Source organism: Cenococcum geophilum, assembly GCF_001692895.1.
Source record: "Cenococcum geophilum 1.58 unplaced genomic scaffold K441scaffold_55, whole genome shotgun sequence".
NCBI lineage: Eukaryota > Fungi > Ascomycota > Dothideomycetes > Gloniales > Gloniaceae > Cenococcum > Cenococcum geophilum.
The window spans coordinates 619,334-685,602 of NW_027137613.1; the positions used below are offsets into that span (position 1 = coordinate 619,334).

Below are 66,269 nucleotides of genomic sequence, written 5' to 3' on the forward strand. Positions count from 1 at the left end.
GTATTTACTAGCTAGTTATTTAAAAGGTTATTATCTAGTTTTAGTAACAGTTGTCTAGTTCTAGTAATAATTGTTTAGCTTTAGGATAGTTATCTAGTTCTAGTAACAGTCCTCTATTAGCTACTATTTTAGTGCCTCCTAAGGTAGGGAGAATATAAAAAAGGGTTAAAATAAGGTGGCTATAAACGGGGTAACTTAGTAGAGGTATATATAGGCTATTAGGAATATAGCGGGGACCTAATAACATTATATATCGCGTGCACGCATATATAGAGTGGTGTTGTATTAGGGGGAAGGTATTATATTAAGGGAGAGGTATCGCATTTAGGGAGGTATTGTATTAAGGGTATTGCTTAAGGGATATATATAAAAGGTGTTGCTTTAGGGGGGTTAGGAAGGGTATTACTTATAGGGTATTCTGCTAGGAACCTAATAGAATAATTAAAAAATACTGGTTTCTTATTAAAACCCTAATATAACTACTTATAAGTCGTTATTCCGTATACTAGTATCCCTTAACCTTAAGGTAGATACTACTCTAAATAGTATTATAACTATGCTTTAGGTAGCATCTTATTAAATATTATTTTACTATAACCTTAGTAGTAGATATATAATAAGGCCTTATAGTAAATACTACGGCAAACTTATTAATAGGCTGAGTATATAGATAAACATAATAATAAGATTTAACTATAGAGTAAATGCCTAACGGTTAACTCTAATTATATTCTAAGATTTATTATAAAGAGAGAACTATTTAAGGTAGGGACTGTAATCCTTTAAATATATATTTTACTTCTTAAGAAATATACTAAGTCTGTTAGTACGTTAGTATACCCTATACTCCTACACTTCTACGCTTTTACGTTCTAAACTATAATCCTATAACCCGTTATATAACTTAGCTACCCCTTATTCTATAGTTTAACTAATTCTAGCGCCTCTTACGCTTTTATTACTAGTCTGTTTATATCCTCTTTAAGTAGTTATACTACTGCTAATATAAGGTCCGTAATAACTAATATATATTAAGCTGCCTAGAAAGGATTTATATATATATAGAACTATAGCGCTATGGCCTAGAGGCTATATACGTAGTATTATACTACGTATAATATAACGGATAAAATTAAAATTAAAAGAGTAGATACGTAATAGATTAACTTTAATTATATTCTAAGCTTTACTATAAAGAGAGAACTATCTAGGTAGGGACTGGTAGTCCTTAAATACACAACTATATGCCTAAGAAATCCCTTTATACGTAATATACATAATATGTATAACATTTCCTACATATTCTATATAATATATATAATCTAATCTAACCTTATTTAATCTTATTTAACCTCGCTTACTACTCGTTATATAGTTCTATTTATTTTATTATAGCCTATACTACGTTTTATAGCTTGTCTAGTTTATTAATAAGTATTATTTAAAATTACGTAAAACTATTACTATCTAGGTAGTAAGGATATCTCTATTAACTTCTATTAGAGTCCTAGTTGTTTAAAAATCTATAAGAATAAAACAGAAGATAAGCTAGCTATAAAAAACTAATTTAAAAGAAAAATAGAATCTTTTTATACATCTTTAGCCTATATAGAGTAAGTAGAAAGAGATAAGATACTAAAATAGAATAAATTTTTTAGCAATAGTATAAAAATAAAGGAAAATACTATATTAGGATCTATAAATAAAAATATTCCTTTTCTCTTAAAGCCCTTAAGGGTAGATATTCTAAAAGGCTATAATTGGCTTTTGTCTAACTAAAACTTAGAAAAGACTACTTTAAATTCTTCTCTAAAATAATAGGGAAAGGTTAAAAAAAGCAAATACTTTAAGGAATATAGTGCTATATACACCTCTGGGTATCTATTACTAGACTACAACCTATACAAAAGTGAGAGAAAAGAGATAAAGGCAGCGAAAGAAATAAGGATCTTATAAAGGAATGCCTGCAAGCTCTAGTAGATAAGGTGCACAAGGCGTTTGAGACCCACGAGGTTCTAAAAGACACTAGCAAGTATACCGCGTGGCAAATTGCGCCAATTTATCTAGGGCCTGGCAATTACTATCCTTTATTTAACAACAATGGTCATTGCCGGAAGGACATTGATAACCCGAGCCGATAGAACCTCAGATATTTCTCGCTAGCTAAACAACTTCACGGGAGCAAAAACCTCATGAATTTATAGATAAGAGAAGAGGACCATGAATAATGATAGGAAGCCTCAACGACGGGTGTTGGGGAAAAGGTTCGGAGAGAATATACGAAGCTTGCCATCTCGACTGCTGAGGGTTTATTTGCTCTAGCTTGGGTGAAATTTCTAAGTGGCAAGATTACTCCTTTTGGTCCTGTTCCCTGAAGCCCCAGCGTAGCCATATAGGCCTCATAGGCCCGCATAGTTGCCCATGGTCGTCATAGAATTATCGATTTTGGTTCCACCGTTCGTCTTATTCTAGAATATCCTCAATCTATGCCTGGATCCATCTGGAGACTCGGGAAAGCTCTAAATCCAGCCCAAAAAGGTAAAGGTTTTAGGCATAAATATGATCAATAGACGTTTAAGCCACCCAGGGCTCCAGAGCAGTTTTGGCACGGAGGCGTGGACATAGATCTGTTATAGCCAGTCGTTTTTACCCCGCAGTAAACCTAACAATATGTTATGGGCCTACACTTTAGTTTAGCATCACGGCCGTACGCACGTGAACGCACTTGAAGGCTTGACCTCCGTTTTGGCGTTCTGTGGGGGTGGTAGATTGGATCTATGGTGTGGGCCTAGATAACCTATAGGCTCTTCAGGGAACAGGGCCTCTATAACAATCACGAGCGAATCAACCCTCCTGACTGTTACTATGCATTCACGGAGCCTACGCCTCTGTAATGTCGACCTTGCGACTCCTTCTTTTGTCGACCTATTTGGATTGGCTTCAACCTATTCTTGCTTTTGCGACATCCCCCCAAGCTGCAATACATAGTCCTGCTATGACCAACAAAGAAATCGAGCTTAGCCATCCACATGCTTGTCCTTTACATCTCTTCAATAAAATGCGTTTACGTTCCATTCATCGCGTGGCTACTAGCCTATCTAATATTCTCCTCGTTTCTTAGTATTGCAGTTATCTCTAGACACCTCCGTGGCCTTATCTTAGGGGTTTCCACCATTGGGCCAAGCAAATTCCATCGCCACCTTAAGTTTGAGGCTGCAATTCAGACCACAGCACCAAGGTATTAATTGCGAGTTAGCGAAGCTACTTATATTGCGTCGATATAGGATTTAAAGATAGAATAGTAGCGGTCGGGGAGGGGGGGGAGTGTAGACTCTATTATGGTGGCGATAGTATTACTCTATACGACTATACAGGTATGCCAGCGGATTAATAATTTCCTTCCTTAGTGGTCTTCTCCACTTTTCTGGTGGCTCGGTTGTTTATATGCCTTAGCGCCTCCATCGTACAGTTTAGCTGATAATCGCATGTTCTGAAGCCGCGACAGCATCAACACACCATGAATAATTTCTTAAATTCATATCTCTTGTATCTATGGGAGGACCCAGGGCAACGGATATACCCGCGCTTTCTTAGTGTTGTTCCTGCAGCGCAAATGATATGCTCGTGCGTGGGGGCCCCACTACCATTAGTTGCAAAAGCAAGTAGAATGGCTGAGGATGCAACCGAAAATACGTAATGGCTTTATGGCGGCGCTGGACGGCACGGATACCAACGGCAAAAAGCATAGCCGTGCAAGACGTGACTTGGTCAGGGAGAGTATTAAACTTTTAAGACTTGGGTAAGAGTTAAGTGCAAGATGGTTTTCGTGAAGACGGCCTGATATATATGCCCGCGTGGTCACTTTTGTAGCCTGCAATTCGCTTCTCCCTGAGCAAGCCAAGGGTAGCAACACTCACCCGCTAGTGTAAAATAGGTAAAGGGCACTGCATTGCAGGTGACCTCTACAGGCACACCGGTAATATAAGCGTCAGTTTCAGAAGTTATTTAAGCTCTTTTTTAAAGCTTATAGAGTTCAATTTTAACATTAGATAAAAGTTTAAATATTATATTATATTATATATTTATATAAGGTAATATATTATTCCGGTTATATATATTATTCTATATAGCATATCTAGTAGGTATACTAAATACTCGCTTACCATTTTAAGTTTATTTAGTAGCCGAGTAGCATAAAGCTTATTATCTTATAAATTAAATTTTTTCTAATAATTAGTTATTATATTAGCTATAATTTATAAAATATATACAGTAAATATTTTAATATTTTATAACTTATTATAATATTAAAACTTTACTTATTATTTAAGTACATAAATATCTATTTAATAATATATTTAATATAAAAGGCCAGTCCGACTAGAACGTATAACTATATAATTAACGGTGTTATATATAAGTTATAGGTAAGTCAAAGGTAAGTTAAAGGTAGAATGAGCTTTACGTACTAAAGGATAAATTCTTTCTAACCTCTTCTATTTAGAGACTAATTGCTAGTTCTTCTCTAAAGGAGAACTATCTCCCTTTATAATCCTTCTAAGACGCTAGTAAAAAATTTCGCCCCTTATTTATCTAACTGTATCTTTTCTAGGATATTGGTGAGATATTAGTAAAACCTTTATCTATCTTATCTAATATATACCTTTTAAGAGAGCCCGTTACACTTAATAAATTTAATATATTAATTATATATATAAATTATATAGCTAGATTGCATAAAATATCTAATAGGGGTATAAAAGGCTTAATAGAATAGGATCTATTAATAGTTAGGTAACTAGAATTCCAAGCTAAAAACTAGAAGAAAGTTAAGGAAAGAACGCGTCTATATATATAGTGCTAAGCTCTTAGTCAAGCCCCTAACTAGGGTCTATAACAGTGCTGTAATAAAAAGGATATTAAGGATACGCCCCCTTCTAGCTCCTTAAGGACTAGATACTCCCGCCTAAACTTTAGTAATATAGAGGCGAATTACTAAACCCTTTTATTAATCTTTTAAAATACTTAGGAAATATAATATATGCAAAGATATATAGACTAGGCGAAGGCGGAATGCGTAAGACTAGCTTAAAGAAAATATTTAGGTTTTTCCCCTTACGGGCCTTTTCCTATATAGACCTAAAATAAAACTAAATCGGGCAATAAATAGAATTATTAATAATAAATAATATAGCTTTATTGTGAGGTAATAAGCTCTATACTGCTAAGCTACTAAACAAATCTATAAAAGGTAAGCGAGTGACTGGCAAGATGCTAGGCACGGCTGTGTAAAACAATATATATAAGCGAGGTAACTTCGTTACCTAACTTTTTTAATAATATTATTATTATTTTAATTTATTTATATTAAAAAGTGTCTTTTTAATTGTATTTTTTAAGGCAAAATGATAGTTTTAATATATAAATTATAGATAGTATAAAAAGTTATATTTTTAGTATTTTTTAGTGAGAAAAAGCGTGCACAACGTGTGTCCGTGCATGAGGTGGCCCGATATGCTTTCCGCTCGGGTATGCACGTGAGGCGGGAGGGAACTTTCGGGGCTGAAACGCCACTGTTTCAAGAGCAATGACTTTTGCTTAAACTCTCTACGTCGGCGCTATGCAAGAATTCTTGGCAAACCCTTCCAGAAGTTCTACGAAGAATTAGCGACGCTGAAGACCGACTTCAAGCATTTAGAGGGAAAGGGAAGAGGTTTTGGGCACACGATCTTTTAAATTCAAGTCTTAACAATCTTACGCTTCACACTAAGTAGAATCATATTAGCTTTGAAGACTTACATACGATTGTTATGGTTGAGTTGCCGTTTTTCCCATTTACCCATCTTTTATAGTCTTTGATACTGATTAAATCTTTAGCTTATTCTAGAAATCATAACTGAAAGTTGAATTAATTAGAAAAAGACAGCTAAACCAGCTACTTTATGCTTCGGGAAATTTTAAGATACTAAAATACTACATGAAATCAGACTGCAGACACAAATTGTGAAGTGGCGAAGCGTTAGCCTCGTGGTAACTATTATACCGACTGTACTGTAGCTGTCGCATTAGTTCTTGGTCAAATGACTAATGTTTGAAGCTCTAACTGATTAACCAAATACCTCGTGTATCCGACGAAGCTGACGACGACTTCTTCATGTATATATAGTCTCCTTTTCTTCATAGATTAATCTACACACGAGTCCTCATTTTCTGACCCGGTATGTCCGGTCGACAGTAGCACATCTTCGTACTCATGGCCCTCAATTCAGCGGACTAATATACATCCATATAGGCATTTCAAATTCCGGTAGGCTAATGGAATACTTCTATTATCCATCTATGATCTATTTGCAAATTTGCCCACCTTATTCCCACCCGGTATGTTGGTTGGCCATGTTAGTGCGCCGCTTACGCCGAAATTCTCCCCGCAACAGGTCCGCCGGAAATATAGGAACCTCTTCTAGGGTGGGCTAGCTGCCGGTATAGGTTTCTCAGCCATTGCACACAGACGGAAGATATGTCGCGGCTTGGCGCCGTGCTCCTCGTCAATATAATCAACAATAGCTGAGTCTTAGATATTAGTTAGCACATTAATCAGATAATGATATGAACGCAGTATGAATTTCTTACGTAAAGTGGATCGATTATCGAAGATGACAATCGTCTTTGGTTGCCATCTAACCCTAGCTTGGAAGTCGTGGCCCATGATGATATGCTGCAGTAAGAAATCGAGCAGGACTTTCGTCTCTGCTTCTTTCAGGCCCTGGATCTTCGTGGTGAATTCGCCATTGATAAACAGACATTTCTCGCCCGTTACTGGATGGACCCTAACGAGAGGATGCACCGTGTCTACGGGATCTTTGCGGACCAAGCCTCCAACTAGCCGAACGTGTGCAATCATCTTTGACGACGAATGTACAGCGCTAAGATTATCAAGAAATGACCTGAGGGTTGGCGAAAGACGTCTGTAATTACTTTAGCAAGATTTTTCGGATTCACACATTTTTCATTAGGCCATACTTGTACGCCGCATCGGTCGCTGCAAAAACTGTATCCCCACCAACTTCAGGGCCTTGAAGTAGGCCGAGCATAACATATCCAGGCGGCTGTATCTCGTAGCTAACATCCTGATGCCACAGGGTAGTTGTAGCCTTTTGCTCTAGGAACTTGGCTATTTCTTCTTTGTTGCCGTCACGATGGATGATATGGAACCCAGGGTGGCCTTTAACTGTGCCAGATACCGGTTGGTAGTTTGGTTTGCCAAAATAATTCATGAACTGCTGCTGTTGGCTCGGCCCAGCGTCAATCAGATCCTGATTTGGGAATGCTAAGACCTTACGCTCGGAAACCAGAAGTGCAAGCTCGTCCTTGGCCTCATTTGAGAGTGTTGAAAGCTGCACGCCTTCCACAATAGACCCTATTGAAGGTTGGATATGTGATACCTTGACCTGTGGTGTGAGCAATTTCGACTTGGACTTATCCTTCACACGCAACGCAGGATCATTAAATTCGAAAGGTTGAAGAGGGTCAAACCAAATCTTGTCCCAGGTCGGGAGATACTCAGGATAATGCGTGGTCTTATTCGCGTCCTCGGGCAACCTCACGTAGGGTAGGTTGATGTCGTAACTTATGGGCTTCTCCTCGAGAGCGAGTGTTGTAGTGGGTTTCTCCCCAACGGCGATTGTTGTAATAGGCTTCTCCACAAGGGTGATCGTGGTGGTTATTGTGGACATATTGAATCAACGATAATAGGCTTTGAGTTGAATTAAGAGCAGTGAGTGAAGTGCAGCGGTGGAATTACATGTACTGTCCAAGTACCTGCAGAAAATGGCTTCGGGTATTTTATAGGTGTTATCAAAAGAGACTAATACTTTATTTTTCTTCCAAGTGTCCCGATAAGATCTTGGTCCCTTTTTTGAGAGGTACACCCCACGACGGCATGACCTCACTTCGGTCCTGTGATCATACTAAGATTAAGGTGGAATGACCTCCTCGATATCGGACAAGATCTGTACTGCGTTGTTGGCGGCCCAGCCGAAAGAGCATATCCGATGATAGTTGCGGCTGATTATGTGGCTGACTACATGGAGGAAGAAGTTATACACTAGAAAATAGGCAACAATAGCTAGAATATAAAGGAAGGCAGTTCTGAGCATATTGTCTTACTCGGCTCGCTTGGTTTCCTTGGCAAATGTTTGTCAGCGATCCTTTTTGATGACGTTGATATCGTTGCACAGCATATTTAGGCCGACGACAGGTAAGAAGGCGGGGTGGGTTTTATTTGCGTGCGGTGGAAATCTTGTCTCCCCGGTACCAATGATTTCTGGTGTTGGGGAGGGATTATGCATTAGGGCCCGGTTATCGTCGCTGTCACCTGTCACGTTGATGCCCCCGTGCCAAGTTGTCAGAGTACCCACCTGCATAGTATTCCCAATCCGTTGCGTTTGTTCCTTCAATTCCTATAAAATAAAAAAATACGCCCGGCCTTCCCGCCACCCTCTAAGATTTCCACCTCTCATATTGGGTTCCGATTTGATCCACCATTCGAAATGGCATCCGCATCCTATGTTATTCTTATCATAGGTATCTCACCGGAGCGGCTGAGCTTATTCCCAAACTGACCGATCAGGTGCAAACCGTGGGATTGGATTCGAGCTTGCGAGCAGACTTCACCGCCAAGGTTACACGGTGTTCGGCACATATCGACCACAAACACGAGACGACCCTTCGGTGAGAGGTGTACGTATCCTTCTCTAGTTATCCGATACCCCCGCGGCTGAATGGAGGAGGAGCTTGATGCATTAACTATTCCCTAGCTTCTACGAAAGTGTATCAAGACGCTTGAGCTTGATTTCATAGACGAGGATTCCATTATAAAAGCGTCCCAAGAATTTGGTGATCAGCGACTCGATGTCCTAATCAACTGTGCTGGTAAATCTACAGAATATGGCCGGTTAATTGCGTGCTAAGTCCTTAATCAGGGGTATACCATCTATGGGACCACAAACCGTTCACCGAACAAACTGCTGAGGATCTCATACGGCACTTCAAAGTCAACGTTGTGGTAAGCTACGATCTCAGTAGTCCCGTTACCCCATTGATTCGTGGATATCGCCAACGCGCTACTCTCAAGGGCCCTTTTTTGACTGCAAAGCATTTCTTGCAGAATCTAATGCAGAGTAAACACGGGAGGATTATCAATGTGTCATCAGATTTTGCAAGTATAGCAGGTACTTCTGAGTCTACACCGTGGCAAAATTGGTGTGGAGTGCTTACAAATCATATCAGACAACACTGGCGGAAATGCCTGCTATAGGATTTCTAAGTGCGCCCTCAACCAACTAACAAGAACAATGGCAATTGATCTGGGAGATGTCGCCTCCAACGTACACACGCTTGCAGTTCATCCAGGATTCGTGGCGACCAAGATGACAGGATTTGAGGGAAAAGACGACATGGAAGAATGCATGAGCAACTTGGTGAGACTCGTTCAGAATTTTGCAAGTGACACACATGATACGCTTCCGAATGGCGGCTACGTGCGGTGGAATGGAGAAAGAATGGAATACTAGCTAGAAATCAACCACTACCTTATTTTCGCACTCGTCTGAGTCCATAATTTTCCCCTCGCCTAATGTGCCAGCCTCTGTATACACAATAATTTCCAAAAAACCTTTTACCGCACATGCAACCTTACTAAAAGGTGGAGCCGTACTTCAAAACTTACGTATACCTATCTTTCTATTAAAAATTATCATTTTCTAAACTCCAAAGACCTAATTCCACCTACTTAGCAAGCTAGAGGTAGATCTATTCTCTTTATTACCCCCTTTCTCTATAATATAATACCACAGGAAGGTATAAAGATATTACTATTTTAGGCAAATTACAGGTATAAGTCTAAAATATCGTTATTACTATAATAAGTAAAGAAAAGAAGTAGCACAGCTAAAGAAAGGATAAAGATATTAATAAATCTTTATATAGACCGTATTAAATTAGCAAAAATAGTATACAAAAGAATAAAAAAGTACTATAATATTAAGAGATCTAAGGGACTAGATCTAAAAGAGGGGGATAAAGTATAGCTACTATATAAAAAATTTAAGAGTTAATAACTAAGTAAGAAGTTAGACCACGTTAGACTAGGACTATTTAAAATTACAGCTAAGATTTTAGAAGTTATATATAAACTTAACTTACCAGTGAAAATAAAAATTTACCCTATATAGTATATTATAATACTAGAGCTAGTATATAGAGATATAGAGCTACTAGTTTACGAAGCAGATATATATAGAGGATAAAAAGAAGATAAATAGTAAATTTTAAGGATTATTAGTTATAAGAATATTAATAATAAAATATAGTATAAAGTAAAGTAGATAGGCTATAATAAGACTACTTAGAAACTATTATGGAATTTAAAAAACGCTATAGGAAAGGTATAGGAGTATTAGAAAAAAAAGGGTTAGGTAATATTAAAAAGAAGTTAAAAATAAAAAAATTAGTTAAAGGTAATAAACAAGCTAGATTATCTAGGGGATCTACTACTAGTATATAAGTTATTTCCGCCTCTTTTTAATTAGAATCCTTTTTAGCCTTCTTAGCCTTAAATTTAGCTAAACCTTATTTAGCAAGACGTAACTCCTTTAAGCGTACTTTCTTATAAACTTTTAAAAGATGGGCTAATTAAGTATAGGCATCTAGATAAGCCTTTAAAGCCTAAGATACTTTATTAAAGCGATATTAAACCTTAATAAAAGCCAGAGATAGTTTACTCTTTAGTTTTTTAGCCGCTTTTAATATATAAGACCCTATACTAAATTAGATAAGGTACTAGACGATTATAAAGAATTATAAGATATATATACTTAGCGTTAGAAACGGATTAAACGTTATAGGATAACTGCATATTCGCTCGCGTATATTCAGCATAGGAAGAAGATTAGCGACTAGATAGAGCCTTAATTATAATATATACTAACTTCTTCTCTATATAATAGGAATAGGATAGTATAACTTTACTAAGTAAAAGAATTACAGTTACTAGCTAATTATAATAATTAGATATAGAGGATTTAATAGAAGGTATTAGAAATAATAAAGGTTATTAAATTAAAAATGGGAATGCTATACCTTTAATAAACAACTTAGAGATAGGAGAAATCTTTAAGGACAAAGATAAAGAGGAGGGGGATAGTATTACAGACCTTATATTAGCAGTAGTAGCACTACTAAGAAGAGATATAAATAGGTTAGTTAAAATAGTATGGGAGGCGCTAGGACTAATTAAGCTATAGGATAAGGGGAAGCTAAATTACGTAGTTAGTTATATTACAAGTTTAGAATATAAAAATATAGAAATATAGAAACGTAATACACTAACGTACTAACGTACTTAGTATATTTCTTAGGCGTAGTATTATATATTTAAAGGACTTTAGTCTCTATTTAGATAGTTTTCTTCTTTATAGTAAATCTTAGAATATAATTAGAGTTAATCTATTAGGTAACCACTCCACCAGTTATATATATATTTATTAACTTAACCTATACCTATATACCTAGCCCATTAATAAGTCCACCGTAGTATTTCCTATAAGGCTTCGCTATAGTTAAGAGTTATATTTATATACTTAATCGCTTATATAGGGCTTATTAGAAGTCTAAAATAAACTAGCTTCTATAGTCGGATATTATTAAATTAGGAAATCTATTTAGCTTAAAGTCATGCTTAATAAAACATTCAGCTACTAATATTATATTAATTAAGTCTATAGGAATTATATATTGTATTTTTATAAAATAGTTAATAACTACTATAATATTTATAAACTTCTTACTATTAGGCAGGTTAACTATAAAGTTAATTAAGATATCTCGCCATCTCTGCATTGGAATTGGTAGTAGTTAAAGTACTCCTTACTTCTTTATATAAGAGGTCTTCCCACGAACGTATATTCTACATACTCGAATATATTTTTATATATAGTTGTATATTATAGGCCAGTAGTATACTTATTAAATAATCTTATAGGTCTTTATATGGCTAGGATGCCCTACTATAGGGAAGTTATATATAAATTTAAGTATCTTAAATTACAAGGGTTTAGAATTTGGGACTACTATTTTCTATTAATAGTATAACTAATTATTACGGATTTCGCATTTAGTGAGTGTAATATCCTTATATTGCCGTTTTCCTATTTAAATCGACTTTATTATATCTACTATTTAAAGGTCGTTTTTATATTTATGTTCTATTAGCTTATTAATTTCCAATTGTTTTTATTAAGCTCTACGTCTAGAAATATAGGGTGTGTATTTTTAAAGCGTTTAGGGGGTAGTAGAATTTATAATTAATTTATAATCTATTCGTCTAAGGCGTTTATAAGTAAGTTTTATTATTATTATATTAACGAGTTAGGCTTTTAATTAGGTTTGCTAGGTTAATATATAATCTTAATATTAAATTATAAAAGTTATTTGGCGTTACATTAATTGCTTTATAGTTATAAAGTACTATAGGTTTTTATAGTCCGTTAATACACGTATTAAAAATAACAACTCTTCCAGTTCTAGCCGCTATTATTTAAAGCATTTAATAATTATAAGTAGCTCCTTATTATATATTTTATAGTTTAATTTAGTAGGGACGGGTTTCTAGGAGAGAAAGGCTACTAGGCGTAGCTCGCCGTTCTCATTATATTGTAATAGCACTCCTCCTAATATATGGTCCGACGAGTTTGTTTTAACGATATATTTAAGGTTATAGTTAAAGTAGGTAAGAATTAAAATAGTTATAAAAGGATATTTTAGGTTATTAAAAGCTTATTTATATTTAGTAGACTACTTAAATTTTATATTCTTCCTTATTAAATTTACTAATAGCTAGATAATTTTTAAGAAGTAGTTAATAAATTAATAATAGAAATTTGCGAATTTTAGAAATCCTTAAACATTTTATACGCTACTAGGACTTTCTTAGTTTATAATTACAGCAACTTTCTTAAGATCTATTTTAATTCCGTTGCGGGATATAATTAAGCCTAAGTATATAACCTTAGACGCATAGAACTTGTATTTCTTAATGTTATATTATAAGCCTATATCTTATAGGCGTTTAAGGACTATTTAGATATATTTCTAATACTTTAAAAGCAAAGATAAGTAGATTAAAATATTATTAATATATGCAGTAATAAATATATTAAGAAATTTACGAAGCGTATTATTAATATATTACTAAAACGTACCTAGACCGTTTTTACACTAAATAGCATTACTAGGTATTTAAAGAGTCCCTATTATATGCAAAAAGCTATATATTTTCTATTTCCTTTATAGACGCGAATCTAATTAAAGGCGGCGACTATATTAAGCTTTATAAAATACTATACCTTTACTAGGTAGTTAAGCGTCTTTTAGAGTAGGGGAATTAGATATTAGTTTTAAATTATATTTATATTTAGGGCTTAATAATTAATATAGAATCTTAAGCCTCCTCCTAGCTATTTAATAAATAGTATAAGTAAGGTGAATGGAGATTAGCTAGGGCAAATAAATCCCTTTTTTAGATGTTTATTAAGGCATTATCGCATTATAAGCAGTTCTTCTTATAATATACTATATAGCGGACCGAACTTTAGTATTATACTAGGCTTAAGTTCTATCTTAAAATTATACTTATCTTAATGCGGAGGTAATTGGTCTATAAATCGTTTTTTAAACTTATTAATTAGATTATAACATTCTTTAGGTATAAGAGATTAAGGGTTAACATATTATTTTAGTTTTAGTGCCTTATTAATATCTTCTATTATTACGGTAAAGATTTTATAATCTTATCTTCTTGCTAATAAAATAAAAGGTGCAGCTCGTATTATATAAAATTTAAAAGGTTTTAGCGTAACATCTTTATATTCTTTACTACGCTTAGCAGTTATAGTCTTACACTATTATTTTAAGGTTCGTGGTAAGGGTAATTCGTATTATATTAAATTTAAATTTAAATAGTTATATGCATATTTATAGGGCAAGTAGTATTTTGGGTAATAACTTTAGTAGTAGGTCTTACGGAACTTTAGTATTTCTTTAACCCGGCTAATTAAAGGGTTATGTCGTTTTAGCTATTTATGTCTAAGTATTACCTTATAATAAAGTGCGTTAGTTTGCTATATATTAAGGGTTTGCCGTTAAAGCCTTGTAGGCCTTAGAGCTTATTAAGTTTCTTTAAATTTAGGCGTTAAGTTTTCACGTAGTTCGTATTAATAAAGCCTATACTAGTAGCTCCGCTATTTATTAGAATTTATACTTCCTTCTGTTTTCTTAGTATTTAAATTTTACTAAGTATATTAAGGGAATTATGTTATATATTAGCGTTAGAAAAGCCTAAGCACTTATACTCTTCTACTTCCTATCTTAAGGCGTGACTTAGCCCTAGGACGATTTATTTTCCAAGTTAATTAAAGGCGAGGTACTTTATAGCGACTAAGTATAATTTATAGAATGGGTATAGGTTAAGGAGTAAGTATAATTTAAAGACTAGGAGGAACTACGGCTGACTTTTTTTAAAAGGGTAAGTTTGATAGTTCCTTTAAATATATCTCTTTTTACTATATTTAAAGCATTCTCCATTTATGGCTTATATTCTTTATTTATTAGTTCTTAAGGGTATATAGGATTAAGTGGCGTTAAGGTCTATAGGGTTGTATATAGAGCTTTTAGGTTTTAGAGACGGATTATACCTTAGGGTATATACCGGTTTCGCGGAGTTTTAAATATAAGGTATAGTTAGCTTTAGAGAGTGGGTCTGTTTATTATATTAAAGGTACTTATTAGTTTGTTAATATATTATAGCAAATTTAGATGGATTCTTTAGTAGTTCCCTACTTACTAACTAAGCTCTAATCTTATCCAAAATAGCTTATTAAAGAGCAGTAGAAGTAATCTTTTTCTTACGCCCTATGCAGGGCTTATCCTTAAAATAGTTATTAAGGAGGACCTAATCTGCGCGCCAGCCATTCTCTACTACCCTTTTTAGTAGGTTACTAATATATATAGCGCTAATTCCGGTAACCTAAGTAATCGCTTTTAAAATAGTACCTAAAGCCCTTATTATTATAGCCTGCGCTTTAGTTATAAGGCCATTGTAAGGCATTTTAGGCTTAAAAAAGCGTAGAAGATATATAGAATATAAGGTGCGATAGAATAAGGCAAATTACATAAATATTAAACGTTAGAACACTACGATTTGGAAGCTATATAAATAATATATTAATGTTAAAAGCTTTAATTAAGTCAACTAAGCTAAATTTTATTGGGGTCTTGGCACCAAAACTACGCTTTTCCTAAAAAGGAAGGAGAAATCTCTTTTCGCTTAATCCTTTATAGTAACCTATTTGTACCTTACTAAAAGGTAATGCTATACTTCTAAACTTACGCATACCTATCTTACTATTTAAAAACTATTGTTTTTCCCACTTCTAAGACCTAATTCCGCCTACTTAGCAAGCTAAAAGTAGATTGATTCTCCTTATTACTCTTTTTTATTTTATAGTAAAAGCTTTAATAAAAGGAGTCCTAGCTTATAAGCGAGGCAGGGGTAGAAATACTAAAACTATAAAATATTGACTTTTTCTAGGTTTTTCTTTTAGAGAAAGTAAAAGCCTAATAAAATAGGGAGTATAGGTACTTTCTATATCTCCTTTAATTATATTTTCCTTAGTAAGGGGATTACCTTTAAGGCTTTTTTATAAGGGGACTTTGTAAATAGGGGGCTATAAGGACACGATTATAGAATAAAATAGATTAATAAGAGAGACAAATCCTTAAGGAGGTAAGGCCCCTAGGAATATAAAGACTATATACTATAGGTATATGCCTTTAATACGTAACCAGCGACTATCTAAGGGGCGTCTAGGGGTTGCCCTAAGAGCAACCTAAGGTATCCGCAATAATATCCCTTATATTACCCCCTCCTTCTTATAGTTAACCCCTAATCACTATTACTTTATAATAGAGGGAGATTATAAGGACTTGTCCTAAAAGGGGTTTAGAGAGATATTAGAAAGATATTAGTATGCTACTATATATTATCTATCTATCTAACCCCTACTTTAAACTTCTAAAAAACCTTAATAAAGAAAAAATATAACTAGAGAAAAGATGTAAGAATTGCTAGGAGACCTATTAGAAGTATATTAGAAGTATATTAGTAACTACCTAGGCTAATATAGGGATTTTTATATAATTCTACTTCTAAGCCTTTATGCTAGTTTATAATTAATTATAAGTATTATAGTCAATTTAGTATTCTAGTATAGTTCTATAGAACCTTTTAGTATCCCTTCGGCTGGTAATGTCCTATAAGAGTTAAACTATACGCAAATACTAGAATTAAAAATATGCGTATAGTTATAGAGCCTTAATCCCATTAACTCTATTAGCTAGCTCTTATTAATAACCATAGGACTAAATCTACCAGCTAAAGGGATAGGATTTAACGTATAAAGCCTTAGCTTGCCGTTATCTTTAACTATTAAGATATAGTCTATAATCCTTTCTTATAATCCTTTCCTTATAATCCCCTGCGTTACTAATATATTACTTTTATATTTGCCCTTAGGCTATTAAATATAGTTAAGGTATTAATTAGTTGGTTAAAAAGACTTATTTCTTAAGGTTTAGTATATATACTTTTTAATCTAGTAGTCCTGTACTATTTATTTGGCGTAGCTCTACTACCTAGCAAATAGGGATACTTTAGGATAGTAACTGTAGCTATTATATAACTGTTAAGAATGTCTATAACGTTAATCTTTAATACTATAGTATTATTTAGGTATAATTTAACCTATATATATCTTTAATTGACGCCTTAATTGCCTTCCCCTAGCTGCGTAATTAGTTTTTATAAAGAAGCAATAACGTATTTTATAGGTAAGCTAGTTAAACGAGTAAGCTAGCTTGTTAGCGACTCAGTTAATTAAGGCACAAGTACGGCAAGAGGGACGCGCAAACCTGTACAAATAGTAGTCTATAAACGAGGATCTAAAGCTATAGAGAGGAAAGGAGACAGAGGGCGGCGTTGCTTAACGTTATATACAAACCTCTAGTTACGTAACGGCAATAATCTAAAACTATCTATAATTGTTTACTAATATCTACTAATATCTATTAGCCACAATCTACTAGTTTCCACTAGCGCCGTAATATTACCCCCCCCCCCCCCCAAAAAAGCCTGCCCTTAGGCTTTATAGTTATCCGTATTATATCTATAAGGTATTCTTATCTTTATGCTTAATAGGCAGCTTATTATCTTTGCTATTTTAGCACTCTATTTACTTATTAAGGTACTTTAAGGGTCTAGGTTTATTGGGGTAACAGCTATAAAACTCCTAAAGCTTATAGGGACTATTTATAAAGTTTTATATAGGGTACTAAGTGGGGTTTAGGTTGTATCCTTTCTAACTAATATAATATTTTAACGTTCCCCTTATAAGCTTATAGGCCAGTATTTCTTTAATTTCCTATTTATTATCGCTATTAACTTAAATCGGTAGGGGAGGTTTATTCTTTTATCTAGGTAATAGGTTGTTTACGGCTTTCTATAGCTTATTTAAAGAGAAAATAGGGTAAACCTTAATTAAATTTAGGAGCTTTACTTTATATAAGTTACCTATCTTCTTAAGGACCTTATACGGTCCTGCTATCTAATAGTCTAGCTTATAGCTAGGTCGTTCCGTTTATTAGTTCTTTATTATAACCTAGACTATATCTTCTACGGTAAAGTTAGGCTCTTGCCTATACTTATTCGCTTACTATTATATTAATTTTAGGCCCTTTCTAGATTTATACGGGCTATTGTTTAGACTTCTTCTAAGCGCTTAGCGTACTGCTAGGCTTCTTTATAAGATGGTTTTTTATATACAGTCTAGGGTTCTTTTAGTTTTTTCTAGTTAAAGCTTATGTGGGGTAAGTAACCTATTTTTAGTTAAATAGGGGTAAATCTTATAGAGTTATAGAGTAGGGTTGCTTAGGCGTAGTTTATTAGGAGTAGTAGTTTAGCCTAGTTATCTCAGAAGTAGTTAATAAAGGGCCGAAGTCTCTAGTTTAAGTATTAATTTATAATCTCCGTCTAACTATTTATTTAGAGGTAGTATACTATAAAAAGCTTTAGCTTAATGCTTAAGATTTGGGTAAACTTATTCTAGAAAGCTAATATAAATTACGGCCTATAATTAGATATAATAGTATTTAGTAGTCTGTAAATTTAGTAGATATAGTAAATATACAGTTAAGCTACTTCTTTAGCATCAATATTCTTATAATAGGGGATTAAGAATAGGCGCTTACTAAAGCGGTTAACTAGAATTATAACTATATTGTATCTATTATGGTTTATAGGTAACTTATAAAAGTCTATAGAGATATACTACTAGGGGCGTTTTAGTATTAAGAGTGGTTTTAATAGTCCTAGGGTTTTATCTTATAAGATTATAGATCTATAGTAGCTGTTGGAGTTCCGTAAGTAATGGTTAATATTTATAACTATTCTAGGCTAGTAGTAGCGGTCGCTAATAATTCTATAGGTTTTATTTTTTTAGGGTAGGCCGTAGAGACCTAAGTATGTGCTTTGGTAATAAGCCGAGTCTATAAGTTCTATTTCTTTGCTACTATTAGCCGTTCCTAATACTTAAGTAATTTATTTTTAAGGGACCATAGGCTAGTAATATCCTTTATCTTTTTTATGGTACTTTTATAGAGAAGGGGCTGTACGGTTTATTTATAGTAGTTTATTAATAAAGTTAAGTCCTAAGGGGTTAATAGGACATATCTCGGCGCCTAAAAAGTCTATACTTAGTTCTGCCTATATTTAGGAGTTAAAATACTTTAGTTATAGTAGTATCTAGGTCTATAATAAGATCTTTATAGCTATCTGGTTATCTAGGTCCTATTTACACCTTATAAGAGTATTTGTATAGTTTATAGTACCTAGTCTATACGTAATTAGGAAGTTAAACTAAGATAGGATATCTGCCTAGCGTGCCTACCAAGCTATAAGGGCTTTTGTTATTATAAAATATTCTAGGGCCTTATAATCTAATACTACCTAGATAGGTTTAGGGGTCCCCTTTAGCTATATACGCCAGTACTAAAAGCTAGAGATAATAGCTAGCATTTCTTTATTATAAATATAGTAGTTTAGCTTAACGTCTACTATAGTCTTTAAATAGTATATAATAGGGTACTATTCTCCATTAGGTTGCTTCTGGGAATAAACGCTAGCTATTATACCATCTAAGGCATTAGTTTCTAGCATAGAGGGCCGTTTTAGGTTAAAGTGGATAAGTAGAGGAGCTAATACTAGCTGTTCTTTAAGCTTATTAAAGGCCTGCCTATATATAGCGTTAAAGTAGAAGGGCTAGTCTTTTCTAATAAGACGGTTAAGAGGCTAGGTAATCCTACTATAGTTCTTAATAAAGCGTTAGTAGAAGTTATAAAAACCTAGAAATAACTATACCCCCTTTACGGTCTATAGGGTATCTACTAGTTAATTACAGCCGTTTTCTTTAGGTTGGTCTTAATTTTATCCATACTAATAATAAACCTTAGGTACTTAGTACGCTTAATACTAAATTCTAACTTCTTAATATTAGCCTAAAGGCTAGCCTTGCGGAGCCGCTATAGGACCTTATAGACATACTCCTTATATTCTAGCTTGTTCTTAAAGTAAATTATAATATTATTTAGATAGGCCGTATAGAAGTTATTAAGGTAGTTAAAGAGTATATTGTTTATATACCGCTAATATATAGCTAGTCCGTTAGTTGGTTTAAAAGGAAGTACTTTATATTTATACGTTCCACAATAGGTTTAGGATATAGTAAGATCCTTAGACCTAAGGTTTACCCTAATTTAGTAAAAGGCCTAGCGGATATTAAGCTTAGTAAAGATTTTAGCTCTATTTATTTGGGCTAAAGTCTTATTAAATAGGGGTAGCGGATAGCGGTCCTTACGGGTTATATTATTTAGCTTATAGTAGTTAATATAGAAGCAAAGTCCTCCGTTTAGCTTTTTAATAAAGAGAATAGGTAAGGCGAAAGGGGCTTAGCTAGGTTTAATAAAGCCCTTATTTAGGTTATTAATAAAGGACTACTTTATAGCCTATAAGTCGGCAATAAACTACTAATAGAGGGGGCTAAAGCTAAGGGTGTCTTTCTTGCCCTACTTAATCTCGATCTTATAGTTATATAGTTAGTAAGGCCGAAGTATATTAGATGCTACCTTAGAGAATATATCCTTAAATTTCTAGTGTTAGTGTGGTGGTGTACGCGGTCCCTCTCAGATAGGAAGTCACAATGCTGTCTGTCTGTCGGTCAGTCGGTCAGTTAGTTAGTCGGTCGTTAGTCGTTATCAATCAGTAGGAAAGCAGTCAGTAAGAAGAAAGGAAAGAATGTATTCCGGTAGGTCGTGCTAGAGAGAAGGAGAGAAGCCGAAGGCTCGATATATACAGGAAAATGCTAAATCACTAAGTAGTGGCCCATTTTACCTCACCACATTAGTAGGGTAGTTTTTATTCTACTAGTTCCTTATTTATAAGCTCGCTTTTCTACCTACTAAGCTTGCTTTTCTTTTCCTTAATTATTTAAATAATTTTTTATAAGCTAGTTATAAAGGTAACGGTATTAGGCTGAACTAAGTTCTAGTAGAATCCTACGGTACTAGTATAGTAGATATTAACTAGGGGAAGGTTTATAGGTTTCTTTACAGATATCTATAAGGCTGTATTTTACGGTATATAGTTTATAGTCTTTTTTAGCTTACGTTTCATTTTCTGTAAGTTATCCTTTCTATCTATTAGTTTAGTATAGCGCCTAATATTCCTAGCTTTCCTTTATAGCTATATAGATTCTAAGTCCTTTATAGGGAGCTTAGTTTAGTTACTACTAACTTCTTAGGTCTTTAGTGCAGGTAGCGTAGTATATATAGTTTAGGGGCGGCGTAATATATAGATCCGTTATAGGTTAAGCTATATATTCTTTTTAAGGGCTTAGTCCCTACGTATAGCATTAGCTTAGTAAATAGTATTAATTTAGGGTTGTATAAGATTTTCTATTATAATGCTGATTTCTTTTATAAAGAAAGGGGTTAAGGGTAGAGTTTTAGGCTAGATAAGCCGTCTACTCTATATATTAAGCTATAAGCCTAAATAGGCTAGCTATTTTCTCCTTAAGATTATATTATAGCTTTCTAGGTCTATAATAAGAAAGGGGATATTATACTGCCTTTGTTTATTAATATAGAGGTAAATCCACAAGATAGTTATAATAGATAGCCCTATCTATCCATTATACCCATAAATAGAAATTAGTTTAGGCAGTTCTTTAATAGGTATATTTAAAAAGTTAGCCAGCTTTATAGTATACTGGGTGTCTATTAAGGTAAAGGTATTTACTCTAGAGTTAGCTAAAGTAGAGGTTAAAACTTAATATCTATTACGGAATAAAGTATAAGGGATAGTGTAGCTTTTTTTACTAACTAGCCGACCTAGATTAATATATAATATATTAATCCCTTTTACGTTAGGAAAAAATTTACCAGCATCTAATTTTACTTTTCTACCATTTTAGCATTTTCTAGCATTTAGTAGCCAAATGCCGCATTTATAATTAAGTATTAGCATATAGCAGCTAAATGCTGTATTTAGTAGCCAAATGCTAGAAAATGCTAAAATAGCAGAAAAGTAAAATTAGATGTTAGTAAATTTTTTTCCTAATATAGAGGCTCCGTATAAAATTCTATATAAAGTTCCGCATGAAGTTCCGCACGAAGCTCTGCGCAAAGCTCTACACAAAGCTCTGCGCGAAGCTCTACACGAAGCTCTGCGCGAAGCTTTACACGAAGCTCTGCGCGAAGCTCTACACAAAGCTCTACACGAAGTTCTACACGAAGCTCTACGCAAAGCTCTGCACGAAGTTCTACACGAAGCTCTGCACAAAGCTCTGTACGCAGTTCTGCACGAAGCTCTGCACAAAGCTCTACACGAAGCTCTACACGAAGCCCTGCACGAAGCTCTGCACGAAGTTCTGCACGAAGCTCTGCACAAAGCTCTACACGAAGCTCTGCACGAAGTTCTACACAAAGCTCTGCACAAAGCTCTACACGAAGTTCTGCACGAAGCTCTACACAAAGCTCTGCACGAAGCTCTACATAAAGCTCTGCACGAAGCTCTACACAAAGCTCTACACGAAGCTCTGCACGAAGCTCTACACAAAGCTCTATACGAAGCTCTACACAAAGCTCTACACGAAGCTCTGCACGAAGCTCTACACAAAGCTCTTATATAAAGCTCTGCACGAGGCTCTACATAAGGCTCTACATAAAGCTCTACGTATAGAGGCTCTGCACAAGGCTCTGCGCGAAGCTCTGCGTACAGAGGTTCTATATAAAGCTCTACGTACGGAGGCTCTACACGAAGCTCCGCATCGGGTCCCCGTTATATTCCTAATAGCCTCTACATATGCCTCTGACGAGTATACCCCCTATATACACCTAGGTAGCCACCTTATTTTTTACCCTTCCTTCCTTATATCCTTCCTACCTAAGGGGACACCAGAACGACAGCTAGTAGACGACCGTCGCTAAAGCCGGACGACCGTTGCCGGAGCCAGATAACCATCGCTAGAGCTAGATAACCGTCGCCAGAGCTATACGACCGTCGTTAGAGCTAGACGACCATCGTTAGAGCTAGACAACCATCGTTAAAGCTAGACAACCGTCGCCAGAGCTATATAATCGTTGCTAGAGCTAAATAACCGTCGCTAGAGCTATATAACCGCTACTAGACAACCATTTAAATAACTAGCCAGCAAACACTATAAACAATTTAATTAATTAATTAAATTAAGGTAATATAAACAGGTAGGCATAAATAGGTAGGTATAAATAGGTAGGTATAGACAGATAGATAAATAGATAGATAGATAGATAGATAGACGGGTAGACAGGTAGGTAGGTAGGTAGGTAGATAAGTAGGTAGGTAGGTAAGTAGGTAGGTAGGTAAGTAGGCAGGTAGGTAGGCAGGCAGGTAGGTAAATAGGTAGGTAGGTAGGTAGATAGGTAGGTAGGTAGGTAGGTAGGTAAATAGGTAGGTAGGTAAGTAGGCAGGTAGGTAGGCAGGTAGGTAGGTAGATAGGTAGGTAAATAGGTAGATAAGTCGGTAGGTAAATAAATAGAAGAGAACCGTTGCTATATATTAAATTATCTAAAATAATATAATTTTGCACTAACTATATAAACTAAGTAAATACTATTAAGTGTATAAAAAGAGTAAGATATATAGAATACGCGAGGAAGGTATTATATATAGAATGCACGAAGAGGGTATTATATATTAATTACGCATTAAGTGCAAAATACGTAATTAGCTGTACTGTATTATTAAATATAGTAGTATACTATACTATATTATTAAATACGGCAGTTAGCTATACTATATTATTAAATATAGCAGTATACAGCAGTATACTATATTATATTATTAAATACGGCAGTATACCGCACCTTAGTTAATATTATACACTATACGTTATAGTGCGCGGAATGCGCATTTAGCCGCCAAATGCTGCTAAATGCTGTAAAAATGCTAGTAAATTTTTTCCTGACGTAATCCTAAAGAGAAGTCTTCCTTTAGGGTTCCTCTTTTTCTAATTTTACGCTATTTTCCTAGATTAATAGAACCTTGTCTTTTTTAGTATTAATTAGGTAGTCTCTTATAATATAACCCTTCTAGCTATAAGAGAAGTAAGCGCCTTAATTACTAAGAGCTTATTTTTAGGGGTTGTTATATATAGGCTGAGTATACGCTAGACCTATAGTAGGACTAGCTATATAGCTAGCTGCTAAATTAACGGTAGGCTATATAGTGGGTGCTATAGGAGTTATTAATCGTGCTAAGGTACTATAGGCCGTTTTTATATTACTTATAGTTTGACTTAAAGGGTTTCTAGCTTTATACTATTTAGTATATACCTTAATTTAATAGAGGCCTTAGTTAATAACTAAGCACTAGTTTATAAGTTCCTTTAGCGTCTATATAATAGTAAAAACTAGTAATATAGCTTGCTATAGGTCTAGGGTAAGCTTATTAAATAGGTTTAGCATTAGATCTTTCTAGGAAATTTAGGCCTAGCTAGCTAGGTATAAAAAGTGGGTCTAAAAGGCTAAGAAGGTCTTTATTATTTTTATATTTAGGCTTTTATAATTAAGCTAGGTGTTTTATACTTTAAAGGGGTCCTTATAAATAAAAGATAGGTAAATAATTATCTCTTTTTTAGAGAAGAAGGAATCTATTAAGTGTAACGGCGCTATCGCACGTTACCTGCCAAATTCTACTATATTCTGCCGACCTGCGATTGGCCCGCCTAAAGATAGCGCCTTAGCGGCTTACCTTATATATTTATTTATATTAGTCCTAGCAACCCCTTTTCCTTCTCTTTAGCTTAGTATCTTTACTAGATAGCAATTTATAAGCTTTGGTTTAGAGGCATTTATATAAGCCGTTATATTATACTAAGCTCACCCTATCTTACCTAGAAAGGCCTTAATAATATCCCACCCTAAAGAAACTTCGTCTGCAACAACGCACTAACGCGCTATACTTAGACACTAAAACAACTCTATATTACCTAGGAAGGCCTAGATAATATCCTACCTTATAAGCTAGATAGAACTAAACCTATACCCCTAAAATTAAAACTAAAGCGTATAATACTAATAAACCTTAGAAAGCTAACAATGGCACCTAAAGTAAGCTTATTTAAGAGAGCTGCCTTTACCTAAGAGGAACCTAAGATCTAATTAGGATTAGAAATTGAAGATAATAATAACATTATAGACGTACGTAAGTAGATTCGCACCCTTATAGCTAGCTAAGAAGCCAATTATCTTAAAGCAAAAAATATATAAGAGACCCTATAAGAGATCCTAGAAAGCCTTACGGCCCTATAAAATAGCCTAGCTTCCCCTTTTTAAAGCCCTAGCTAACCTATTTACTCTACTAAATATAATATACTAGGGAGTATAGATATAATAATAAAGTAATTAAAGTCCGTTAAGCTCNNTAACCCNNNACNNCTATNTANTAGNATAGACCCTACCTTTAAGAATTAGAGGATTTAAGTATAAGGAAAGCTCCGCGTTAACTATAACTATTTCCTTTCTAAAGAAGCTAAAATACTCTACCTCTTTAGTTAAACCACTGGGGACACCTAACGGCACCTTTAAGCCAAGTTTAAGGACAACTCCCCTATCTAATTTATATCTGTTAATAAAATAATACGGTACCTAGCGGCTATCTATATTAACCCAAATAAAGTACGGGATGCCTATTATAACTATAATCGCCTAATAATAAAACTAAACTAACCCTTTACTAAATTCTAAACTTAATTCCTATACCTTATAGGAGAAGGCTAGGTTCCCCTTAAGAACTATTAATTAGACCTATATAATAAGCTAACAATCCGGCTATAAAAAAATATTGCTATAACCTTAAATGACCTACTAATCTATAAAAGACTTGCAGCTTATTGACTATTATTAGACTTAGAACTAAAGCGGATTAACGCCCACCCTAATTAATAGAAGAAACTCTATAATAATTAGAACTCGCTAGCTATATCTATAGGACATAGAGTAGGAAGATAAGTTATAACTACTTTTATACTAAAGGTGGTTATAACTACGCACTAGTGAGCCTTACCCGACTAGTTACGTACTACGCTATTAACTAGTATTCGCCGCAATACTCCGATTAACTCTGCCTTAGCTATATACTATAACTATAATAAATAAGGTCACTTTACTTTATTCTACCCGGAGCTAAAGAATATAGGTAATATTAAGGAGATAGAGGAAGAAGAAACGTTTAATAAGTTAGAAAAAAAAGAACCTTAGGGAAAGACTCCCCCCTATAGTACCCTATTAATCTTAAAGAGATTAATCTTAGTTAGTTAATAGGTGGAAAGCATTTTATATTTTTATATATAGTATCTTAAAATGGATATAGAGTTAATATAACTGCCCTTATTAACACTAGAGTAAATAGCTTCGCCTTTATAAATACTACCTATATAAATAATTATAACCGACTACCGGACCTTGCATATTACCCTATTTCACCTGCGTCAGCACTACCCTCGTATGTCTTAGATACGTTGGAAATGAGTTATAGGCCTCGGAGTTCGGGGTCTACTTTCATGTATTTATACCACTTGATTTCCATAGATTTATAATTAAGTTGCTCGTTTAATTCCCACACACTGCAAAGCTTACAATAATATTGCTAAGTTTTTAAATGCAGAAGCTATCCGACTAGAGAAGCCTATCTAGATAAAAGGCTATAATAGCCAAGCCGGTCGGCCCGTTACCTATATCTTAAAGTTATATATCGCTCTTAATAGACGACGCTAATACGGTATCCCCTTTTACATCCTAGACCTAGGGTCCTATAATATAATCCTTAAACGAAAATAGATGTCCTATTTTAATATTTAGTTAAATATACAATAAAGACGGTTTGTCTGGCCGGAGGATAGACTAAGGTTACCCTCCTTTATTAAGGAGATCTAAACTAACCGCAAGACACTAGCCGTAAGGGCTAACCCTACCTACTAGTAGGATGTCTAGGCCCGTAACCTAGCCTTTATCTAAAAAGACGCCCGCTATAAAGCTAGAAAGAACTTTATATTAACAAAGATACTCTTCTAAAGCGCTATATTTAAAGAGGACTCTATATACAGAAGTGAGATAGATAGTAATGTAGATAATATCTAAATCGCATAGATCTAACTAGTATAGAAAAGAACGTATTAATAGGATATAAGGGATAACCTCTAAAAGATATAATAAAAGCTAAAAGGAGTAATAATAATGCTAATACTCCGGAAGTTCCTAAAGTTATATACGCCCCTATTATTAGGCAACCCCCCTACCGTAAATATCGCCGCAATTAGCGCTATAGTATTCCACTTTAATATATACTAGAAGGACAATAAGGTCTTTATAATAAGCCTATATAAAATTAACCAAATTATTAATAATAGAGAGGAAAGGCTAGCTAAGGAAGCCAATAAGAAACTAGTTAAACGCCTTCTTTTTACCATTTATATAGACTATAAGGATGTATTCTTAAAGGCGGCCTTAGACAAGTTACCCCCCTATCAGATATATAATTATAAGATTTAATTAAAAGCTAATAACTCGCTAGGCTATAGCCCCCTCTACCATTAATTAACGGATAAGCTAAAAGTAATAAAGTAGTACTTAATTAACAACGTAGATAAAGGGTTTATCGAGCTAAGTTAAGCCCCTTTTACTTCCCCTATCTTATTTATAAAAAAGCCTAATAGAGGCCTTCGTTTTTGTATTGACTATTAAAAGCTAAACGCTATTACTTAAAAGGACCAGTATTCTATTCCTTTAATTAATAAGACCATTATATATTTAAGCTAAGCAAAGATTTTTATTAAACTTAATATCCGCTAAGCTTTCCACCAAATTAAAATAAACCCTATATTTAAAGATTTAACAACATTCCGTACCTATTATGGTTCCTATAAATATAAAGTTCTTCCTTTTAAACTAATAAACGGACTGGCTACGTACCAAAGGTATATAAATAACGTTCTTTTTAATTATCTTAATAAATTCTGTACGTTATACCTAGACGATATTCTTATATACTTAGATAACGAACTTAAGCATTAAGTTTATATTAAGAAGGTCCTAAAAAAACTACAGAACGTGGGCCTATAAGTTAATATTAAGAAATATAAGTTTAGGGTAAAACGTATAAAATACCTTAGGTTTATTGTAACTATAAAAGGAATTAAGGTTAACTCTAAGAAGGTAGAGGTAATCTATAACTAAAAGCCCCTTTACATAGTAAAAGGAATCTAATCCTTCCTTAGCTTTTATAACTTCTACTACTAGTTTATCTATAACTATAAAATTATAGTAAAACCTCTTATATAACTAACCAGGAAGGATACACCTTTTATCTTTAATAATAGCTATATAAAGGCCTTTAAAGAGATAAAGGATTAGCTTATCTCTTCCTTAATCCTTTATTACTATAACCTAGATCTTAAATTAATGCTAGAAACGGACGCCTCTAATAGGGTTATAGCGGGAATCCTATTATAGTTACATCCAGACAGTAAATAGTACCCTATAGCTTTCTTCTTAAAGATAATAAACCCGGCTAAGTATAACTATAAAGTATATAATAAAGAAATGCTAGCTATTATTTAATTACTTTCCTAATAGCATGTAGAGCTTAAAGGTATAAACTCCTAGATTAAGATATATACGGATTATAAAGCCCTAGAGTACTTTATAACTATAAAGCAGCTTACTAAATAATAAGCCTAGTGGGCTAAAATACTCTCCTAATTCTTCTTTACGATTATATATTATTCTAGTAAGTAAAACTTTAAGGCTAATGCCCTAACCTAAAGAGAATAAGATATAAAACCCTAGGATAAGCTAAAGACCTAATATTAGACGCGCGCCCTCCTCTATTTAGAATAGCTTAACCTATAGATCCTTAAGGAGCTAAACTCTTAGTAAAACAAGCTAGCACTAATAGAGGAGTCCTTAGATAAGCTAATAGGGCTAATTAACCACCTTTTAACTGTAAACCGTATAGCTGATGCCCTAAGGGCCCTTTGCGAATAAGCCGTAAAGGAGACCCCGATTTTAAGATGGAGGAAGAATTGCTCCTATACTAGGAGCAGCTTATAGTCCCTAACGTTAATAATCTACGGACTAAACTAATCCGCGAAGCTTATTGCTAAGTCTCTATGGCATACCCTAGTAAGAATAAGATCTATAAAATTATTAACTGCCGCTACTACTGGCTAAGAATAGTTATAGATATTAATCGATATATACGGAACTGCGAAGACTACTAGAGAGCTATAATCCCACGGGATAAGACCCTAGGACTACTTAAGCCACTTCTAATATTAGAGCGCCCTTAGTAGTATATTTTTATAGACTTTTATAAACTACCTAGGGACCATAACAGATACGATATAGTTATAGTTATAGTTAACCGCTTTAGTAAACGCCCATTTTTAATTCCCTATTATAAGAACATTAATGCTAAAGAGGCAGCCTAGCTATATATTTATTACGTTTACTAAATCTATAGACTACTAGATACTATTATATCTAATTATAGGCTATAGTTTATATCGGCCTTTTAGAATAAGTTTACCTAGATTCTAGGTATTAAGCTAAAGCTTTTTATAGCTTATTACCCCTAAACAGACAGTTAGATAGAAATTATAAATTAGTACCTAGACTAGAGGCTTAGGCCCTTTATTAACTATTTCTAGGATAACTAGTCTAAACTATTACCCTTAATAGACTACGCACAAGTAATCCTACCCTATAACTCCATAGGGTTTGCCCCAATTTAGCTAGAAATGGGATACTTACCCTATATAAGCTTTAACTAGAAAAGGCTAGAAGAACCCCAAATTATATAAGAGAAGCTATCCGATACTAAGGCCTAACGGTATACTAAACAATTAGAGGAAGCCTAGACGGTAGCCTATAAAAACCTAGAAAAAGCTTAAAGGTTAATAAAATAGCAGGCAAATAAACACCATTAAGAGCCTAACTTTGTCCCTAGCGATATAGTCTAAGTTATAATAAGGAATTAGAAGACCAAATAACCTAGCTATAAGCTAGACTACTAAATAGTAGAACCGTATAAGGTTCTTAAGAAAATAGGCAACTTATATAAGATAAAGCTCCTAGATTTAATTAGGGTTTACCCTATTTTCTTACTAGATAAGTTATAAAAAGCTATAAACGACCTATTACCTAGACAAAAGAATAAGCCTCCCCTACTAGTTTAAGTAAACGGTGATAACGAATAGGAGGTTAATAAAATACTAGCCTATAAAATAGTAGGGGAAACGCTAAAATACTATATTTAATAGAAGGGCTATAATCCTAACCCAACCTAGTACCCTATATAGAACTTTATAGGCTACCTATAAGGGTTATTTTAGCCCTTACTTAGTTGCATTACCTAAGGGCTCTTAGGGGTCGCTAAGGCTAGCCTTCGGCTAGCCCTTGGCACCTCCTTATAAGCACCTCAGGCTTACAGCCCTTTCCCTCCTCATTGGTTCGTCTCCGTACGAGGCTATTACTTACTCTTTACCATATCGTCCTCTTCCATCGACTCCCTATGTGACTCATGCTTGGCTTGCCTACTCCCTACCGTATACCCTAGCAATACTGCCTTACACTACCCCTAAAAGCTTAAAGAATTTTATAACTAATACCCTAATACACCTAGACCCCTAAAGTACCTAAATAAATTAATGGAATGCTAGTATAATAAAGATAATAAGTTACCAGAAGAATATAGGGACAAAAACGCCCTAAAGCCCTAATACAGCTGTCTGTTAAATTCTGCTATATTCTGCCGTTTTCTACCAGTACTATAAAATTTCAGATATCTAGGAACTTTAACCGCCGGTTAAAGTTATCTAATTAGTTAGATCTATACTAAGACTTTTAGCGGCTACTCTTTATAGCTTAGTGCTTCCACTTAGCTTACAATTGCCCTTTATACTTAGTCTAGACGTACTTATATCCCATTTATCTCCTTATCTTATATTTTATAATCCTATATTTATAAGCCTAGTACTACCCTATTTCTAACTAAGCCTAAGGGCAGGCTTTCTTTTAAAGAGGGGGGTAATGTAACGGCGCTATTGCACGTTACCTGCTAAATTCTACTATATTCTGCCGACCTGCAATTAGCCCGCCTAAAGATAGCGCCTTAGCGGCTTACCCTATATATTTATTTACATCAGTCCTAGCGACCCCTTTTCCTTCTCTTTAGCTTAGTATCTTTACTAGATAGTAATCCACAAGCTTTAGTTTAGAGGCATTTATGCGAGCTATTACATTAAGTCTTATACATATTATAGACGTAAGTGCGTCTATATATCCCCACTAGTACGGCTAAAGATATAGGCTATTCTAGCTTAAGTAGTAGGGAAATAGTCCGTATTAACTTTAAGCTTATTCTATAATTATAGCTTCTAATTATTAAATATAGGGTTAGTTCTGTCTATAAGTAATAGGGGGTCCGTGACCTTCGCGGACTATAATAATATTAATACTATACGTTAAGCTAGGGCCTTAAAGACTATAGTAAGTCTTTAGGTGTCTAATAACTCCTTACTAGGTATAAGGGGTTCTCTAGCTTTAAGTAGCTCTTAAAGTTATTTAATTTTAGTATTAGCTGCTATAAGCTCTACCTAAGAGTTTAAATTAGTTACTATTTTACTATTAGAGGTATTTAAGGGTTCTATAGCTGCTTTACCAGCTGCTATATTTTTTAGCATAATAGTATAGTTATTAGAGTAACTTCTAGTAGGATTCTATAGGGGTTTTGGTCTATACATATTCTATAAATCTTTTTTTTTTTCTATTCTTTAAGTTCTAATAATAGTCTTTAGGTTTACTTCTATGTTTTATTCTTATTTATAGCCCTATTAATATATTTAAGTTCCTTCTTAGAAAAAAGAGTAGATAAGCTTTAGATAATATTAGTAACTTAGTTAATTAAGGTATAAGTACGGCAAGAGGGACGCGTAAGCCTATACGAATAGTAGTCTATAAATAAGGATTTAAAGCTAAAGAAAGGAAAGGAGATAGAGGGTGGCGCCGCTTAACGTTATATATAATCCTTTGGTTACATAATAGCAATTATCTAAAACTATCTACAATTATTTACCGATATCTACTAATATCTACTAGCTATAATCTACTAGTTTCTACTAGCGCCGTAATATAGCTAGTCTGCTAAAACGATACTAAATATAATAAACTCTATAATGAATTACTTTACCTAACTATAATCTATCTCTAATTCCTTATCGCTACTAGATTCTATAGTAGATTCTTTATTATTTTAATACGTTTAAGCGTTATGCCTAATCCTGCTACAATTGCCACAGTGCCTTTAAGTTAGTTTAACCCTATCTGCCTTAGCTTTACCCTAACTCTTCTTACTACTAGAAGTTGTAGTAGTAAAGCCCTTAGCAACTAACTACGAGCCAGCCTTAAAGGTAAGGACTCCTCCTTACTAGATACGCTTTCTTTTATACTACGTCCATTAGATTATAGCCTTATTAACTATTTTAAGCTTAGTAATTTAATTATGCTAATACTATCTAATAAGCTATTATAAGGGTGCCTTTAACAAGCTAATTAAACCCTTTCTTTAAAGAAGATAGTAAGCTACCTAAATTATCGCTAATTAGCTTCGTTTACAATCCAAATTTAAGGTGATTACTAGGGTTTTTAACTACCATATAGTATCTTAAGTGGTAAATAGTATAGGCGTGCGTAATCGAATGTTAAGCTTTAATATTACCTTATCTAGGTTAAATGGAACTAGGCTAGCGCCTTAAAAGCTTCCTTAGATATTACTCTTAGTAATAGACACGCTAAGCGCATCCTAAAAGGCTGGTAAGAACTCTATTTTAGTAATATAGTTAAATTAGTTATATATTAGCTTCTTAACTTAGCGCCTATACGCCTACTTTAAAGGCGAAAAACAACCTATATCTAGTGGCTATAAGATATATAATATATATAGCGGTATATATAAAGTAATTATCTTATTCTCCTTGTAGTATTTAGTAAATTATAGTAAGTTATAGCTCTTATAGCCGTCTATAATTAATAAACAGTACGCGCCTATAGTATGCTTCTTTATATACGCGTTAAAATGCTTTAACTACTGGAAACTAAGCTTATTTATTATCTAGCCGTTATTAAAAACCGCGAATACCTGTTAGGCTAGTATATTAATTTCCTAGTACTAGGCAGAGAGGTGGTTTTTATCTTTATAGATAATAAAGGGTAGAAGCGCGTATCCTAACGCGCTAATAGCCTGGATTACTATAACCTACTTACGGTTACCTAGCTAAACAGCCTTTAGTTAATACCGTCTCTTAGAGCCTATAACAACTTTTTGCTAGGTTATTATACCTACCTAGAAGCTAGATTCGTTAAAGTTATATATATTTTTATTCTATATACTATATTTAGTCTTTACGTTTTATATAAGGTTAAACTAACCTTATATAATTGCTAGTTCTTCCTATTTATAACGCTAGTAGTCTAGCTTCCGATTATACTTTGTTTTAATTTCTAGGGTGCGCTTTACAAAGCTATATAGCTAGTTATACCTACTAGGTCCCTTTACCACTTAACTAATAGTTTATTAGCCATTTCTTAAATGGCATTAAGTGGAGGGGCGAATCCTTTTAAATCTAGCTTAAGAATATACTGCTTTATTGCCTCTTCTTTAGTTACTATAAGCTTTATTAATTTCGGCTTAGTATCGCGTCGTAAGGTAGTTCTGACGCGTTGCGTCTATAGGCTTAAGAGAGGCACGTTAAAGTTGCGTGCAGTGTGTTAAACGCTATAAATCTGGCCAGTATTAAAAGCCTAGATAGCAAGCTAGATTTAAGCTTTTTTAAAGGCTAGTAGTATATTGGTGGGTAGAGATATAGTCGTGTTAAAGATATTGACGTGTGGTCTTGGTAAACTGACCAGCTTATCTATTTAACTAGCTTACCTATAAAATACGTTAGCTAAATAGCTTATACACGTATTTCCTTTTTTTTTTAAAAAAATAGCGCTATTATAACGGAGTTATATTAGTAAGGTTGCGGCTATTTACTAAAAGGGTATTAGACGGTAAAGTATAAAGATACTTTACTTATTAGGCTTAATCCTTTTCCTTAATACCTGCTTCTATACGAACCTCGCTAAAGTTCCTTAGACCAAGAAATCGATCAAATATTTAAAGTGTTACGGCACTGGCAGAACTTGGCAGAACTACGCACCGGAAAGTTGCCACAGATTGCCGTATATTGCGGTCACGTGACGCGAAGATCGTATATAGCTTCGAGCGGCGCTCCCCTTCTTCTCCTTTCCTTTCTTTAGCTTTAGATTCTTGTTTATAGACAATCCAATTATACAGGCTTGCACGTCCCTTATACTGTGCTTATACCTTAATTAACTAAGTTGCTAATATTATCTAAAGCTTACTCTACTCTTTCTTCCTAAGAAGGAACTTAAATATATCTACGAGAACACAGAATAGGACCCTAAGGACATCACTAGGACCACAAGAACAAGACCTAAAAGAAAAGAACAGAACCCCAAGGAAAGGACCCACAAGACACGTACAGACTAAAACCCCTAAAGAAATTACCTGGAATTACCTAACACCCCTACCACCATACCACAAACCACAGCTGCAGGTAAAGCAGCTGTAGGACCCTTAAATACTTTAGATAAAGAAACAATTAACATTTCAACCCCCTAGGCGGAGCTTGCGGCTGCCAATACCAAAATTAAACAATTGCGAGAGCTGCTTAAAGCTAGAGATACCCCTATATCTAATAATAAGTCATTATTAGACAACTAAAGACTTACTATAGTCCTTTAGGCCCTATCCTAGCGCCTTAGTGAATCCACCAAGGCCTATATAGCACCAAAGCGGTTAGCAAAGGTCGCGGACCCCCTACTACTTACAGACGGAACCAACCCTATATTTAATAATTAGAAGCTCCAATTATAGGATAAGCTTAAAGTTAATATAAACTACTTCCCTAACGCCTAAGCTAGAATAGCCTATATCTTTAGCCGTACTAGCGGAGACGCCTAGACGCATTTACGCCCACGATATACTAAAGACTTAGCAAACCCCTTTATCTCTAAAAAAGAAATAATTGAATACTTATCTTTTATTTATAAGGACCCTTTTAAAGTATAGAACGCCCGCTTTAGCTATAAAAGCCTAAATATAAAAACAATAGAGACCTTTTTAGCCTTCTAAACCCGCTTTCTATACCTGGCCGGATAGGCCTAGATCCCCTAGGAAGACCTACTGCTAGACCTCTTTAATAAGCTTACCCTAGACCTATAGCGGGCCGTATTACCAGCTTATACTACAGTATAGACGTTAAAGGAACTTACGGACTATTACCTAGCTATTAACTAAGGCCTTTATTAAATTAAGGCACGCGCTAACTAGCTAAAAACTAGAAACCTTATAAACTAGGCCGTAAGTACTATAAGTACAGCCTATAGTGCCCCGGCATAATCGGCAACTCCTATAGCTAACCTAGCAGCTAGCCGCGCAGCTACCCCTACTATAGGCCTAGTGTACACCCAGCCTATATATAGCGACCCCTATATATAGGCCCTTAGCGATTAAGGAGCTTACTTCTTATATAGTTAAATAGGCCACCCTATAAGGAACTACCTAATAAAGGTAAGAATAAACAAGGTCCTATTAATTCAGGAGGATAGTATAGAGCTAGAAAAAGAGGAACCCTAGAGGAAGACTCCTCTTTAGGGTTAAAAGGGATTAATATATTACATATTAATTTAGGTTGGCTAGTTAGTAGAAAAAGCTGCACTATCCCTTATACTTTATTTTATAATAAATATTAAGTTTTAACCTCTACTTTAGCTAATTTAGGAGTAAATGCCTTTACCTTAATTAATATAAAGTGTGCTATAAAACTAGCTAACTTTTTAAATATACCCCTTAAAGAACTACCTAAACTAATCCCTATTCGCGGTTATAACGGACAAATAGGGCTACCTATTATAACTATCTTATAAATCTACCTCCGCGTTAACGGACGAAGGTAATATAACGTCCCCTTTCTTATTACAAACTTAGGAAGCTATAATATAATCTTAGGAAGAAAATGGCTAGCCTATTTAGGCTTACAGCTTAAAGTATAGAGTAGACGGCTTATCTAGCCTAAAACTCTACCCCTAACCCCTTCCTTTATAAAAAAAATCAGCATTATAATAGAAAACCTTATACGGCCCTAGATTAATACCATTTACTAGGCCAATACTATACGCAGAGACTAGGCCTTTAAGAAGGATATATAGCTTAACCCACAATAGATCCGTATACTACGCCGCCCCTAGACTACCTATATTACGCCACCCGCACCAGAGACCTAGAAAGTCGGTAATAACCTAGCTAAGTTCCCTATAGAGAACCCTACAAAGCCATAAAGAAAAGCTAGGGATATTAGATACTACACTAAACTAATAAATAGGAAGGATAACTTACGGAAAATAGAATATAAGCTAAGGAAGACTATAAACCCTATACCGCAAACCACGGCCTAATAGACGCTAAAGAAACCTACAGACCTCCCACTAGTTAATATCTGCTATATTAGCGCTATAGGATTCTACTAGAACCTGGTTTAGCCTAATACCATTACCTTTATAACTAGCCTATACGAAATTAACTAAATAATTAAGGAAAAAGAAAGCGAGCTTAGTGGATAGGAAAGTGGGCTTATAGATAAAGAACTAGTGGAGCAAAAACTGCCTAATTAATACTGGAAATTTAAGGACGTATTTTTTAAGGTAGCATCTAATATACTTCTACCCTACTAACCGTATAACTATAAGATTAAGATTAAGCAAGATAAGGGAAGCACCCTTAGCTTTAGCCCTCTTTACCTATAGTCTATTACCGAATTATAGGCCATAAAGTAGTACCTTATTAATAACCTAAATAAGGGCTTCATCAAGCCTAGCTAAGCCCCTTTTAACTTACCTATTCTCTTTATTAAAAAGCNAAATAGAGGACTNCGCTTNTNNATNNACTACNNTAAGCTAAATAATATAACCCACAAGGACCGCTACCCGCTGCCCTTACTTAATAAGACTCTTACCTAAATAAGTAGAGCTAAGGTTTTTATAAAGCTTAATATCCGCTAGGCCTTTTACTAAATTAGGATAGACCCCAGGTCTAAAAATCTTACTATATTCTAAACCCATTATAGGACGTACAAATATAAGGTACTTCCTTTTAGACTAACTAACGGACTAGCTACGTACTAGCGGTATATAAACAATATACTCTTTAACTACCTTAACAACTTCTATACGGCCTATCTAGATAATATTATAATCTATTCGGAGAATAAACTAGAATACGAGGAGTACGTCTATAAAGTCCTATAATAGCTCCGCGAAGCTAGCCTCCAGGCTAATATTAAGAAGTTAGAATTTAGTGTTAAGCGTATAAAGTACCTAGGTTTTATTATTAGCACAAACAGAATTAAGGCCGACCTAGAAAAAACGACTATAATTAACCAGTGGACGCCCCCTCAGACCATAAAGGGGGTGCAATTATTTTTAGGTTTCTGTAACTTCTACTAACGCTTTATTAAGAACTATAGTAGGATTACCTAGCCTCTTAACCGCCTTACTAGAAAAGACTAGCCCTTTTACTTTAACGCTATATATATATAGGCCTTTAATAAGCTTAAAAAACGGCTAGTGTTAGCCCCCCTATTTGCCTACTTTAACCTAAAACGGCCCTTAATACTAGAAACTAATNCCTTANANNGCGTAATAGCTANTATTTTTTCCTAGAAGTAACCGGACGGAAAATAGCACCCTATTGTATACTATTTAAAGACTATAATAGATGCTAAACTAAACTACCATATCTATAATAAAGAAATGCTAGCTATTATCTCTAGCTTTTAGCACTGGCGTATATAGCTAGAGGGGACCCCTAAACCTATTAAAGTAGTATTAAATTATAAGGCCTTAGAATACTTTATAATAACTAAGGCCCTTATAGCCTAGTAGGCACGCTAGGCAAACATTCTATCTTAATTTAACTTCTTAATTATATATAGACTAGGCGCTGCAAATTGTATAGATGCTTTTACTAGGCGCGAATAAGACCTAGGTAACTATATAGCTATAAAGATCTTATTACGGACCTAGACGCTACTATAACCAGAGCACCTTAACCCCTAGATATAGGCAGAACTAAGTATAGACCCCTTAGGCGCCGAGATATATCCTATTAACCCTTTAGGACTTAACTTAATTAATAAATTACTATAGATAAACTATACGGCCCCTTCTCTACAGGAGTACCGTAAAAAGGCAAAGAATGTTACCAGCCTATAGTCCCTTAAAAATGGATTACTTAAGTATTAGGAACGGCTAATAGTGGTAAAAGAATAGAACTTATAGACTCGGCTTATTACTAAAGCATATACCTAGGTCTCTACGGCCTACCCCAGAAAGAATAAGACCCGTAGAATTATTGGCGACCGTTACTACTGGCCTAAAATGGTTATAGATATCGACCGCTATATACAGAACTGCAACAACTACCGTAGGTCTATAATTCTATAAGATAAGACCCTAGGACTATTAAAACCCCTCCTAATACCTAACCGCCCCTAGTAATATATCTCTATAAACTTTTATAAGCTACCTCTAGACCGTAACAGATATAATATAGTTATAATCCTAGTTAACCGCTTTAGCAAGCGCCTATTCTTAATTCCCTATTATAAGAATATTAATGCTAAAGAGGCAGCCTAACTATATATCTACTACGTCTACTAAATTTATGGACTACTAGATACTATTATATCTAACCGCGGGCCGTAGTTTATATTAGCCTTTTAGAATAAGTTTACCTAAATCTTAGGCATTAAGCTAAAGCTTTCTACGGCATATTACCCCTAGACAGACGGTTAAACGGAGATTATAAATTAATACTTAGACTAGAGACTTTAGCCTTTTATTAACTACTTCTAGGATAACTAGGCCGAACTATTACCCTTAATAGACTACACCTAAGTAACCCTACCCCATAACTCTACTGGATTTGCCCCTATTTAACTAAAAATAGGTTACCTACCCCATATAAGCTTTAACTAGGAAAGACCAGAAGGGCCCCAAACTATACGTAAAAAACTATCTTATAAGGAAGCCTAGTAGTACGCTAAGCGCTTAGAAGAAGCCTAGAAAGTAGCCTATATAAACCTAGAAAAGGCCTAGAAATTAATAAAACAGTAGGCAAATAAGTATAGGCGCGAGCCTAACTTTACTATAGGCGATATAGTCTAGGTTATAATAAAGAACTAAAAAATAGAATAGCTTAGCTATAAGCTAGACTATAAAATAGCAGGACTATATAAGATTCTTAATAAAGTAGGTAACTTATATAAGATTAAGCTCCTAGACTTAATTAAAGTCCACTCTATCTTCTTACTAGATAAGCTACGGAAAGCTATAAATAACTTACTGCCTGGATAAAAGAATAAACCTCCCCTACTAATTTAAGTTAACGACAATAATAAATAGGAAATTAAAGAAATACTGGCCTATAAACTTATAAAGGGAACGTTAAAGTATTATATTAGTTGGAAAGGATATAACCTAAACCCCACTTAGTACCCTACATGGAACTTTATAGGTAGCCCCTATAAGCTTTAGGAGTTCTATAGCCGTTACCCTAATAAACCTAGACCACTAAAGTACCTAGATAAGTAAATAGAATGCTAGCATAATAAAGATAATAAGCTACCAGAAGAATATAAGGATAAAAACGCCCTAGAAATTTCTTAGTTACGTAAGGTGTTAAAATATTTAAGAACTTTAACCAGCAGTCGAAGTTGTCTAATTAGTTAGATTCTCTTACTAAGACTTTTAGCGGCAAAGCCTAAGGGCAGGCTTTTTTGGAGGGGGGGGTAATGTTACGGCACTGGCAGAACTTGGTAGAACTACGCACCAGAAAGTTGCCATAGATTGCCGTATATTGCGGTCACGTGACGCGAAGATCGTATATAGCTTTAAGCGGCGCTCCCCTTCTTCTCCTTTCCTTTCTTTAGCTTTAGATTCTCGTTTATAGACAATCCAATTGTACAGGCTTGCACGTCCCTCATACCGTGCTCATGCCTCGATTGACTGAGTCGCTAACACAAAGGAGATTAGCGCGCCAGCGAAGCACAATCGATATCTTGGTCTAAGTGCGCTAAGGTAACTATTATCCCTATATTATCACTCCGGAGCCAAGCTTACCCCAGTGAAATGGTCCAGATCTCTCTAGATATTGGCAAATACTGCCATATCTGCCAACCGGATATTGCAATTTCAATAGCAAAGATAGCTATTCGCCAGAATCCTTTAAGACTTCTAAGATTTTTTCATATATACAATAGAATATTGACCGATATTAGAAAATTAAAATGATCAGATAGTGGCATATTAAAGAAACTCTGATCACAGGACACCGCAGCGCAGCGGTATTTTCCACAGATAAAGAGATTAGAATCACCGACTGTGTTTAAGCAATAGGAGCCGGATTTTCGCTGTGGATTCGCACGAGTGGCTCATCATGCGTCCTGTTCAGTTAATGAGCAGTGTCGTAGCTCTCGCCAGCCATGGTGAGCAACCCCCTTTTCCATGATGATGTGTGATTGCGAAGGCACGCAGTATGTGCACAAGTAGCTTCAAAAACAGGGTTGTCCATGATATTTTTATTCATTGCTTCATAACGATTTATTCATTCGTAAGGAGCGAAAATATTCTGACAGCCCTTACGAATGAATATTCATAAAATTATAAATATACATAGAGACTTAAAGCCCTTGCGGTGTAGTAAGAAGCTTTTGTAGTATAGTAGAAGTGGTTCTCTCTCGCGATTTCCAATCCTAGCATAATAAGCGCAGATCCATCACAGATACGCAGAGCGAAACCTGAGATTGTCAGCAGGGAAATGATATTTTAGTAGACCGAGCACTTGATTTAGACGACTCAATACCAGGCGTACGGATGCAAAAGACGTTGTAGGATTATTATGATTAACGTTATCAGTGTTTGTTTACGAATTCTCATCCGTCCCTGAACCCCTCGTGGTTAGTCTAGGGAACTTGTTACAGGATGCTAGACTAATACATCCTTCTGCTTTGAAACATGTGTTGGGCTGGGGATGGTTGGGTGCTCTTCTTTCTTTAGCCTGGCATGTGCGACACTGGCTAAGACCGGCGGAAGTCCCTTTCTTCCCCGCGCTTCGCTTGAGCCATAGCTGTCTGGCATGCTCGACTCCATCTCGCTCCTCACGTCCTCGTACATGCGTTCAATGATATCAATTTCCTCATCAACTTCCAATGCACATCTCTCCAAACAAAAATCTCGCTCCCGTTGCTCAATATACTCTCTCACTTTACCCCACTGGTTCTGTTGGTGCTTGTATCGGTTCGGGAGGCCGGAGCCTTTGAGGTAGGTCAAGAAACCAGCGATGATTGTATTGATGGCGCCGAACCCGGTGACGACTCTGTGTGGTCCATTACCAGCACCCAGGGCAGTTAGGGAGGCTGCGACGATGATCTGGATGCCCAGGCAAGCGTTGATGAGGAAGCTGAATATCCTATATTGCAGCGTAGCTCGGTCTTCGGCACGCACAGTACGAGCATATATGCCTAGGTTTGAGGCCGGTCGGCCAAGAATCTCGGTCAGTTTCAGTGCCGGGACACTGTTGATTCCAGTAAGCTGGCGGAATACTGCGAGCTTGTCATTGGCAGGAACGAGTTTGTGTGGGTCAGGATGGTGGTGTGGAGTTGGTGTCGGTGCTATCGGCGGTGCTGTTATGCCAAAGTTACCATGACCGTCGTCAGTGCTAGCCGTGGCTGTAATGTTGTCCATAGTTTCTTTCGAGGGCAGATTGGCCGCGATCGTTTGGCGACCGCGTTCCGCACGATCAAGTGCGGCCAGAAATCGTCTCATGGAGCCTTCGTTGACCTCCAAATGGAGTCGGGATTTTGGGCTCCAGGACGTCGACTTGCGGACGTCTTCATAGTATTTATCACTTTTCTTTTTAACACGCCCAGCTAGCCCAAAGGTCGCGATGCACTTCCCCTCCCGGGTGGCTGGCTGTGGGGACCGCCAGCAATGGGTCGAATAATGAAGATCAACACGACTCAGCTCTTTTGCTAAACGCCAGATATCCCAAAGGGTCCCGCTATGTCGTATAAAGTAAAAGCGATTTGCGGATTGCCGTAGCTTAAGCGAAGCTGCTAGCTGATTTGGCTCATCGATTTAGGGGATCTCCCCCATGCAAGATGTACACCTAGTTCTCCGGTCTGTTCCACCCTTCATCTCGACCAATTGGCTCCAATTAATACCGCTGCTAGTCGCATCAACATCTGTATCGCGTGATTTGGAGCAACTAAGTGTGGTCACGGAGGTTTTTTTGACCAAGTTTTCCGCGACCGGTTAGAACCATGCAAATATACCGCACAGCCTCCCGTCGCCCCTATTCTCTACCTGTACTATTAGTGAGATCTATCGGTTACACTACTGGACATGGCGCATCTCGCTGTAAGTGCCTTACTATTAGCGCTGCTGATCGTTCGGAGAACGCCGTTTGTTTTACTAGGTAGAATAAGGTTAATCTCCGACGGGTCAGCATGCTTAGAAAAACGCACATATCAAAATCAAATGAAGCTTTTCAAATCAAACGATTGTGAGGGATTTTGCTTATATACTAATTTCCACGGAGCAATCAAGCAATCGTCAATTACCAAACAAGTGTCCAATTCCTTCCTTCAAGCTCTCGCCTAAATCTTCAAGCTCTCATCTAAATCCATTTGGTTACTCTGCCTCTAACTTCAATTACGCCACATACGTGCTACCTTATAGATACAATAAGGGATCGTTCGGTTGCAAATGAGCTCCAGGTCATAATCTGTTTGATTTGTGCGCCTAATTTGTAATTGAGTCCATTGTTTGATAAACCTCTATATGAGGCTCCATATTTCGCTTCGCACAATGCGTCATTGATATTAGTAGGCGATTTGAGTGACCCCCTCTGCCACCAGGCCTCCATCGCGACTTCCTACTTTGGTGTAGTAATAGAGCCTCCCCCTCGGCCAATGCCCTCCCCTTGGTCGATATTGTCTCCATCTTTATCGCGATTACGAAGGCTAAGATAATAATATTATATAAGGCTTGCAAATGCGACAGCAATATCGCGATCGGTGTGTATAGGGATCTTTTATCCCTTACTCGGGTGCACGCCCGGGAGCAGGGGCTGCCCAGATTAGCCTTCGGCTAGCCCTTGGCATCCCCATCGGTTCGTCTCCGTACGAGGCTATTGCCATACTCTTTACCATATCGTCCTCTCTTCCATCGACTCCCCTGTGACTCATGCTCGGCTTGCCTGCTCCCTACCGTACACCTGGGCAATGTGCCTTACAAGTCGTCACTTTAGCGTGTATACAAGAGCTCTAGAATCAATAGCGAGCATCAAAGAATACTTAGTCAACATATATTATAAGCATAATACTTAAAAACAGGAATAAATATAGAACAGGAACTCGAGGCTCCAACGGTACCGAGAGACCCATTTCAACTATTATATACGGTATCCCTGCGCACGCTAGCGTCTAACCTTTGGCGCCAAGCGTATAAACACCGGTATCGCGTTGCGATATCCAGCTCAAGCGAGAGTGTCTAATTGGCTAGATCCTTATCGATACGGTTGGACGCAAACCAGCAGTTACCGATACGGAGGAGCCCAATGTTCAAAAGTCGTCAGATCCACCGAACAACAGCCTCATATTCAGATTTAATCTCCAGATCGGTTATATTAAGCATCTTGACCAGCTTATGCACAGACCCACCTCGTGCACGGTTTTCCTAACCAAAATCTACCAAAATCTGCCTAAATATACCTTTTTATACTACCTATAACTTAATAACATTCTAATAAAAGTCTATAAAATTTTTAATATGGCTTAACGTGGGTGATAGGGTTATGACGGCGATATAGTTATGACGGTCGGCTACTACCGCCTTCCTAATGTAGATGGAACACCAAAATACTGCCAAAATGCCTTAGAAGTTGCTGTTGGGTCGTGCACGTTGTTGGGTCGTGCACGCCGTCATATCGTGCACGACCCAATCGCAATTTCTAAGGCATTTTGGCAGTATTTTGGTGTTCCATCTACATTAGGAAGGCGGTAGTAGCCGACCGTCATAACTATATCGCCGTCATAACCCTACAGTGATGTGCACGACCAGCTTCCACCCCCCTCTGGAAAATTATTATTTCGCTTCGGTACGCGGGCTCGCCAAATCGCCACCAACTGTACAGAGTAATTGTAGCGAACGCATGTGCCTGCACGCAAGGACCTTTTTAGTGGTTGCCCTGGAGAATCGCCTTGGTTGGCTAGGAGAACTAAACTGAGGACGCACGCGCCCTCCCCTCCCCCTTAACTGTGCCCCCCCGCCGTGGCCGCCAAAGCGCGAATACAAAGCTGTTCCTGCAATTGCCGATGAAATTTGGTGATATCGTACGGGTGGAAACCTGACGATATTTGACAAAGATCACAACACTGCGGAGGATCGCGAAGTCTGCCAGAAGTAAAGTTCTTGCAGCCAAGCATGGGCGTTCGCTACGATTTCTAGCGAGCCCGTGTACCGAAGCGAAAATAATATTTTTCCAGAGGGGGGGTGGAAGCTGGTCGTGCACATCACTGTATCACCCCCGTTATCAAATACTAAAACCGTAATTTTATATAATAAAAATATAAAATATTATAAAATATTTATTTTAAAAAGAAAGTTAATAATAACAATAATAATAATAAAGTTACTATATAGCTATAGCATATAAATAAGCCTTTTTAATATTTATTAAGTTTACTTCTAATATAACTTTATTAAGGAGCTCTTGCTGCACCTGGCCCAAAAAGACTAAAACCAACCAAAAGAACCCTGAAAATCACCCAGAGAATCCCCCTGAGATGCATGCATCGCAGGGGAGGCACACGTCAAACGACGGTGGTTTGCACTTGCGCGCGACCGCCAGAACCACGCCTAGCAATGGCCCTCCACAACAAGAACGGGCGAATACCACACTATAAAGCGGAAATTCCTCTATTAAGAAGGCATCTAACAAAATATAAAGCCTATTAGACGCATCTAGTATCCGCAATTATAGGGGAGTAACTATTAGCTATAATAAACTAATATAGCTAGTAGAATGGCTCCGTTAGTCTAGCGAACCTTAGGCGCCCCTTTAGCAAACCCTTAATTAAATCCTCTAATAGCTAAGTAAAATTAAAAATAAATAAAATCCCTTTTTACTGGCGAACCGTACCTAGGCTACTATAGCTACACTTCTATAGCATAGGGAATCTACCCCCCTTAAGATAATAACTAGGTATATAATTATAATATAACCAAATATAGAAAAAGCAGAGGGGCTTAGGGGACTATTAGAAATAGAAGTTCTTATAGAGATTTATAAAGAGGTTTATAACACTATTATAGTCTAACACCTTAGGAGTAGAGATATTAGAGTTACCCTAAGGGACTAATAGGTAAAGGAGTAAGCCGTAAGGATAGGGGATAGGCTAGGAGAACGTATTAGTATAAAGGTACTCCGTAAAGATTACCTAGTTAAAGTCTTAGTAGTTCCTATAAGCCTTAGGGTAGAAAAGGGACGCTAGGCGGATAACACAGTAACTATATATAAGATAGTAAAATTAACGGAACGCCTTATACTAGGTCTTAAGATTACCCAAATATAATAGCTTTAATAGGAAAATATAAACTAAGCATATAATAAGAATAATAAGAGGATATAATGGTTACTAGAGACTTGCTAGGGAGACGCCAGACGAATATATTGCTCCCTTATCGTTAGCGCATACACGTTAGAAATATAAAAACTCCTTATCTAAAAAGGAATAATTATAAATGGCCTTATATATAACATAAGGCTCTATAACTATAGATTACGCCTAGAATAATACTATTACTGTGTATAATAGGGATATACCTAAACCACATACGCAGTATAGGTGTGCTGCGGCCACTATATAAGCCCCTATAATATAAGACACTGCTTAAACCAAGACTAAATAAAATATATAAACTGCCACTAAAGCATATATAAGGCGTAGGAGAGAGAAGACTATATTAAATACAGGAGACGGAAGGCAAGGGCTTAATAGCTACGGGAATAATTATACGCTAGGTTATATAAATAGAAATAATAGGCAATAAGCCAGGGGGACGTAGGTGCCTTCCTATTATTTCCTACCTTTAATACTAGGGGGCTAGGCTAGCTATCCTAAGCCTTAATAGGCTAGAAGTAACACCATGTAATATTACTAGACTAAATAGGGACTTAAGGGTTACAGGGGACATAAGGGAGAGGATGCCCTATAGGAAGACCCTTATAGACAGCTATAGTAAGCTTAAGACTAGGATAATTAAGAATTAGACTTAACGCGGCAAATATAACATTTATAGCTAACCTATAAAGGGCATATAGCTAACTAGTAAGATTAGGGGAAGAACCAGAGTTAATAATAGATTTAGACTTAGAAGTGCTAGTAGAAACACAAGACACGGGAATAGAAAGCTCTATATAAAATAAGTAGTAACTAAGGTATAGATATAAGAGACAGAAGTCCTAAATATCCTAGAGAAAGTAGAAACAGAAGAAGCGAGGAATAAAGGAAAGATAAAGGACCCCCACCGGGGGTCCGCCACCTATCTATTATATAGTATAACTGCGGCAATATAAACCACCGCCTCGTAAGGCCCCTACTAGACAGTCTAGACCTAAAGAAACACTATATTCTTGCTATATAAGAGCCGTATTATAATACCTACATATAATTAATATACTGCCCCTAAGGATTCTAGCTCCTATATAAACCAAAAGCAGCTATACGCGTATACTTTATAATCAGCAAGGCTATTAGCCTGTCCTTATAGTCATAGTAGGCAGTTAACCTAGATATTACAGTTATAATAATCTAGACATATAGGGGACCGGTATAAATTATTAATATATATAACCTAAAGGTTAAAGGGGTCCTATAAATAAAGAACATTATATTAGTAATAAGCTTACTAAAAGCTAAAGGTATAGAATCTATCCTATTAGGAGATATAAACCTCCACTACCCACGGTAGGGGGGTATCTATATTGCTGCTAAACGATAAGCAAAGTACTTACTAAGAGCTATAGATATCTGGGGCCTTAAGCTAGCTACCCCCCTAAGAGCAATTATATGGTAACGAGGCACCGCTAGAAGTATAATTAACCTTATATTTATAGACGAAGGCCTATACCAGAGACTTGAAAGGTGTAACCCTAAAGAAGAATAGGCACTTGTTATAGACTATATCCCTATCCAGATATAGCTAGACCTAGATATTAAGGCATAACTAAATAGTAAAAGATACGTAATAAGGAAGCTTAAGATAGACAGTTTCCTTAATACAGTTAAACAACAACTTTAAGACCTAGAAGAAATCCACCCAATATTAAATAAGCGAGGCTTATTAGCCACCCCGGAGGAAATTAACTAAAGACTAAAAAGGATCTAGGCAGTAATTAAAAATAGGCTAAAAGAGCACTGCCCGGTCTTATAACTAGGCCCCTATACACGATACGTATAGTCCGTATAATACGCGGTTCTTATTACTAGTTATTAATAAGCAAGAAGGAAATATATAAGTAGCTATAACCCTAAAGATAAGAGACGATACAAAGACATAAGAAACTAGTTAAAGAATACCCTAAAAAAAGAAGTAAGGAATAACTAGAGACGGTTTATAAATAAGTATACTACTAACCCGAGCCTCCCCTATAATAAGGGCCTTTAGGCTATAGCAAAATAGGTATAAAAAAAAAGGTAAGGCGCCTAGTAGAAGATCTATACCTACTACCCCTATAAAGAGCAGGGGAAGTATAGGCTACTAATAATAATAAGAAGGCAAAGATCCTTATAGAAAGGTTCTTCCCCTAACCAGCTCTAGCAGACCTTAGTAATATTACGGGTAAAACACCAGTAACGCGCCTATAGGTTATTAGCGACATAATAATAGAGGAAATGGCTAGAACTATTAGCCGCCTTTTAAATAATATAGTACTAGGACTAGATGGAATTCCAAATAAGGCCTTAAAGTCCTATAGACCACTTATAGCACCTTAGCTTATAGATATAGCCAGAGTATACTTTGCTATAGGCTACTACCTATAACTCGGAAGATCTATAATAACGGTTGTCCTACAAAAAAAAGGTAAAGTAGATTACTTAATCCCAGGAAGCTACCACCCTATTGCCTTAGAAAACACCCTTAGTAAGATCTTAGAAAGGGTAATAGCGGACCATATAATAGACATAGCTAAGGAATACACCCTACTACCATAAAGTTAAATAGGGGCAAGAAAGAACCGCTTAACACTATCAACACTTACGCTACTTGCTACCACCATTAAATCTGCATAGGCGATGCGAAGGGACTTTGTAGTATTAATGCTTAGCTTAGATATTAGTAATGCCTATAATAACGTACCCCACAAGCGCCTCCTATATATCCTTAGGGCAAAGGGCTTCCTAGAATAGATTATATAATTCGTTTAAAGGTTTATAGGCTAGAAAGAAACATCTCTAGTCTTTAGTAGATACTAGAGCCCCCCTATTATAGTTATAATAGGAATACCATAAGGATTACCCCTCTCGCCTATACTCTTCCTTTTCTTTATAAGCAACCTACTTAACTCCTTTAAGAAAGGGGCAACCCAGGGGATAGGCTTTATTAATAACACAAACCTAATTATATACGGCCCAACAGCCACAGAAAATTGCAGAACACTAAAGAAAGCCTATAATACCTGTATAGAATAGGCAAGACAATATAGAGTCCAATTCTTACCAGAGAAATACCAGCTAATCCACTTTATAAGAAAACGCAACTAATCTATAGATCTCTAGCATATAATTTATATTTAAGGCTTTAGGGGTTAACCAGTTTAAGGCCTAAGGGTATTAGGAGTATAGGTAGACAGTAAGCTTTAGTGGAGCGTATATGCGTTATAAGCGGCCCATAAGGGCTAAGCACAGTACATTATAATGTCTAGGATCGTTAATTTTATATAGGGTCTATGCTTCTAGAGGTTACGCCTACTATACACAGCAGTTATTTAGCTAACCATAACGTATAGATCTAGTATTTAGGCCATAGGAGAAACCAAGAAAAGCCCCCCTAAATCACTCCTTAAACTACTCCAAAAGGTCTAAACAGCTTACCTCTAGAGTATAATAGGCGGGTATAAGCGAATAGCTACAGCACTACTTAAAAAGGAAGCTAATATCCCCCCCCTATAATTATATATTAAAGCCGCTGCAATATAAAGGGTGCAAAGGGAGCGCAACTCTAAGGTTATAAAGTATATTAAGATACGCCTAAACAAACTATAAAGTAACCCTAGGGTGCCCTATAGGAGAGCAAACTAACAACCCTAAAGTAGGGAAGATATATTAGAGAAACAGGTAGAGAAAGTAAAAGAAGAATAGTACTATATTAGGGCCCAGGCCCATATAAAGGAGGAAGGGAGACGCGTAAGAGACTAGTAAAGACAATAGCAAGAAAGAGAAAGGAGCTAAAGTAGAGTATAAAAGAGTACTAGGAAACCATCTACCGTAACACAATACTGGTTGGACTAACACTAAAGAGGTATATAGGAGTTAAAGATATAGAGGTTGTCTTAGATAAGAGAAACCTAAGCTATAGCATAGTTAATGCTATAGGGGGTAAACACCTAAGGGCTCTAAAAAGGCCTAATAAAGGCAGAAAATATAATAGTAACACTCCTAAGAACAGGAATAATAGGACTAAAAGATTAGCTCTACTAGGTAGGTATCCTAATAGGGAGCCTAAGATGCGAATATAGTTAGCTAAGATAGACACCAAAATATGTAATACTGTTATGCCCCCTACATACTAACCGAGAAGTAATACTTTTAGCAGCTAGCATAGAGAACTATAATACACTACTCTTAATATAAAAAGGTCTTAAGGCAGTTACCTAGTGGCTTATTAGCTAAAATATACTAGACCAGTTCCGGGTTATAAAGGAAATAGTAATAGAAGGCAAAGGGGCGAGTAACAGGCGCCCCCTAATAACTCTTCAGTAGTAGAGTTAAGTTTGCAATACTAGCGCGTCCGTAGGCTTATTACGGCAGCAGTGGTTCCTAAGGAGGTTAAAAAGTAAGGTAGTAGAGCACCACAGGTAACTCATAGGCGCTAAGTAGGCGAGGCCCAAAGGCGGGGAGATAGATTACGGGGTTTTCTCATTTTCTTAAATAGAGTTTTCTCCCCATATATAAATAAGGAGTAGTCCGTGTGGGCCTAATAGGGATCTAAATCGGACGTTAAGCAAAGAATAATTATTGTTTATTAAGTTTATTAATTATATTTTTAAATAACTTATATTAATACTTAATATTTTTAAAATTTTAAAATTATATATTTATATTATAAATAAGTTTTTAATATTGTAGTCTAAACTTATAGTATATTTTACTATAACTAAGATTAGTAATTAAAAATATAATATAGCCTATTATTATATTCAATGCAATATTTTTATATTTTTACTATAGATAAAAATAGGGCTTTCTAGGTTATACAATAATATTCTATATTTTTATATTTTTATATTATAAAAAACTTAAACTGAGAAGGGCCCCCCTAAATCACTCCTTAAACCACTTCAAAAGGTCCAAACAGCCTGCCTTTAGAGTATTACAGGCGGGTATAAGCAAACGGCCACAGCACTGCTTGAGAAGGAATCCAATATTCCCCCCCTATAGTTACATATTAAAGCCGCTGCAATATAAAGAACGCAAAATAAACGCAACTCTAATATTATAAAGTATATTAAGACACGCCTAAGTAAACTATGGAGGGACCCTAGGGTGCCCTATAGGAGAACAAACCAACAACCCCAAAGTAGGGAAGAGATATTAGAGAAACAGGTAAAGAAAGCAGAAGAAGAATGGTGCCGCTTTAGGGCCTAGGCCCATATAGAGGAGGAAGGGAGACGTATAAGAGGTTAGTAAAGATAACAGTAAGACAGAGAAAGGAGCTAAAGTAGAATACGTAAGAACGCCGGGAAACCATCTACCGTAATATAATACTGGTTAGACCAACGCTAGAGAGATAAATAGGAGTTAAAGGTACAGAGGCTGACTTAGGTAAGACAAACCTAAGCTATAGCATAGTTAACGCTATAGGGGGTAAATACCTAAGGGCTCTAAGAAGGCCTAATAAAGGCAGAAAATATAATAGCAACACTCTTAAGAATAGGAATAATAGGACTAAAAGATTGGCTTTACTAGGTGGGTGTCCCAGTAGGTAGCCTAAGATGCGAATGTGGCTAGCCAAGACAGACACTAAAACACGTAATACTGCTATGCCCCCTACGCACCAATCGAGAAATAATGCTCTTAGTAGCTGGTATAGAGAACTATAATACACTGCTCTTAACACAAAAAGGCCTTAAGGCGGTCACCTAGTGGCTTATTAGTTAAAATGTGCTAAACCAGTTCTGGGTTATAAGGGAAATAGTAATAGAAGGCAAGGGGGCGAGCAGCAGGTGCCCCCTAGTAACTCTATAGTAGTAGAGTAATAGTTTATAATACTAGCGCGTCCGTAGGCTTGTTACGGCAGTAGTGGTTCCTAAGGAGGTTAAACAGTAAGGTAGTAGAGCACCATAGGCGACTCGTAGGCGCTAAGTAGGCGAGTCCTAAAAGGCGGGGAGATGGATCACGGGGTTTTCTCATTTTTCTTAAATAGAGTTTTCTCCCTATATGTAAATAAGGAGTAGTCCGCGTGGGCCCAATAGGGATCCGAATCGGACGTTAAGCAATGAATTATTATTATTATTATTAAAAAACTTAAATTACTATATAATAAACTGTATTTTAATTTTTATATTAATAGCTCTTATAGTTATTTAGTTATAAGTATTTAAAAAATACTATATTTTAGTATATTTTAGTACTATAAATACACCAGTTATATATATAAGCTAATCAAGTTTTTTATTATATTTTTATTGTGAAACTATAGTTTTAGTATTTAATAAGCTATAATTCTATTTTTATAGAATTCTATTAAAAGGTTATTAAGTTATAAGTGGTATAAAAAGGTGTATTTGGGTAGATTTTGGTGAGGAAAACCGTGCACGAGCTGGTCGCGTGCATGAGCCGGCCGAGCCTTCTATAGAGCTTCCATATTCAATAGAAGTTGCAACTAAACAATTCCTAAGGTAGTATAGATCTTCTTATATAACCTTATGCTACTCTTCTTAAATTATTTATTTATAAGAGTATATATATTAAATCCCGTAAGAGTCGCGTAAGTTTATAAGTACTCTCTGTCTTTTTAGCTATATAGGGATATAGAGCGGGACACTACCTATTCCGGACCAAAAATAAAAGGATATCTTAATTAACTTTATTATTGGCCTCTCTATAAGTAAAAGCTGTATAAATATTATAGTAGTTATAGACCAACTATCTAAGATAAGGTACTTAATCGCTGCCCTAATATATTAAAGCCTACTATCGCCTAACTATTCCTAGATTATGTATAAAAACTCTATAGACTCCCTAAAATGATTATCCCCAATAGAGGTAGCTAGTTTGTCTCTATATTTTAAAAGGAACTAACTACCTAACTCCGCATTAAAGTATTACTATTTATTATATATTACTTAAAAACGGACGGTTAAATAGAATATATAAACGCTATAATAAAATAGTATATCTAGATATATATGTTATGTCTATAGGATAACTAAATAGACTAGCTTATATTTACTAAGTTTACTATAAATAATTCTATTTTAAAAACTATAAAGGTTTTCCTATTTTTAGCTAACTATAGCTAGTATTTATAAATAGGTATAAGGCACATTACTAGGGTATATAGTAGGGAGTAGGTAAGCTGAGTATAAGTTATAAGGAGAGTCGATAAAAGAGGACGATATAGTAATGAGGGTAGGTAATAGCCTAGGTATAGAGACGAACCAATAAGGAGAGAAGGGCTATAAGCCTGAGGTGCTTATAAGGAGGTGCTAAGGGCTAGCTAAAGGCTAGCCTTGGCGACCCCTAAGAGCCCCTAGGCGATATAGCCGAGTAAGGGCTAAAATAACCCTTATAATAGATTTTAAACCCTTTAATAATATTCCCCGCCCTATATATTACGCCTTATAAGTTATAGAAGTAAATTAATTTATAAATAAGATGGAGGAATTATAATAGTTCCTTACTAACGAAATAATATAGGCCTAATCCGTTTATAAAGCCGTAGTAAATAAGAAACGAACCCTAATACTATTACGGACCTTATATTAGCAGTAATAGAACTATTAAGAAGAGATATAAACAGATTAGTAGTAGAAGCAAGGGAGGTACTAGAATTGGTTAAACTATAGGATAAGGGGTAACTAAGTTACGTGGTAAGTTATATTATAAGTTTAAAATATAGGAACGTAGGAATATAAGAACGCGACATACTGACGTACTAACGTACCAATGTACTTAGTACATTTCTTAGGCGCAGTATTATGTATTTAAAGGACCACAGTCCCTACCTAAATAGTTCTTTTCTTTATAATAAATCTTAGAATATAATTAGAGTTAATCTATTAGGCAACTACTCCACTAGTTATATTATTATTGTTAACTTTTTGTTTACCTATATACTTAGCCTATTAATAAGTTTACCGTAGTTCCTACTATAAGGCTTTATTATATATTTACTACTAAGGTTACAGTATTAATAAAGTTAAATAATATGCCACTAAAAGCAATAGCCACGACGCCGTTAACGGCAGCAACTACTTTAGGATTAGGTAATAATACTAGTATAATAAACACTAACTTATAACTAGTTACCGTTAAATAATTATAAGAAATAGTTAATTAATTAATAGATAATAATAGGATACTTAAAGAAAGAATTAATGGTATTGGAGTAATAAAGGTTAAGCTACTATTAATTAAGCGATTTTTAGGGGAGAAGTTAAAGCTTAAAGGATTTCTTATATAAATACACTTTAAGGTTAGCAATATCTATGGACTAAATAGCCTATATAGAATTGTTTCTAACAGAAAGGGCACTTAAGTAGTTTAAACCCTATCTTACGGAAATATAAGAATATGGCATAATAACTATTAATTAAGAAGTATAATATATGTTTGCTAGTTAGAACGGGTTTATAGAATAGTTAACGCAGATATTTAGAGACCTAAAGGCGACTACTATAGTAGAACGGAAGCTTTAAAACCTAGTATAACGAACCTTAGCAATTAAGTATACGACGTAGTTTTAGACGTTAACTATATAGGTTAAATGGAATAATAAAGCGCTTATAGCATAGTACAAATAGGGACTTAAAGTAAAAGTTTAGAATATAATTATCCTAATAGAAGATGCGGATACTCTAAGGGAACTAATAAATTAAGCGATTAAGATTAATAATAGGATTTACCAAAGGAATAGACTAAGAAGGGTTAGGATAAAGTTCTATAGTTATATAAGGCGTAAAGTACGTAATAATAAAGTTAAAGTTAGAAACTATTGTGACGGCGCTGGAGCGCGTCACCTAGTCAGGGGTTCGCTTAAGACTTGGCATGTGTATATAGACGTGGCCTCACCACCTTCTCTTACTCCTTAGCTTAATATCTTTGTAATACAGCATTCGTTCGCTTCATCTTATAAGCATTTGTTTAAGTCTCTGTTAAGACATTTATTTAATAGTTCGAGCCGTTATAACTATAGTATAGCGTAGAGCTAATAGACCTAAGTAGTACTAAAGAATGTAAGAATAGATAACTATAGAAACCTAGAAAATAAGGATTAAGTAATTAAAGGTCTAAAGAGCAGAGGCCAAACTAGGGATCTTAGCGGTAGAAGATGTTTAGGCAGACTCTATAGCAAGAAAAATTGTTTAAAGAAGGAGCTTGTATAATTACGGAAAATATTATTATTTTATTAAGGACTATAAAAGTAGTTAGAGTTACTATATAGTAAAAGGAATAAGATTAGTAGAAGATATATATATATAGAGTTATAATTATATTATTTAGCTAGGTCGTCTAGGTTAATTAAAGTAGATTAAAGTTAGGCATTAAATTTCTATACTTCTTAAGAGCGTAGAGCGGTGCTAATAGAAGATCTTAATTAAGCATATACTCCTTTATAAGTATTTATAGGATTAAAGAGNGTAAGGTTATATTCTTTAACNCCTTAGTATANNCTAATAACTTAATTATATAGGCTGAAATCCTCTTAATATAATTTGGATAAACTATACTAAATTATTTAAAGTTAATCGAAGAGCTTTTAAAGATAATTAAGCTAAGGGACACCTAAGTTTATAGCAATAATTCTTAAAAAGGTAGTCTCTCTCTATTCTAATATATACTGCTACTTATTCTCTTCTATTTTAAAGTAGTATCTTAACTTATATATTATGCGGTTAAAATTATATCCTTTTCCTACCAAATAATTATAATAAAAGGTACTAGCTTGGCCCTTAAGCATAACGGAATAGGCGTTATAGTATTAATTAAACTCTATTTCTACCTTCTAGTAATAGTTATAAAAGATACGCAATTTTAAATTAAGAATATTATATAATTCTATACTAAGCTTCTTCTCCTAATCCGAATAGAGCTTCGTAAGCTCTATAAGCAATTTTAAACTACCTCCAATTTAAGATTAAGATAGAGAAAATAGAAGTTGTATTGCAGGCTATAGTAGGGACGTAGGTCTAGTTAGTAGAGTCTAAAGGCTATTAAATTATAAAGTAATGGGATCCTGTGCCTACTCTTATTAAGGTATAGTATTTAACATTAAAGTTATAGGTTAAATTAGATATAGAGGAGTTAAAGGTAGAGGTAGAACCGTCTCTAGAGGTATATTACTTAGATTCTATTATAAGTTAAGCTTTCTTATAGTGCGTAGTTGGTGCTTAATCTCTTATAGAGTCTATTCGTGCTCTTTTTTTATATTAATAACCTACTCCTAAATGTTGTCTCTAATAGTACCCCCGTCCATAGGTATAAACACTTTATACTCCTATAAGAAGTTACGAAAGTCTTATATAATGTCCTTCTTTATAGGAGTCTATATTCCCTTTATCTATCTAATAAAGTTCTCCCTTATATAGTACTATAGCAAAGTATCGTTGTATTTGCTGTCTTTATAGCATACTATATAGTGTAATAAGAATCCGTTTAAGTCTTGCTAATTAATATCTTTAAGGTTAGTTATATCGGTATTCTATATCTCTAGGTTAATATCGTCCTCGTACTTCTTTAGGTAGGTTAATACCATAATAGCTATTATTAAAGATTGTTTAACGTGTAATTAGGTAGTAATTGTAATCCTATAGTTTATAAAGGTACACTAAAGGTATTAAGATAGTTGTTTTAACGCATTTTTAATTAAAAAAAAATAAAGAAATAAAGGTTATTTAACGCGTTTTAGACGTTAACTTAGGACCCTAGGTTTAGTAACACTTCTAACCTAAAGTACTTAACTAAATCTTTATAAACGTGGTTGTTTAACATGTTTTAGTTATTAACTTAGGACCTTAAGTTTAGTAATACTTCTAATCTAAAGTACTTAACCAAATCTTTATAAACGCAGTTGTTCTGCGTAATAAACGCAACTTAGTATCTCCTAGTACTTAGTAACACTTCTATTACTAGTTTTTCGCAAGTTTAAGGTAGTATAGTATTGCCGGGATCTATTCTATATAAGCGCATATAGCACCCCTATATAAGACTATCTCTTTTATTTAAAAACCTAGCTGCTCTATAGTTAACTGTATATTTAACCACTAATTAGTATTAGTTACATAGGGTAACTCACTAATAACGACTACTTAAGTAGGTTATAGTGATGTTAGTTAAAAAGCTTATTTATTAAAATGGGGAAGGGTGATAAGCTTAAGACTCCTCGCCACGCTAGTGCCGCGGCGTCGCGTGACGACCGCTTGCCTCATTCCCGACACTTTTAGAGCCTAAAACGCCTTATTAAAACGGCGTTAAACCTTAATAAGGGCCTTAGCTAGCTTGCTCTCTAGTTTTTTAGCCGCTACTAATATATAAAACCCTAAAATGGATTAAATAAGGAACTAGACGGTTATAAAGAATAATAAAACGCGTATACTTAGCGTTAGAGACGGATTAAATATTATAAGAGGACTATATATTCGCTTGCGTATATTTAGCATATAAAGAAGATTAGTAATTAGATAGAGCCGTAATCGCGATATATACTAACATTTTCTCTATATAACGAGAATAGGATAATATAACTTTACTAAGCGATAGAATAAATATTACTAGCTAATTACAACGATTAGACGTAGAGGATTTAATAGGAGGTATTAGGAATAATAAAGGTCATTAAATTAAAGATAGGAATGCTATACCTTTAATAGATAATTTAGAGATAGGAGATATCTTTAAGAATAAAGATAAAAAGGAGGTGAATAGTATTACAGACCTTATATCAGCAGTAGTAGAACTACTAAAGAGAGATATAAATAGACTAGTAGTAGAAGTATAGGAGGTTCTAAAACTAGTTAAACTATAGGATAAGAGGTAATTAAGTTATATAGTAAGTTACGTTATAAGTTCGGAACGTAGGAATATAAGAATATAGGAATGTAACGTACTAACGTACTAACGTACTAACGTACTAACGTACTAATGTACTTAGTACATTTCTTAGGCGCAGTATTATATATTTAAAGGACCACAGTCCTTACCTAGATAGTTCTCTTCTTTATAGTAAATCTTAGAATATAATTAAAGTTAATCTATTAGGCAACCACTTTACTAGTTATATTATTATTATTAACTTCTTATTTACTTATATACCTAGCCTATTAATAAGTCTACTATAGTTCCTACTATAAGGCTTCGTTACAAATACCAGCCTACTAAATTAGTAACTTTATTTGGCTAGATATAAAAAATCTAAATAAAAAATAACCTATTAAGAAGCTTAATTAGAAAAACGCTGGCCCTTATAAGGTTAAGAAGGTTATTTTCTCTTACGCCTATTAACTAAAGCTGCCTAATATAGTTAAAATCTACCCCATATTCTATACGTTAGTCCTCCGCCCTATTACCCCTATATTAGATACCCTACCTAAATAAATATAAAACCCTCCCCTACTAGTTAAAGTAGATAGTAAGAATAAATGTTTTATTAAAAAAATTAATAATATTAAGTATAATAAATAAAAACGCTAATATATATACCTTATAAAATGAAGAGACTTTACTAAGCCCTTATAGGAACCCGTTAACTTTATAGGACTTTTATAAACTCTTCCTAGAATTACTATAGCCCTACCTTATAAAAGCTTACGTTTAAAAGGGGCGTACTGTTATAGGACACCCCCGTAACACCTTATATACATCTACCTATTTCTACTAACTTAATAATAAGAGACCGACTATAAGACGGTAATCTAACGGCAATCTCCTATATTCTACTAAGTTTTACTAAGTTTTACTAAATCCTGCTAAGTTCTAATAGGACCACTACCTAAATCCTATTCTGCTATATATATATATATATTAACTAAGCAACTAAGTCTATAATATATACCCTTTCTTCCCATTTTCTTACCTTCTTTTCTTATATAATGTCTTAATCTTATTACACAGTTTATATACATAGCTTAATTATATCTACTTCGCTATATATTATCGTCGCTTATACTTACTCCATAATAGAGTAATAAGATACCTATTAACTATAAAGGCTTAGTTAAAAAACAGAATCTATTAGTAGCCAGTAAACGAGAATTCTAAGACGAGGACTGGAAGAAGGTTGAGGAAAGGATACGTCCATACATATAGCGCCAAGGGTCGGTTAAGATCGGCCAAGTGTTACGGACGCTTTAAGTACAATGCTACGACTACTAGGAGAGGAGTTAGAGGAAGCTAGTTGGTTAATTTAGGCACGGTCCAGAATGGAGCCGGTAGAACTATATAACGAGGAATGGTAACTAAGGTTATATAACATGCTACGTATTAAATAAGAGGGACAGAAGGAACTTACGTACCTTACGTATAAGACGTATATTACGTATAAGAAGGATTTTATAGGAGTACAGTCGTGTATTTAAAGGACTACAGTCCCTACCTAGATAGTTCCTTCCTTATAGTAATTCTTAGAATATAATTAGAGTTAATCTATTAGGCAACTACTCCACCAGTTATTATTCGTTATTAACTTTAATTTGTATTACCTATACACCTAACCCATTAACAAGCCCATCGTAGTTCCTGCTATAAGGTTCCGTTACACAATCACTACCTAGTTATGGTATTAAATATAGAAAGTTAAACAACATGCCACTAAAAGCACCAGCCACGACGCTATTAACGGCGGCAACTACTTTAAGGTTAGGTAACGACACCAATATAGTAGACACTAACTTATAGCAACCTATAACGGTCAGATAACTATAAGAGATAGTTAATCAGCTAATAGAAAATAATGTAATATTGAAAAATAGGATTAATGGGATTGGAGCAGTAAAGATTAAGCTACTATTAATCGAAAGGTACTTAGGAGAAAGATTAAAACTTAAAGGATTCCTTACATAGATGCACTTTAAGGTTATATAAGAAGGGGGAAAGCTACTAACACCTATAGATTAAATAGCGTATGCGGGACTATTCCTATTAGAAAGGGCACTTAAGTAGTTTAAGCCTTACCTTATAGAGATATAAGCGAATAGTATAACGACCACCAATTAAGATATACGGTTTATGTTCTTAAGCTAGAAAAGGTTTACAGAATGGTTAATATAGATATTTAGAAACCTAGAATTAACAACTATAACGGAAAGAAAACTCTAAGATATTATATAACGAACCTTAGCAATTAAGTATATAACGTAGTTCCAAACGTTAATAATATAAGTTAAGTGGAATAATAGGGCGCTTATGGCATAGTATAAACAAGGACTTAAGGCTAAAGTCTAGGACGTAATTATCTTAATAGAAGATGTGGACACCCTAAGGGAATTAATAGATTAAGTAATTAAGATTAATAATTAGATCTACTAAAGGGAATAGGCTAAGAGAAGTTAGAATAGAGTTTTATAGTTATATAAGGCGCAGAGTACGCATTAACTAAAGCTAAGTTAAAAACTATAGTATAGCGCAGAGCTAATGGACCTAAGTAGTACTAAAGAAGCCTATAAAAGATAGAGTAAAAAACTGTAAAAACCTAAAGGTTAAGGATCTAGTAATTATAGGACTAAGGAGTAGAGGCCAAACTAAAAATCTTAGTAGTAGAAGATATTTAGGCGAACTCCATAATAAAGTTAATAGTTTAAAGATGGAGCTTATATAAATTGCGGGAAATAAGGTTATTTTACGAGGAATTATAAAGATAGTTAGAGTTACTATATAATAAAGGGAACTAGACTAGCAGTGGAGGATATATATATATAGAGGGATAATAGTATACTGTAAGGAACAAAAGAGTGTTTAATTAAAAGTTTTGCGTTTTGTTATAATAACATATACCAAATTTATAAGGACGCTAAGTATAGCGTAAGCTATTAGCTATCCCTTGACACGTTGATTTACGTCCTCAGCTATTGATAAGGGCTTAGCCAATCAGAGGCTCCGAATTGGCTGCCCTTGCCAGAGACTACACCCAGCTAAAGCGATTCAATATCATTTGAAAATGTATGTGGCATTGTGCGGTATCGAATTGTTGAAAATAACTAGCTATTTACAATTTCTATAAGGTATTACGTACACCTGGGCACGTTGTTCCTAGGCTTGGCGCCCAGACGAGGACGCCAACGTGTCAAGGGATAGAAGCTAAAATTTATAGAGTATAGAGAAACTAATAAACTAGTTCACAGATTGGATATTAAGGACAATAAATTTAATATAGGCGAAATATTTTATAATAATAAGGCAACGAAGGCGGCTTACTGGGAGTATATAGACTTTAGAGATGTTATATTAGAGGTAAAGGATAATTCCACTATAGAATAGGGAACATTAGTAGGGATTAAGACCCTACTAGATATAATATCTATCGCTTCGCAAGACGTAAAAAAAGTAAGATAGTAAACTACTTTAGCACTTAATAAAGGCAAAGGGCTAAAGGCTTAAGATTCTTAAGATAAGATAAGAGATAACTAAGATTCTTAAGATAAGATAAGGTAAGCTTAAGGACCTATAACGGACGATAACCGATAGAGTAGAGTAGTAGCTTAGTTTAAAGACGTACGAATAAGCTCGGGACAGAGTTTCCCACAGGCATAAGACTCTTAAGACGAGATAAGTGAGATTTAAGACTCTTAAGACGAGATAAGAATACTAAGTAAGCCTAGTTAGACTAAGGCTAGAGTAAGGCTTAAGTTAGAAGTAAGCTTAGGATTAAAAATCTAAAGGGGTTAAAAATTTAGAGTATAAATAAGGACACCTATAAATAAGAGGTAAGAGGCTTCTTTACAGATTAGAGAATCTGTAATATAAATAGTAACTAGACTAGAAGATAGATATATAGACCTAGAAGACTTACTAGGGGAATATAGTATTCGGCCTAAAGATTAAAAAATTAATACTAAGATTAAGAAGTAAGAAGACTTTAAGGATCTACTTATAAGACGCGAAAAGAAAGAAACTATAGAGGAATTTAGGGCAAGAATTACCTTATAACAAGAGTAAAAACTAGATAAGAGATTTAGCATATTAGGACGTATAAGGGATAAAGTACTAGTACGAAGAATTACTAATAGGCCTAGAATAGACACACTAAGGGTTAAGTGGCTTACTAAACTAGAATAAGAAGAGGATCTAGGGATTCTAACTAGGTTTAAAGAATAATATATAAAAGGCTGTTATAATACAGTAATAAGAAAATACTTCCTTATGGACGAACCGTATATACTCTAGCAGCTATATTAAAAGTAGTATAGGTAAAGGCACAATAATAAGTGGGAAGATTTCTATATATAGTTAGATAAGAAAGTTATCTAAGACTACCTAATTACGGAAAAAGTGATAAGTTATATTAAGGGAGCCTTAATTATAACATTAAAGGATTTAAAGGAGTATTTAGAGGACTGGAGAAGTAAGAGATATATCTTAGTACCTATAAATAAAGTCGCGACGTTTAAATTAATATAAGAAAGGTTTAAACTTAAGGATAAAGATAAGCCAAGAGTTAACCTAAAGCACCCAGCATATTATATATTGACGTAGATCATATATATAGATAATATATATAATATACACAGAGCACTAAAGGATAAGCATTAGAAATATCCTATAAGAATATATTAGTTAGTAAAAGAATAGAAATATTAAAACGCTAAGTATATATATAGCTGGCATCCAATAAAAGTTTAGGAGTTAGGTAACTTAATACTTTAGCTAGAAAGATTCCTTACGGAAGAATACCTAGATGGATAATAGTGGTGGGAATGCCCAGAGAATACGTGTCTATAGTATATTAAAGATAAAAAGCGAATAAAGTATTGGCTAAAGACGGACTAAGTATAAATAGGATTAAGTAGCTAATAGTTAGGAAAAGTAGAGGCCTATAGGACTAGGGGGAGCTAATAGTAGAGCCTTAGACCCTTAAAGGAATTTAAGGACGGTACCTAAATTTATAAGTTAAATAGTAAGATTAACAGTTTAAAGCGCTAATAGATAGTGGAGCAATAAGGAACTATATCTTACTAGTAGTAGTTAAGAGAATGGGGCTACTATATAGATAGAAGGAGCAACCTTATCTATTAGTTACGATTTTAGGAGATCTGATAGCCTATAGAGGAGGTATTATTAATCTTAAAATAGGACCTATTTAATTAACCATTAAAGGGAGATAAATTAAGATGTTTTTTAATATCCTACTATTAGGATAGGATAAGGCAGTACTAAAAATGCCTTAGTTATAGGAATATAATCTAAAGATTAATTAGATTATAGGTCAGGTCAATATTAGGAATACTTAACGCCGTAAGATGCGATAATAAGCCAAGTTAGTATAGTACTAAGTAGGGGCGACCTATAAAGAAATAGAGAAAGGACTAAGCTATATACTAAAGAGATACTATAAGTATGGTAAGAAACTATAGTCACTAGAAAGTACGAAGCTATTAAAGTACGTAGTATAGGATTATAAGATAGAATTAGAACTAGAAATAAGTTTAAGGTTTTTTCTAATCTATAAGCTTACTAAAAAGAAGGTAAAGCACTAAAAGAGTTTGTCTAGGAAAACCTATAAAAGGGATATATTAGACCATTGCAGTTATTAGCGGGTTATCTAGTACTATTTATACTAAAGAAGAATGGTAAACTAAGGCTGTGTATTAACTATAGATAGTTAAATAGTATTACTAGAAAGGATAGGTATCCTTTACCCTTAATTAGCGAAATCTAAAATAGGATAAGTAATGCGTAAATCTTTACAAAGATAAATCTAAGATAGGCGTACTATTAGATTAGGATTAAGGAAGGCAATAAATAGAAGGCAGCCTTTAGGTTAAAGGAAGGACTATATAAGCTATTAGTTATGCAATTTAGGCTTATAAACGCACTAGCAACGTTTTAGAAGCGTATTAATAATATATTAGGAGAGTACTTAGATAAGTTTATTATAGTATACCTTAATAATATTATTATCTACTTAATAAGTAAGGAAGAATATGAGGAATACGTTAAATGGGTCTTAAAGAGACTATAGGAAGAATAGATGCTAGTAGCAATTAAGAAATACGAGTTCTTTACTAGGAAGACCGATTTTATTAGATTTATTATTAAACTAGGCTAACTTAGTATAGATCTAAAGAAGATTAAGGTTATAGTAAATTGGCAAGAACTAGAGAACGTTACGCAGTTAAAATTATTTCTAGGGTTTTATAATTACTGCAGAAGGTTTATAGCATAATAGTTAAAGGATATTAAGCTATTTACGCGATTAATAAAGAAAGAAGAACTATAGGTATAGGGAAGAGAATAGTAAAAGCTATTTAAGAGAGTTAAAGAGTTATTTACCTAGAAGCCAGTTCTTAAAATCTATTAACCAGGACTAAAGACAGTTGTAGAAATGGATGTATTAGACTATATACTAGGGGTATGCTTTATATAAAGATATTAAGATAGATAGCACCTAGTGGTATACTATAGTTAAAAGATAACACCACTAGAGTTAAACTATGACATCTATAATAAGGAGTTATTAGGTATAGTTACAGCACTAAAAAAATAGAGAGCATTTTTATAAGGTATAGAAAAACCTTTTATAGTTAAGACGGATTATAAGAACCTAATGGGGTTCCTAATAATAAAAGAACTTAACTAGAGATAGGTTAGATGGGCAGAGATACTTATAGAATACTATTTTAAGATTTAGTATATTAAGGGTACAAATAATACGCAAGCAGATGCTTTAAGTCATAAAGCTAAACTATAAAACAATAAAAAGCCATTAGGGGCTTTACTGCGAAAAGACATAGACGGATTAATTAAGTATAATTATTTAGAGATTATAGTAACTTAAGAAGAACTAAATAGAACTTATAAGTTACTAGAAAGCTTTTAGGTATAAAGAATTCTAAAAGTATAACTAAAAGATCTATAGATAGATATATACAAAAATTATAAAGTAAAGTATATCCTAAGAAGCATAGCAGAGTAATTTATAAAAGACTTTTATAAGGGATTAACTTAAGGATATAATAGAGCTACAGGCTTAGTGTTAAGACTTTAGGAGGAGTACATTATTAATAGAATCTGGGGCTTAGCGTGAAAAATTATAAAGGAATGTTTAGATTGCTAAAGGAATAAACTAATAAGGTATAAGCTATATAGAGGGCTATAACCTATTAAAACACCAGAGAGATTATAGGAGGTTATATTATAGGACTTTATTATTAAGTTACTAAAATTAAGAGATCCTATTACTGGATAAGATTATAACGTAATTTTAGTAATAGTAGATAAGCTTATAAAGTAGGGATACTTTATAGCGTGCATAGAAGAAATATTAGTAGAAGATGTCGCTAAAATCTATATTAAAGAAGTGTTTGTAAGACACGGAGTACTAAGTAAAATTATATTAGATAGAGATCTAAGATTTATAGCAGCATTCTAGGAGGTATTTTTAGTGGAATAAGGAGTTAGAGCAGCAACTTCTACTGCATATTATCTATAGATAGACGGTTAAACGGAAAGATTAAATTAGACACTAGAGCAGTATCTAAAGTACTATATTAATTACGTATAGAACAATTGGGTATCGCTATTACTAGTTATATAGTTTGTATATAATGCAATACCTTAAAAGGGAATAGGCATATTACTATTTAAGGTAAATTATAGATATAAGCTAAGAATATTATTGTTACTATAGCAAGTAAAAAAACGAGTAGTATAGCTAAAGAAAGAATAAAGACGTTAATAAATCTTTATATAGACCTTATGGAATTAGCAAAGAAAGTATAAAAAATAATAAAAAAGTACTATAATGCTAGGAGATCTAAGGGACCAGATCTTAAGGAGGGAGATAAAGTGTAGCTACTACACAAAAATTTTAAGAGTTAATAACTAAGTAAGAAGTTGGACTATATTAGACTAGGACCTTTTAAAATTATATAGAGGATTTTACCAGTTACGTATAAATTAAACCTACTAGCCAGAATAAAGATTTACCCTATATAGTATATTATAATGCTAGAGCTAGTATATAGGAATATTAAGCTATTAGTCTACGAAGCAGATACGTATAGAGGATAGGAAGAAGATAAATAGTAAGTTTTAAAGATCATTAGTTATAAGGATATTAATAATAAAATATAGTATAAGGTTAAGTGGATAGGCTATACTAAGACTACCTAAAAGCTACTAGAAAATCTAAAGAATGCTATAGGAAAGGTACAGGAGTATTGGAAGAAATTAGGTTAGGTAGTATTAGTAAAAAAGGATTGCTAAAGAATAAGTTACCTAAGGGGGACCTAAGAAGAGCAGTTACCGAACTACTTAGATTTGTTTTCTTCTCTATTAGGGAAGAATTTGTTTTTTTATTACTAAGTTTCTATAGACCCTATTTTATAAGTTTCTATTTCTTAAAACGGACCTTCTTACGGCAGCGTGGTTTTCAATAAGCGAAAATCCAGCCAATAAAATATTGGCATTTGTCAATATTTACAGCGTCAATATTGAAATATTGACAATAATTTAGATAAAATTATTATAATAGAAATATACTTATTAAAAATAAATATTATACGAATTATTAGTATAGATTGACAGCTTTATAATATAATTAAGCTTGTAGGGGTAAGCTGTGTACGGAGCTGTGCACGAAGCTTTGCGCGGAGCTCTACAAAAGCTCTGCACGAAGCTCTGCACGAAGCTCTACTCGAAGCTCTACTTGGAGCTCTACTC

The 66,269-nt window shown here is 34.7% G+C and overlaps 3 protein-coding genes across 3 annotated transcripts; 1 reads left to right on the forward strand and 2 right to left on the reverse strand.

Moving 5' to 3' along the window:
• Positions 1 to 6,119: 6,119 nt before the first annotated feature.
• K441DRAFT_644673 (alpha-ketoglutarate-dependent taurine dioxygenase) lies at positions 6,120 to 8,115 on the reverse strand. The gene is made up of 3 exons (XM_067646764.1): positions 7,021 to 8,115; positions 6,631 to 6,965; positions 6,120 to 6,570 (listed from the first exon to the last, which is right to left on the reverse strand). The coding sequence occupies exons 1-3, from the start codon at positions 7,731 to 7,733 to the stop codon at positions 6,461 to 6,463; spliced, it is 1,158 nt and encodes a 385-aa protein (XP_067499074.1). The 5' UTR covers positions 7,734 to 8,115; the 3' UTR covers positions 6,120 to 6,460.
• A 184-nt stretch (positions 8,116 to 8,299) lies between these two features.
• Positions 8,300 to 9,604, forward strand: K441DRAFT_644677 (NAD(P)-binding protein). The gene is made up of 6 exons (XM_067646765.1): positions 8,300 to 8,583; positions 8,630 to 8,739; positions 8,817 to 8,931; positions 8,982 to 9,064; positions 9,134 to 9,230; positions 9,289 to 9,604. Exons 1-6 carry the CDS (start codon positions 8,550 to 8,552, stop codon positions 9,570 to 9,572), a joined length of 723 nt encoding a protein of 240 aa, XP_067499075.1. The 5' UTR covers positions 8,300 to 8,549; the 3' UTR covers positions 9,573 to 9,604.
• Positions 9,605 to 41,025: 31,421 nt separating this feature from the next.
• K441DRAFT_476253 (uncharacterized protein) lies at positions 41,026 to 41,517 on the reverse strand (the record flags this gene model as incomplete). Its single annotated transcript, XM_067641881.1, has 1 exon — positions 41,026 to 41,517. A coding segment is annotated over one exon (492 nt), but the record flags the coding sequence as incomplete, so codon positions are not given.
• Positions 41,518 to 66,269: the final 24,752 nt, after the last annotated feature.

Coding starts and splice junctions, on each gene's coding strand:
- K441DRAFT_644673 (XM_067646764.1), bottom strand. CDS start 7,733: ATGTCCACAATAACCACCACGATCACCCTTGTGGAGAAGCCTATTACA. Junction 6,966..7,020: donor GCGACCGATGCGGCGTACAA/GTATGGCCTAAT, acceptor AAGTAATTACAG/ACGTCTTTCGCCAACCCTCA. Junction 6,571..6,630: donor CGATAATCGATCCACTTTAC/GTAAGAAATTCA, acceptor CTAATATCTAAG/ACTCAGCTATTGTTGATTAT.
- K441DRAFT_644677 (XM_067646765.1), top strand. CDS start 8,550: ATGGCATCCGCATCCTATGTTATTCTTATCATAG. Junction 8,740..8,816: donor ACGACCCTTCGGTGAGAGGT/GTACGTATCCTT, acceptor ACTATTCCCTAG/CTTCTACGAAAGTGTATCAA. Junction 8,932..8,981: donor TGTCCTAATCAACTGTGCTG/GTAAATCTACAG, acceptor GTCCTTAATCAG/GGGTATACCATCTATGGGAC.